At 39.8% G+C, this 72,089-nt stretch overlaps 1 protein-coding gene and 1 pseudogene across 1 annotated transcript; both read right to left on the minus strand.

The window, feature by feature from the left end:
- Positions 1-5,322: 5,322 nt before the first annotated feature.
- LOC119878515 lies at positions 5,323-35,964 on the minus strand. The gene is made up of 6 exons (XM_038589141.1): positions 35,930-35,964; positions 26,547-26,931; positions 22,467-22,587; positions 14,027-14,202; positions 12,549-12,710; positions 5,323-8,212 (listed from the first exon to the last, which is right to left on the minus strand). The coding sequence occupies exons 1-6, from the start codon at positions 35,962-35,964 to the stop codon at positions 8,153-8,155; spliced, it is 939 nt and encodes a 312-aa protein (XP_038445069.1). The 3' UTR covers positions 5,323-8,152.
- A 6,325-nt stretch (positions 35,965-42,289) lies between these two features.
- LOC102153876 lies at positions 42,290-45,819 on the minus strand (annotated as a pseudogene).
- Between the last annotated feature and the right edge of the window lie 26,270 nt (positions 45,820-72,089).

The following is a 72,089-nucleotide window of genomic DNA, read 5'->3' on the forward strand; positions in this document are numbered from 1 at the left end:
GTTTAACCTTGACTTGTCAAACTCCAGAGCCCAGGTTCTTTTCAATCATATCACACCACTCTTCTCTCTCGTTTATTTAGGTAGTCTAGTATTGAATCTCCTGGATGGGAAGAAAGCGACTCAACTGCTCTGCGTTTCACACTTTAACAACACCCCTTCCCATATTCCACCAGAGTAGGATAACGAACTCTGCCATTCCAAGGAAGCCTATGAAGTTGTGCACTTTTCAGAACTGATCCATCCAGTTTACTACTACACATTTCAGATTCAAAGCATGGATTCTAAACCTCAGGGGACACAAATGAGAGCGCTCTTACCTTTTTTATAAAGTTGTCTATCAATTCAAAGCTGGAGGAATTAGGTGGACAAAGAATGCATGGGGCTACACTCTCTGATAAATTATAAGCTGTCATCTGATTGGATGAAGATTGTTGCTCAATGTTGTATAACCCTCCAAAAAGGTATCACAAGAGAACAACATTCGCTTTTGGCAGCTGGGCTAGAAGGCTAAAGTCAGAAAGATACACTTTTGAATAAGGCAAGTCATTGCACTTAGGAAGCTGGAAGTATAGAGATGTAGAACGGAGAACATCTTTCTAGATCTAGTTCACAACCTGCTATAGCAGAGTTCGAGGCATGAATGTATACGAAAATGTTTCACTGAATTCGATTTCTGAGCTAATCCACTCTGGTTAAATGTTTGACAAACGTAAGGTTACACCACGGGCTGTTGATGCTCTAGGATCTCCCTTAGGCCAGTGAGTTTTGTCTACCAGTTTCATATATTCAGAAGGTGTACAATGGCTAAGGATTCTACATTAATAAGGTCAGGCAAAGAGCAATAATAGCCATAAGGCATGCCTGTATTCTGAAACATTCCTCCATGGGTCTGAAGAATTGAAACTCTTTGGCTTTGATTGTTACTTTAGTGGACAAAGTGGCAAATGTAAACCAATCTTTTCCTAAAAGTATATTGCCTGTATTTCTGAGACATGACCAGAGTAGAGAAATTATTGCATCATTACCTCTGGGCTGCATTTATTTTCTCCTCCTCAGTCACTTCATCAAAAACACCAAGCCATTTATCATAGAGGTCGGATAAAAGTAAACTTCCTTGGATATTTAGAAGAAAATACTATGTAGATAAAAAATACACGCACGCACACACACACACACACACACACACACACACATATTGGAAATATTACAGAGAAAACACTTAGTTGAAAACTTCAGTTAAGTCCCTACTTCCTTCATAGATACCCAAACTGTGACCCACACGGAGCTCAGCTCTGACTCTCCATTGACGTGCACATGACAAAGCAGGTGTGTGGATTTTCTCCAACAAAAACGAAAGCATCAAAGCAGAGCCTAGGCTTTAGTGGAAATGAAGACAAAGCTCCGTTCTAGCATATGGCACTTACTCTTTTGTGCGCTTTTTTGCAAACTACTAAAAAAACTCTCATAATTGCATCATTCTTCCTTTCAATCACTGTATCAGATAGTCTAATGGCAAACTCATGATGGTCCTGAGGATATATTCATTTCTAGTGTAGGCCAATTCTCCAGATAGTTTGACATGATACTATTCAGGCCAAGGTTGCAGAGTCTGATTCTCCACAAAGATTAGTCAACTTTAGGAAGGGAAAACTTTAGAAATGTCTAAGAACTCTACATACTCTTGGTCACCATCTTCCTAGTCTGTGATTATAACACAGAAATAGAAAAGACCCTACTAAGTCTTGCTAGAAACGTCAATTCCATGTGTGCAGCTTAAAGAGGGCACACTTACCATGCTATTCAAGTACTTAATGTATCATCATTCTTTCCTCTTTCTCTTGTTGTCTATACATATATTTACTGGTGTGTTTTACTATAGCCCAGTGTAGTAGTGGTCAGGGACTATTGGTATCTATCATAGAGTTGAACAGTAATGGGGGACAAGGAAGGACCAAATATGACCTTGATTCTAAGGGTGTCCTCATTACTGCCTTAACATAGTTTTGTTCAGAGCTGTTAGCAAGTGCCAAGGTAGATGGATTAAATTGTTTGTTCTAGTTCTCACTTCTTTCTCCATTTCCCTTTTAGGAATAGAACTGGATATCTGTGAATTAGCTGTATAATTTCAAAAATCTATTTTTTGAGTCAATCTATTGAATTTTAAGAATCGAAACTATTTTTGTCTGTTGTGCCTACTCCAAAAGTTAGATTTATCAAAAGAGGCATGTAGCTAGAGCTGGTTACCGTGTCGTTATAACCTTGGATGGTGGGATAGACATCTCAAATATTAATAAAAGGATGCTTAGGATGTGGTGAAAGCAGACACAAATGGCAAAATCCTTCCTCCCTGACTTATAAAGTAAAAGGCATTAAGAGACAGGAGAAAATGATGCTTAAGAATGATTGCCTCACTGAGCCTTTTTGGATTCCTCATAAAGTAAACACTTGCTTACTATTGTAATCTTCTATGTCTATTCTCAAATGTTTCATATGATTTTTCTTTTGGAAACTGCCTGCATTAGGAGGGCGGTGAGGATGTCATCAAAAGCAGGATGTTTGCTTTGTAAACATTATGTATGTGCCAGTGGATATTTTGAAATTTCTTATTATTACTAGTAGTCATATTAGTATTAGTATTTTGCATGGGGTCTTCAGGCGGGTGGTGAATGGTGAAAACAGAATATATTTCTAATGTATGGGGCTTTTAAATCCTACAGTAGCTTCCTTAAATTTTGATTTCATGAAGTGTTTTCCAGTGTGTCAAGTTCTTAATCAGTTATGCCTATGATGGTTCCTGGGCAATCATAATGAAAGACACCAATCACACCTTGAGTTATTCATGTGTGGATAAAGCTAGAACTTTCTCCACCTTTAAAACAGATGCTACCACAAGAACAGATTCGCTGTCCAAGTTCACTCTGTCCCCAGAATTTAGTTTCTCCTTTAGGATTCTGCATGATTTTCTACTTCCTGATTTTCTGAAGATGCCTTTCGTGAGTGGTCCTTTCTGATTGATAAATGAAAGCATATCCTGTAGGAAAAGAAGAATAGTATATGGCATTTCATATCCCAATCCCAGAGCAAAAGCTTGCTTCCTTTTTGAAAGACCTAGGGAATGTGACAATATGTGGTTTTACAGCTGGGGGGACTAAAGTCAATTTAGATTCTTTAGTCAATGTCTCTCTATAGTTTCTACCCAAAAATCCACCTTACAGTCATACACTGAAACATTGTAATCACTTATTTTAATAAGATTTTTTCATTGAATTTACCCTTTTAAACAAACTTCCATGTTTCAAGGCCTTTGTGGAATCCTTGCCTGTCTCCTACTTTACCAGTCTTTTCTCCTTATTCCCTTACATATATGCTCTTCCCCAAAGTATGGAATACTTTTTGCCATACTCATTTCCCTTTCATTGATTCCTCTTTAAGTGATTGCATCCTTCATTCCTACTATCTCTATTTCATTTCCTCTTTTAAAATCAAGCTCAAATGCTCTCTTCTTATTCTCTGATTACAGTCCCTTCATGAGTCTTTCACTGTCCTTTGCTCTATCTTCATGTCCTCTCCCTGCAGTGTAGAAAGATAATAAGGACTGGAGTGAGATAGACCAAGGGACCAGAAACCTATTATGCTTCTGATCTATTGTGGGAACTGGGGCACATGCAAACTCTACTGAGAAGTTTCTAATTCATTTGTAAAGTGTGGAGGATGATAGTTTTAGCTACCCCCGAAAATTACCATGATGTAAGGACTGGGGTAGTAGCTAACAAGTAAGTAATGTAGTAAATTTCTCCACACCTAGCATAACATTCCCAAATCTAGTGCAGTGCTTGCAGAGGTCCTGGGTACTCAGTAAATTTCCACACTGAAAATTCAGTACACCAATTTCAGATAACACATAACCAAACTCTGTGGCTGTCATTTAACATATTCTGGTAGGATTAATGGATTCATATTTGCCACAAGATGAGTCTTTATGCTTAGGTAAGATGTTTTCTAGTGTTAGATTTAGTAGACTCAGTTGAAGGAGACCTGAAACTACTGTGAGTTCAGGAAGACAATGGCAGAATTGAAGATGATTCATGTACTCAGTCTATTTTGACTGATCTGAACAGTGCTACATAGGTCTCTGTGGAAACAAGTGGAATGGACAAAAATTTGTCCTGTTGTATTAGCCTCATGACTCTGCAGTACCTAAATCAAATGACACTACGAAAGCCTCTCAGCCACAGCAGGGGCTGTCCAATGATTTCTCCATTTGGGTGTAGGTTTACATGAAAACACTTGGCCTCTCCGAGTTCCCCCTCCTCAGGAAGGCAATAAAAGACCAAACTGAAACCTACCAGATTTGGGAAGGGCAAGTTGTCATTATCACAGATATCAATGAGGGAAACTCAAAAGAGCTGTCTGGGTTTTGCAGAAGGTGCAGTTGTGCACTGGTTGTTCTTCAAGTGCCAGCGCACCGCCAAAAGGCCGAGTTTCTGAAAGCACTAATTTTAATGGTTTTCTGGCCTGAATCTAAGGAAAAAGGGAGATTAGTGTATTTTAATTCACTTAGCCTTGTTTCCACCATTGCTATTATACAGCGTGTTCATTGTAGTGGCTAGACGAGGGAAACTGAGTCATTTGTTGTATAGAATTCTCCACGTTCTGTTGTTGGCTAATACCATCCTCATGGTGTTGATGACTTCTTGCCCATATCCTTCAGACTGATGGTTAAACCTAGAGACTCGATCACACTCAAGGTCAGTATTTCCTGTGCCATCAGTTACTGTCGATTACACTGCATCAGGAGGCACTGAACCTGTAGATGTGTTTTCTACTGGTGTGATCAGTGGGTTCAGGTGTCAGATCTCATTTTAAAAGCTAGAAGGATTTAGTATTCAAATCAAGCTGAGTTTGCTAATCATAGGCTTTCACAGCTCAACTCCCCTCAGCCTCAGATATCCTCTTTGGCTTTCTCAGTGCTCAAGTTTCTCCCATGCAGAGGATCTGCCTCTCGTGACACAATTTGCCTGAGCCATACTTCTCTGGTTCCTCTGCTCTGGGTCATCTTCAAGGATGACTATCTGCAGCCAGGGTCCTTGGGAAGTTGTCATCACATGCTGGCTATGTGGTGGCTGTGTTTTCTTGTCATATCCCACCAACCCACCCAGAGATGATGTTTTCGGTTAAATATGTTTAACATTTACTGAAAAGAGCCTAAACCACAATGAACTGTGGAAACACAATTCCTCATACACACACTCAAACATACATGTATATATACATCTACACACAAGTACAAGGCTTGAAAGAAAACATCGAAAAAGCAAAACAATGAGAGGTTATAAATGCATTTATTTACCACCAGTTTCCAGAGATGATTTTTAATTACTCAACATTCCCTATCAAAGGAAGAGCTTTCCAAAGAAAAGGTGATCAGCAGTGAAAAGCTTAATTCAGAGTTTTGAGTGGTCAGCTATGAATGTTTCCCTTTGAAGATACCTTAACATTGCTTAAATAAGTGAATTCCTTAAAAGTCAACAGATGAGCCAAGCTGTTGAAGGATAAAGAGATGAGCAACATTTCACCAAATGACCTTAAACACCTGGCCTCTTGGCTTTTTTGGAATGTAGTGAGTGCATCACCACCTCCACTCATGTGGGTGCCAGCACTCCACCAGAAGCATCCTGGTCCTGCCACTTAGGAAGCTCAGCATTTTAAAGCTTCGGTTTCCTCAACTTTAACATAAATGATGCTGCCTATGACTCTTAAACTAAATATATAATATTCTACTCAGCACAAGGCAATAAATGGCCCCAGGATGATTAATTTTTGGGGTCACTTCAAAAAAGTCAAATAATGTCAAATAAATGTGGAAAAATTTGGGGCATTTGACTTTCAAAAGGAAAGTATGAATTTTCCAAAGCAATTTGACAATGGAACATTTCTGGGAATGGGAAAACAATGCATGGATCATATATTCTATATGCACAGATACCAATCTCTGTCTATACACTGGCATATGTAAGAAACCTACACTTCTGTAGTTCTAAACAGCTCACTTGATGTCTAGTTTGGTTCTCTGTTCCAAGACTGCTAGAGTTTTAGGATTTCTTAATTGCCCCCATGAGTGTGTCTATGATCTGGAGTCTTCTAGTGCCAGGGAGGCTGTAAAATGGTGAAGTGGCACTTATCTGGTTGCTCTGTGTCATTGATGTACACTAATGGCCATTGAGGTGTCGGCACTGCTCTCTTGACCTGGGAAATTGGTCTGTGTGCCTGTTGATGAGGCATGTCTTTCAAACCCAGTGGATTTCTGTTTCTTCCATACTATTCTGTGACTGATGGAGATACTTTTACTAACCGATCTGTTCCATGTTGAGGTATAAGAAACTCTGTGTGGACATAGAGGGCCATATTTCTTAGACATGTCAGCTCGCTATTCTGTGAGGAATATCTGCTTCCTTTTGGTTTCCATGCAGGAAATGGTGCAGATATCCCATGTACCTGCCTAGTGGTTTTGAGCTTTTCCCATGAGTTTGCCACCAAAATCTTCTACTCTATGCCATGAATCATTTTTGGTTCCTAGAAAGCTAAATCTTTAAGACTTATAAGCAACAAAGAGCTTCCTTTTCCTCATATTCTCCTCTTCTATTCCCTGAGGAGGTGATTTAGTTGTCTCTTAAGGCAGCTTAAGATGGGAAGAAGGATGAGGGACGGAATACCTGAGGTAAAAAAATGAGTTAGTACTTCAAAGATACTTCCTACCATACTTGGAATACCCCTTAGGAAATGCTGTTGTAGAGAACTGAGGATTAAAAGCCAGTGAAGAGAGGGTATGTGTAGTAGTGGTGCTGCCATGAGTTTTATGATGTGTGGTCTCAAGAAATAATGCTTCCTCATCTTGTAAACCACCATCTTTGGCATGGTCCTTTGCACAGTCCTCTCAAACATTAACTCTTGAAAAGTCTCTTTTGGTTCTGGGAACTCTTCCTCCACCCTATGAAAGGAGGAGAAGTTACCTTATGGAAGACATGAGGACCAATTGAGAGCCAGCTCCAATAGACAGACACCTAGGTTAGCTCCAGATGAGCTGCAGGCTAACTAGAGTATTAGGTCACTGCACAAGTGACCTCAATTGAGCCTTCAGTGAAGTGTTATGTGAATCATAACCAAGTTAAATAGTTGTCTAACCTACTGAGTTATGGAATGATTTTTATTATCCATATAAAAACATACAACACAATACAGTACAGTACAATACAATACATTAAAATACAATACAAAAAATATGTAATAGGATATGGTAGGCATTGAAGAAAAAGGAGATATTTTGTGGGAAGATTTCCTCAATATGAATATATGGGACCAAGGAAAAAACGTTAAATGGAAATAGCTGGGTGTTGGATGGGGTTCATTTATCATTCATTGGAAAAATAAAGAAAGAGGAAACGTCAAGCGTCATTATGGAGATTCCAGTCTTCAGTGACTTAGTAAACTGTAGACATGTAGATGGATGGACCCATGCCAGATGGGTACTTTGTAGCATTCTACAGTTTTGCCTTTTTGGAAATCACTATCACTCTCAGTGGCTTGGATTCAGCAGTTTGTTTTTATGTCACTGATGAAAAACAAACACTTGTCTTATACCAACATATTCTCAGACATGACACAAGACTAATCTTAATACCTAATGACGTGGGTTACCCTAAAGATTTCCTCAACACAATGAGGTATGTGTCATAAAATGCAGATGTCAAAACTATGGAGGGATTTATGATATGTGTCTCCAGGTTCTGAATCTAAACTCTGTTTTACAAAATGGGGTGTTGCCAGAGAGCTGTGGTCAGCTAGGCTCCAATAATACTCACTCTAGTCTCAGGGGAACTTCTCCTAGTTCTATTAATTACTTTATTAGAAACGTATTTTACATCCATTATCTTATTTAATCTTTACAGCATATCTGAGATTTAGACATTATTTTTATCCACATGTTAGGGATGAATAAACTGATACTGAGCTTGAGTAATAGGTCAAATGTCATATAGCTGATTAATGGGAGCACTGGAGTTTGTACTCTGGAGAGGTGGTTTGAAGTCAAGTCAGGTCCTTTTTACTCAATGATGTTGGTTCTTTTCAACTCATTTTAAAGAGCACTGGAATCCTATGGTACCTCAAGACCACTGAGCCAAACGAGGAGGGAGGAGGAATAAAGCCTTGCGCTCTGGTTTCAAACAAAACACATTTATATATTACAAATAGAAATACAAAATTATGCATTATATGCTTAACTACATATATAATATATATGTGATCCATTTAAAACTGTGTTTAAAAAAATTCCCAAACACTCTAACATACCATGCTATCTCCTAATACAGCTAGAAACTTTTTGAAGTTTCTATGCTTTCTTTGTTCTCCAACAGTATGAAACCTCCCTTGAACTGTGAGCCAGCCTTCGGAAGAAGGAGCAGCTGGGAATTATTGCCCTGGGGATGCTCTGGGCTCCAAAACGGGGCTAAGTATCTACCATGACCCCCAGCAACCTTACTGTCTGCATCTGGCCAAAGCCAATTAAATTATTCACAGTACCTGCAGCCTTCTCATTGTTATCACAACTCATTGAATTCTCTCCCAAGAGAGAAGTGATGTCTTCTCCAAATATCTAGAGGCAATTTTCAATCAAAAAGTGTACAAGACAAGCCTGTAATGCAAAAAGTCCACAAAGGGGTGCTCTTTTTTATATGGCATAGCTATAAGTCACATTTTGTTTATAAATCTTGGATCTAACCAATAATGTGAAAGACTTCTAAGAAGAATGCAGAGTTGATAAAAAAATATATAGAAACCTGAGTTCCCTAAGAAAAATAAAATAGAGTGATACTTTACAGTGTACTTTCGGTACAGATTTTAAAATACTACTAGTCAGTGGGCTAAAGTTCTAATTTGTGGCCTAGTTTAATAGCTAACTTTGTGATATCAATGGTTACATTTTTAAAACTAGGATGGTTTTCAAAGTAACCTACTTTATTAAACTTTACTTATTTTTCAAATTTTCGTTTCCAGTTTATATTGGATTGTAACTTATGTATAATGTCTTATTTAAATATGTAAACCATAGACAAAAACTTATGAAATCCATTTCTTAAATGAGGAAGTATCTTAGTTGGAAGGTGGAGATTATCATAGGTTTTTTTTGTTTGTTTGTTTCTTGAGGAAAATCTCACATGGCTGGAGAGAAAACATGTCTGTCTATCTAACAGCAGTCCCTTCTCATGTCTTGCTTTGCCTAATGCTGGCTCTAGACATGAGCTTGGGATAAAGCTGTCATCTTATTAGGCAGGTGTGACTACATTAGGAATTCCTGGAATACTCTAGTAGTTTCTGTCTGATGTAGCAGAGGCAAAAGAGTAGCCAAGTATTTTTCTAAATGAGCCACAACTTGCAGAGCAAGGCCAATGTGTTTGGAGCCATGGGTGCTCATAGTGCCCGAGCCAACTAGAATCTGCCAGTAATGACCAGAGGAGCTGGGTGTTGTTACCACTGTGTCATGAGGAGCCATGGCTTTGCCCAAGGTTACAAGTTCCCCGCTCAAGGATCAGGCTGAGAGTTTAACCTTGGCTTGTCAAACTCCAGAGCCCAGGTTCTTTCCTACCATATCACACCACTCTTCTCTCTCTTTTGTTTAGTCAGTCTAGTATTAAATAACTTGGATGGGAAGGAAGCGACTCAACTGCTCTGCATTTACCACTTTAACAACACCCCTTCCCAATTTCCACCAGAGTAGGATAACGAACTCTGCCATTCCAAGGAGGCCTATGAAGATGTGCTCTTTTCAGTACTGATCCATCCAATTTACTACCACACATTTCAGATTCAAAGCATGGATTCTAAACCCCAGAGGACACAAATGAGAGCTCTCTCTACCTTTTTTTATGAAGTTGTCTTACAATTCCAAGCTCCAGGAATTAGGCAGACAAAGAATGCTTGGGGCTATATGCAGTGATAAAATAAAAGCTGTCATCTGATTGGATGAGGTTCATTGCTTAATGTTGTATAACACCCCAAAAAGGTATCACAAGAGAACAACATTCGCTTTTGGTAGCTGGGCTAGAAGCCTAAAGTCAGAAAGATGCACTTCTGAATAAGGCAAGTCATTGCACTTAGGAAGCTGGAAGCATAGAGACAGAGAACAGAGAACATCTCTCTAGATCTAGTACACAACCCGCTGTAGCAGAGTTCCAGGCATGAATGTATACGAAAATGTTTCACTGAATTCGATTTCTGGGCTAACCCTCTCTGGTTAAATGTTTGACAAACATAAGGTTATACCATGGGCTGTTGATGCTCTAGGATCTCTCTTAGGCCACTGAGTTTTGTCTACCAGTTTCATATATTCAGAAGGTGTACAATGGCTAAGGATTCCACATTAATAAGGTCAGGTGAAGAGCAATAATAGCCATGAGGCTTGCCTGTATTCTGAAACTGGCCTCCACAGGTGTGAAGAATTAAAACTCTTTGGCATTGATCGGTATTTTAGTGGACAAAGTGGCAAAAAGTAAGACAATATTTTCCTAATAGCATATTGGCTGTATTTCTGAGACATGACCAGATTAGAGCAATTATTGCATCATTGCCTTTGGGCTGCATTTATTTTCTCCTCCTCAGTCAATTCATCAATAACGCCAAGCCATTTATCATAAAGGTAGAATGAAAATATACATCCTTGGATATTTCGAAGAAAATCCTTATGTAGATAAAAAAAAGATATATACAAACAAACATAGATATAAAATAGAAAATATATATTGGAAGTTTTACAGAGAAAACACTGAGTTGAAACTTCACTTCAGTCCCTACTTCCTTCATAGATACTCAAACTGTGACCCACACAGAGCTCAGCTCTAACTATCCATTTACTTGCACATGCAAAAGCAGGAGAGTAGATTTTCTCCAACAAAAATGAAAGCATCAAAGCAGAGCCTAGGCTTCAGTGGAAAGGAAGACAAAGCTCCCTTCCATCATATGGCACTTACTCTTTTGTGTACTTTTTTGCAAACTATTACAAAAGCTACTCTCATAACTGCTTCATTCTTCCTTTCTTTAACTGTATAAAAGTAGACGGTCTAATGGCAAACTCATGATGGTCCTGAGGATATATTCATTTCTAGTGTAGGCCAATTCTCCAGATAGTTTGACATGATACTATTCAGGCCAAGGTTGCAGAGTCTGATTCCCCACAAAGATTAGTCAACTTTAGGAAGGGAAAACTTTTGAAATGTGTAAGAACTCTATGCACATGTGGTCACCATCTTCCTAGTCTGTGCTTATAACATGGAAATAGAAAAGACCCTACTAAGTCTTGCTAGAAGCATCAATTCCATGTGTGCACCTTAAAGAGGGCTACACTTATCATGTTACCCGAGTACCTAATGTATCATCATTCTTTCCCCTGTCTCTTGATCCCTATATATATATATATATATATATATATATATATATATATATATATATATATATTTAGTGGTGTGTTTTACTGTAGCCCAGTGTAGTAGTGGTCAGGGAGTATTGCTATTTATTGTATAGTTGAACAGTAATGGCGGAGAAGGAAAGACCAAATGTGACAAGGAAGGACCAAATATGATCTTGATTCTAAGAGTGTCATCATTACTGCATTACCATAGTTTTGTTTAGAGCTGTTAGCATGTACCAAGGTAGATGGATTAAATTCTTTGTTTTAGTTCTCACTTCTTTCTCCATTACCATTTTAGCAATACAATGGGATATCTGTGATTTAGGTATATAATTTCGAAATTAATCTATTTCTTGAGTCGATCCATTGAATTTTCAGAATTCCAAACTACTTTTGTCCGTTGCACCTACTTCAAAAGTTAGATTTATCAAAAGAGGCATGTAGCAAGAGCTGGTTGCCATGTTGTTATCACTTTGGATGGTGGGCTGGACATCACAAATATTAACTAAAGGATGCTTAGGATGTGGTGAAAGCAGACACAAATGGCAAAATCTTTCCTCCATGACTTATAAAGTAAAAGGCACTAAGAAACAGGAGACAATGATGGTTAAGAATGATTTGGTCACCTCACTGAGCCTTTTTGGATTCCTGATAAAGTAAACATTTGCTTACTATTGTGAACTTCTATGTCTATTTTCAAATGTTTCATATGATTTTTCTTTTGGAAACTGCCTTCATTAGGAGGGTGGTGAGGAAGTCATCAAAAGCAGGATGTTTGCTTTGGTGAACATTATGTATGTGCCAGTGGATATTTTGAAATTTCTTATTATTACTAGTAGTCATATTAGTATTAGTATTCTGCATGGAGCCTTCAGGTGGGGGTGTGTGGTAAAAACAAAGTATTTCTAATGTATGGGGCTTTTAACTCCTACAGTATCTTCCTTAAATTTTGATTTCATGAAGTGTTTTCCAGTGTGTCAAATTCTTAATCAGTTATGCCTATGATGGTTCTTGGAAAATCATGATTGAAAGACACCAATCACTACTTGAGCTACTCATGTGTGGATAAAGCTAGAACTTTCCCCACCTTTAAAACAGATGCTACCACAAGAACAGATTCGCTGTCCAAGTTCACTCTGTCCCCAGAATTTAGTTTCTCCTTTAGGATTCTGCATGATTTTCTACTTCCTGATTTTCTGAAGATGCCTTTCGTGAGTGGTCCTTTCTGATTGATAAATGAAAGCATATCCTGTAGGAAAAGAAGAATAGTATATGGCATTTCATATCCCAATCCCAGAGCAAAAGCTTGCTTCCTTTTTGAAAGACCTAGGGAATGTGACAATATGTGGTTTTACAGCTGGGGGGACTAAAGTCAATTTAGATTCTTTAGTCAATGTCTCTCTATAGTTTCTACCCAAAAATCCACCTTACAGTCATACACTGAAACATTGTAATCACTTATTTTAATTTGATTTTTTTCATTGTATTTACCCTTTTAAATCAAACTCCATGTTTCAAGGCCTTTGTGGAATCCTTGCCTGTCTCCTACTTTACCAGTCTTTTCTCCTTATCCCTTCCATAGATGCTCTTCCCCCAAGTATGGAAATCTTTTTGCCATACTCATTTCCCATTTGTTGATTCGTCTTTAAGTGATTGCATGCTGCATTCCTACTACCTCTATTTCCTTTCCTCTATTAAAATCAAGCTCAAATGCTCTCTTCTTATTCTCCAATTACATTTCCTTCTTGAGTCTTTCACTGTCCTTTGCTCTATCGTCATGTCCTCTCCCTACAGTGTAGAAAGATAATAAGGGCTGGAGTCAGAAAGACCAAGGGATCGGAAATCTATTATCCTTCTATTCTATTGTGTGACCTGGGGCACATGCGAACTGTACTGAAACATTTCTAATTCATTTGTAAAGTGTGGAGGATGATAGTTCTAGCTACCCCCAAAATTGCTGTGATACAAGGACCGGGGTAGTAGCTAGCATGTAACTAACGTGGTATATGTCTTCACACCTAGCATAACATTCCCAAATCTAGTGTAGTGCTTTCAGAGGTACTGGGTACTTTGTAAATTTCCACAGTATCAATTCAGTAGACCGATTTGAGATAACACAGGTCAAACTCTGTGGCTGTCATTTAACATATACTGTTAGGATTAATGGATTCATATTTGCCGTAGGATGAGTCTTTATGCTTAGGTAAGATGTTTTCTGTTGTTAGATTAAGTAGACTCAGTTGAAGGAGACTGGAGTCTACTGTGAGTTCAGAAAACAATGGGAAAATGTGAAGATGATTCATGCACACAGAGTCCATTTTGACTGATCTGAACAGGCCTACATGGGTCTCTATGGAAACAAGTGGAATGGACAAAAAGTTGTCCTGATGTATTGGCCTCATGACTCTGCAGTGGCTAAATCAAATGATACTACCAAGGCTTCTCAGCCACAGCCAGGGGCTGTCTAATAATTTCCATATTTGGGGGTAGGTTTGTATGAAAACACTTGGCCTCTCCGAGTTTCTTCTCCTCAGGGAGGCAATAAAAGACCAAACTGAGACCTACCAGAATTGGGAAGGGCAAGTTGTCATTATCATAGACATCCATGAGGGAAACTCCAAAGAGCTGTCCTGGTTTTGCCGACGGTGCAGTAGTGCACTGGTTGTTTTGGCAAGTGCCAGCGCACCGCCAAAAGGCCGAGTTTCTGAAAGTACTGCTTTTCATGGTCTTGTGGCCTGTATCTAAGGAAGAAGGCTGATTAGTGTATTTTAATTCACTTAGCCTTATTTTCACCATGGCCAATATACAGCATGTTCATCTAGTGTAAATGTTCCCAGGATGATTAATTAATGGGGTCACTTCAAAAGGGTCAAGTAATGTCAAATATATATGGAAAAAAAATTGGGGCATTTGACTTTCAAAGGGAAAGTATGAATTTTCCAAACCTATTTGACAGGGGAAGCCTTTCTGGGAATGGGAAAACAATGCATGGATCATATATTCTATCTACACTGATAGCAATCTCCATCTATACACTGGCATATGTAAGAAATGTACAGTTCTGTAGTTCTAAATAGCTCACTTGATGTCTAGTTTGATTCTCTGTTCCAAGACTGCTAGAGATTTAGGATTTCTTAATTGCCCCCATGAGTGTGTCTATGTTCTGGAGTCTTTTGGTGCTGCAGAGGCTGTAAAATGGTGAAGTGGCACTTATCTGATTGTTCTGTGTCATTGATGTATACTAATAGCCGCTGAGGTGTCCAGACTGCTATCTGACCGTGGGAAATTGGTCTGTACACCTGTTGCTGAGGCATGTCTCTCAATCGCAGTGGCTTTCTATTTCTTCCATACTATTCTGGGACTGATTGAAATACATTTACTAACTGATCTGTTCCATGTTGAGGTATAAGCAACTCTGCATGGACATAGAGGGCCCCTTCTTTCTTAGACATGTCAGCTCATTATTCTGTGAGAAATTTCTGCTTCCTTTTGGTTTCCATGCAGGAAATGGTGCAGATATCCCATGTACCTCCCCAGTGGTTTGGGGCTTTTCCCATGGGATTGCCACCGAAATCTTCGACTCTATGCCATGAATCTTTTTTGTTTCCTAGAAAGCTAAATCTTGAAGACTCATAAGCAACAAGATTTATTTATTTATTTTTTTATTTACTTATTTATTCATGAAAAAACACAGAGAGAGGCAGAGACATAGGCAGAGGAAGAAGCAGGCTCTGGGCAAAGAGCCTGATGTGGGACTCGATCCGGGAACTCGGGGATCACACCTTGAGCCAAAGGCAGACGTTCAACAGCTGAGCCACCCAGGTGTCCCTTAAATAGATTTTAAAACTTTTCCAAATTCACATGGTAAATAATCTAGAATAGGATTGAAATTCAGGGCTGTACGATTAAAAAAATCAATGTTCATAACTAAGATTCTATGTTCTTATTTTAGCCCCAGTGCCTTCTTTTTGACAACTCTGGTCCATAAATTATGCTAACAGTTAATGCACTTAATTACACCTATAGGTTATTTTTCACTGAAACACATGGATACCATACATTTCTTCTGCTTGAAAAAACTAGAATTTACCCATTTGCCTTCCAGATAAAACCTTGTATTTGTTAGTGTGGTATTCAGAAAGTAAAAGTAAATTAGGGAGATCAGAGTGAAGAAACAGGGGACTCAAGATGAGTTAAAGTTCAGAGTGATTAATGTACTTAATTGTATTTACTTATTTATGTTTTTTAAATTATCAAAGAAAATATCGGATTTCTGATAATATGGATTTCTGATATTTTTCTTAATTTACATTTAAAACTACCATCATGGGGTGCCTGGGTGATTCAGTCAGTTAAGTGGCCAACTCTCAATTGCGACTTGGGTCATGATCTCAGGATCCTGGGATTGAACCTCACATTGGGCTAGGCAGTCAGCATTGAACCTGTTTCAAGATTTTCTCTCTCCCTCTCCTTCCTTCCCTCCCTCCACTCTCTCTCTCTCTCTCTCTAAAATAAATAAATAATAAATAAATAAATAAATAAATAATAAAATATTTTTAAATCGAAAAAATAAAACTATGATCATAATCACCAATGAACTAATTGAAAAATAACCTGTTGGGTGATATGGATATTTAAAAATCAGTGAAATATATTTTGTCAGATAGCAATTTCCAGCCTGACTTGGGAGAGAAGATAGCTGCATTTAAATACACAAACCACACATGCACAGATACATGCATGCACATGATTTACTGAATACCAAATAGTCATTAATGATAACAAGTGTTTTTTTAGGGTTTGGAAGAGGCATAGTCAGCAAAATGTTCCTGATGGAGATGGGCTGTGTGCTGAACTTTGAAGGATATGATACATTTCTGTTTCAGTAAAAGGGAGGAGAGAACAGAAGAGAGCCATGTGTAAATAAACAGAGGTAGAAAATTGCAATGTGTAACATATGTTTGATTAGATCAGAAAATATGTACAGGAGTAGTGGGGGAGTTGAGGTCATGTTATGTATCTGTGGTCTTTAAATGCTTCACTAGTAATTTAGATGTTATCTTATAAATAGTGGGGAATCATGGTAGGTGAGTACATGAGCTCCTCAATAGTAGGTTCTCTTAAAAAATTAACTCTTGGGTGCTTCTAGATGTACATAAGGAACACTTTATTATAATGATCTTTTAAGGGCCCATCCACTGCTAACTCTAGCAAAAGTGTTATACATTTAAATGTTACTGGTACCTGATTCATACAGACTTAATATTATAACCTGGCTTTTATACTTTTTAAGATACAAGATCAATGATGTCAGTGTCCATTACATATTCTGCACTTAAATCCTTGTGAAAACTTTCCAGCATAATCAGTTGATGAGGTGGATAAAATGAAATAGAGAACATGGAAAGCAACATTATCATAACTGTGTAGTCTTCCTTTAATCTTTCCTTCCAAGTACTGATTGATTTACTCTTTAATACCATAATTCAGTATATATCATCAATGTATATCATTAATTTATTATATATCCCCATCATTTCAACTAGGTGCTGAGGATTCACAGATGAATTAGGCTTGACCTCAAAGACACATGTACTTGGATAGAGCATAAGATACATATATGTTAGATGTATTGGGTTCATGGAAGGAAGAATGAGTGAATGGCTGTTCTACTATGTTGTGGTACATGACTTCACTATGGGCAGAATGTTGACTGAGTCACTCCTGTTACTTCTCCTTTCACCCAGACAAACCAGACAAAGTACCCCTACCCCCAGCCCATTTTTTGAGGTGGCACTTTGAAACTGGCCTCTAAACTTTCCTAATTGCAATATATAAAGAGTAGTTCATTCTGTCATCTCAGCATGGCAAAATCCTTTTAAAAAAAAGATTTTATATATTTATTCATAAGACACACATAGAGAGAGAGGCAGAGACAGAGGCCGAGGGAGAAGCAGGCTCCTCACAGGGGGCCCAATGCAGGACTTGATCCCAGGGCCCTGGGATCATGCCCTGAGCCAAAGGCAGATGCTCAAACACCGAGCCACCCAGGCATCCATCAGCATGGCAACATCTTAGCCATTTTTCAATATGTTATACATTTGTGCACACCACTGTGGATCTTTCCCACAAAATCTTTTTACCTCAAAGTAGTGTCCCCTAAAGGTAAGAGGTGATCACAGCTGCAGAAAAATTTAGAGGACTCTAAAGAATAGAGAAGTCAAAAAAGGACTGTCCCTGTTCCCACTGGGACTCCTAGGAGGCAGTTGTGTGTGTCTAAGCAGAGAGGGTTGGGATGATCCCAGAGTCTTCTGTGCCATGGAAGCCTTGTGGAAGAGGTCCAGGAGTAGGGATGAAGAGGACAATAAATGGAGGACTGCTGAGGGAGACCATGGGGGAATTTCTGATGTGTTAGCAGATGCTAATGAGTTATGATGCCATTGACCAAAAACTATGAAACCAAGCCTGTACCAACTTTTTTAGTGTATGCCTGATATTTGGATTGAAAGTATTGTGACTGCTACCTAAGTCATGGGATCAAATATCTTTTCCCTCAGCCTTCTCTATTAAGAAATTATCTCTGTCCTCTATATGTCTACTCCATGTTTAAATCATTCCCGTGACACTTTTGTGGGGGAGATTATAGTAGAGTAACTAATGCTACATGTCCTGTTTTCTTTATGAGATTGTAATTTGGGCAGCCCGGGTGGCTTAGCAGTTTAGCGCCGCCTTCGGCCCAGGGCCTGATCCTGGAGACCCAGAATCGAGTCCCATGTCGGGCTCCCTGCGTGGAGCCTGCTTCTCCCTCTGCCTGTATCTCTGCCTCTCTCTCTGTGTGTGTCTCTCATTAATAAATAAATAAATAAAATCTTTTAAAAAAAGGAGATTGTAATTTTGTTGGATTAAGTCATATTTATCTTGTTATATCCCATCCCTTGTAGGGTCAAACACAGGGTCTTATACTTCTCACATAGTAGGTACTTCGTATATAATATGTAATATGTTACAAAATGAACTGAATTGTAAAGAAAATACCATTGAGTTTGTATTCCAGAAAAGACCCTTTCCTATACTGCATTGTAGGACAACGTAGCATCACACAGTTCTTTATCACATACATTAATGAGTTCTTACATAAATAAGCGAAGGGACAAAAATATTAGCAAAATGCTGTCAGTTACATAATAAGAGTTTTGCAGAGAATGTACTCTGAGTTCTGTAAAGCAGATAATTCAGTCCTGTGGCTCCAAATAGGCATTTATCATGTCTCCAGAATGCCCCTTTCTTTTTTTTTTAAATTTATTTATGATAGTCACAGAGAGAGAGAGAGAGAGAGAGAGAGAGAGGCAGAGACATAGGCAGAGGGAGAAGTAGGCCCCAAGTACCGGGAGCCCGACATGGGATTCGATCCCAGGTCTCCAGGACCGCACCCTGAGCCAAAGGCAGGTGCCAAACTGCTACACCACCCAGGGATCCCCCTGCCCCTTTCTTTATTCCATCATTATAGAAGCTCTAATCATAGGGCACAATTTTAGAGAATATGTAAGTTAATGTGAAAAACCCCAGCTGTGATTCCTAAATAAACATCAAGAAAATGAACAGAAAAAACCTTAGTGTGAAACATTTACCTTGAAGAATTTTCTTCTTTCTCTGATACTGGCTTGATTACAGGGGGCTGTTGGAGTAATCGTTATATTTCCTTTGTGATTTTTTATTTTATGCCATTCTTGTAAAAACTGAATTTGTCTGATTTATTAATTTCTGTTTTGAGACATGAAAAATCACTCATCTCTATTTAAATTTTCTTTGTATTGATTACCAACATCTCCATGAATCTGTATGAGACTGTCCCGGAAGACGACTTACCTCATTTTGAGAAGATGAGATATTGACTATTTCATGCATATAGCAAAATGTTAGAATAGTGTCTTGTAATTAAAATTAACTGTATCTATAAGGATATGATTATGAAATAAATATTGGAAAATCTGGTTGAGAAAATAGAAACTACTCACCCCATTAAAAATAATTTTTAAGGGTGCCTGGCTGGTTCAGTCAGTGGAGCATGTGACTTTTGATCTTGGGGTTGTTTATAAGTTTGAGTCTCACGTTGGGTCTAGAGATTACCTAAAAAAATTTTTTATATGTCTCAAATTCTGAAACACTCATGATGAACATGACACCCAAAGTGCATTTTTACAATAAATGTGTTACTTTGAGAAGAAATATCTTTGTGTCTAACTAAAGAATATGACAAACCTGAACTTTTATATTCTAGAACTAAAAGTCTTACTGTTTGACATTTTTATGTTCATTTATACATTTTATAGAAATATAGACATTTCTAGAAATATAAATATTTTCACATTTCCCCCTATACATATGCTTGCATATTTATATTTCATTTCTAAGGTATTTATATTTTTTGACCTACTTCATACTTTAGAGATAGTGATGGTTAACTCATTAAACACCCAAACCAAGCAAATAAAACAACAGCACTCTATAGTGGTGCAGGCCATTTATGTGTGTATCTCTTAACATGGATCCCACAGCATCATGGTAAACAAGACAAATACTTTGGATAGAACAAATGCCTTTGCGATGTTCTTACAAATTTATATTCCCATTAATGGTGATATACCAAGAATAGAGTATATTTTTAATTTCTTTTAGGACCACAGCTATGTTTTCCTTCTCACAGCAAATGGTAAGATATCATCACTATTGGGAATTGAAGTCCATAAAAGAGAAAAAAATAGTTCTTCAATGACCAAATGTGATTTTCAGAAGTCATGTTTAGTGAGTAACATGATTAATCTTGCATTTAAAAAGAGTCAGAAAAGATAAAAGGAAGAACATCTTCCTTCTTTTGAACTACATTTCACTCCACAAATACTAATAAACAAAGAGTAGAGAGTCATGTGAAAAACCTATAAAGGATAATTCAGTACAGGAACTTGCATAGAATTATTTTCCATTAACTAATCAGAACTTGCATTAATGTAAATGAAATCTATTTTAGCTTCCAGGAATACCATTGATTCTTTAAGGGACCTAAAAGAATAAAGAATGAATGTATAAGAATAGTAATACGATGGTAATGTGTAATAATTATACATCTACCTAATTGCAAGATATAGTGCAAAGTGTAATCAGTACTGTTGTTGTGCCCAAGATTGCGAATCCAAGAAACCACCGAGGAGCTGACAACGATGCAAGCGCACGAGGGTTTATTAGCAAGCTTGAGCTTGGGTCCAGGTATACCTAGAGTAGAACACAGGAAACACCCTTTTTGAACTCGGCCACAATAACTTCTTGCAAGATACATCCATGAAGGCAAAAGAAACAAAAGCAAAAATGAACTATTGGGACTTCATCAAGATAAGAAGCTTTTGCACAGCAAAGGATACAGTCAACAAAACTACAAGACAACTTACAGAATGGGAGAAGATATTTGCAAATGATGTATCAGATAAAAAGGGTTAGCATCCAAGATCTATAAAGAACTTCTTAAACTCAACACCAAAGAAACATACAATCCAATCATGAAATGGGCAAAAGACATGAAGAGAAATCTCACAGAGGAAGACACAGACATGGCCAACATGCACATGAGAAAATGCTCTGCATCACTTGCCATCAGGGAAATACAAACCAAAACCACAATGAGATACCACCTTACACCATGAGAGTTGGGAAAATTAACAAGGCAGGAAACCACAAATGATGGAGAGGATGCGGAGAAAAGGGAACCCTCTTACACTGTTGGTGGGAATGTGAACTGGTGCAGCCACTCTGGAAAACTGTGTGGAGCTTCCTCAAAGAGTTAAAAATAGCCCTGCCCTATGACCCAGCAATTGCACCTCTGGGGATTTACTTCAGAGATGCAGATGCAATGAAACGCCGGGACACCTGCACCCACCTGCACCCGGATGTTTCTGGAAGCAATGTCCACAATAGCCAAACTGTGGAAGGAGCCTCGATGTCCATCGAAAGATGAATGGATAAAGAAGATGTGGTTTATGTATACAATGGAACATTACTCAGCCATTAGAAATGACAAATACCCACCATTTGCTTAACGTGGATGGAACTGCAGGGTATTATGCTGAGTGCAGTAAGTCAGTCGGAGAAGGACAAACATTGTATGTTCTCATTCATTTGGGGAATATAAATAATAGTGAAAGGGAATATAAGGGAAGGGAGAAGAAATGTGTGGGAAATATCAGAAAGGGAGACAGAACATACATACTCCTAACTCTGGGAAACGAACTAGGTAGGGGTGGTGGCAGGGGAGGAGGGCGGGGGTGGGGGTGACTGGGTGGTGGGCACTGAGGGGGGCACTTGACGGCATGAGCACTGGGTGTTATTCTGTATGTTGGTAAATTGAACACCAATAAAAAATAAATTCATTAAAAAATAAAATAAACATTTTCTAAAACAGACCAAAGGCTTCAGGAACAAACTACATTTCATTATGAGAGAGAGTTCTGAGTTTACAGGTAAGCATGCCTGGGACAATGCTAAGAATTAGCATATAATGAGGGGGCATTTCCCATCCAGAGGATCTAAGAACTTCAGTTCAGAGTGTCTTAGGAAGTTAATAGCGTTAAATGAAATACAGTAGAGCTGCATATCAAGCTAGGAGAAAATCTAGGATAATACTTCATGGTTAAAAGTACCTTGACACAATCCATTAAATGGCCCACCTAATACATCATGTGTAGCTTACATATAGCACCATAAATACTAAAGGGTGAAATTTATGGATTTTAGACTAAGGGCAGTTATGTTAAAAGTACACTATACAAGTCCATAATAGGCACGACTCTTTTGTGAGCACAGTTTGTGAGTCTTATTCTTCTCCACGGGAGATCTAACATAGTTAGAAACAAACTACCTTATACGAAACTAGTTCAATATAGTTAGAACTCATTTAGTCAAGAAAACAAGTTTTGGAAAAAAAATCTATGAAAGTGGAAGCAGTTTAATTCATACTTACCTGTCATCTTTTGCAGTCTTGTCGCACTCAATATCAAACTTCCACCTTTCAAGGACTTCACCGCTTTCAATATTTGAGATGAATACCACCAGTTTCTGAACTGAACACTTGTATAACCAATCTGCAATACAGAACAGGGCATCTTTTTTGGTTCACTGCATTACAAAGTAACTCTTCCCAGGTCTCACTTTCTGCCCTTAGCAAATTCCTACCACTGGTATTTTGGAACTCCTCCAACCTGTACAGAAAACTTGCCTCACAATAACCTAGTTCCCGTTGTCCAATTCTCAGTATCCGTACCAGATGTAGTTAGTACTGAATGCTAAGCACAGAGTAGTGAACATGCAGTATACTCTAATCCAAGGTAAATTCCAGAAGATGAGCATTAATCTAATCACTGCAGCAATAAATGCAAATTTTTAATTGTAATAAATGTTAAGAAGGTGCAGTATGTGATCCAATGAGAGAATATAGGAAAATTTGACTCAGGGAATTCTCACTTGACTTCAGTTCTACAAATAAATACCATTAAATATGCAAAAGATTACAGAAAAGGGTACAGGTCTAAAATACTGAAAAGCGAAAAGTATCTGACCAGAGGATTGAAAGGGTAATACAAATACAGTTAAGAAAGGGAGAATGAACAAGGTCGGTTTGTGCAAGATACATAGGGGCCAGACCACGCAAGGTCACATGGGGTAAATTAAAGAACTTATACTTCAAGAATCAGGGAAGTCATTACTGTGTCTGTAGTACGGTGTGATGTGATTAAACTTATATTTCAGAACTATCCTTTAGGCTGTGATGTGTGGAAAGTAGAGTGGAAGTAAAGAGAGGATCTAGGGATGCTAATTGATTAGTAATTCAAGCAAGAGGTACTGAAGGCTTATAGAAGGATAAATTGGTAGAGATGGATCAGTATAGGTAGAGTCAAGAGATTTCGTGATTAAAATTGTTAAGATTTATTGGATACTTATGAGACTAAGGAAGAGGAAATACTCAGAGATAGTTGCCAACTTTCTGGTTTATACCACTGGTTGGAAGGTTGATCCATTCATTGAAAGAGAATGGAAATGAGACATGATGCTTACAATTTTTTTAAGGTTTTATTTTTCTTCTTTTTTAAAGATTTTATTTATTTATTCATGACAGATAGAGAGAGAGGAAGAGATACAGGCAGAGGGAGAAGCAGGCTCCATGCAGGGAGCCTGATGTGGGACTCGATCCCAGGTCTCCAGGATCATGCCCTGGGCTGAAGGCAGTGCTAAACTGCTGAGCCACCCGGGCTGCCCTAAGGTTTTATTTCTAAGTAATCTCCACACCCAATGTGGGGCTGGAACTTACAACCCAAGATCAAGAGTTGCATGCTCTACTGACTGAGCCAGCCAGGACCCCCTTAAATTTAGTTTTCAAGTATCACTAGGTTAGCCACATGTGGATATCAAGGGAGCCACTTACTATATGAGCAAAGAGAAGACTTGGGTTGCATGTATGTTTATGAGTTAACTACACAAAGATTGTTAGTAAAGTTATGAATGTGTCAGAAGTCATCTTAGAGATTATAATAAGGGGGCCTCATAATGAGCCCTGAATTAATCTTGGAACTTGGGATAATATACTCAAGAATACACAGTTTTTTTTTTGTTTTGTTTTTTAAGACACAAAAACAATCTTGTAATATTTAGGACTTGTGGGCCACCTAGGTCTCTTGCGTAGTTTTTAAAAAACTAGCCTTGAGAAATCTGAAAACACTCAGTTTGCAGGTAGTACAAAAATAGGCCACTTGCTGGATATGGGCCATCAGTCTTGCTGACCCCTTGACAAAAACCAACCTTGTCTCAATTTTGCTCGGAAGAGGAAGAGATTAGGTAGTCACTTAAAGATCTGGGGTGGGTGGAAATTTTTTTCTTTTAAAACTGAAGACAAATGAAACCAATGAAAATATCTCAAAACAAAGAAACCAGAAATACCAGAGAAGAACTAGGGTAGATTCCTTAAGAAGGCTAGAGGGATGGGGATTCAAAGAGATTGAACAATTTGCCTCTAAGAAAAGCAATTCCTACATTCTAACTAAAATAAAAGGGACAAATTAAATAGGAAGGTCTACATACAACTGAGGTGAAATGTCCTAAGTGTAGCCTTAAAGGAGACAACCTAAAAACCAGTAACTTAGGCAGGGCTTGCTTCTTCATCAAATTAAGGTGACATAGATTCTTAGTTACTTCTATGTTTCAGGCTAAGTAATCTGAGTATCACCCTGGGTGATTTAACCCTGAAGATGATAAAAACACAATTAATAGAATTTTAAAAATAAAGCCTCTTGAAACAAACAAACAAAATATATATGACTCAGGTATAAAAAAATTACTGTAATTTTTTTTTTTTTTTTGGAACTAGTTTTGGAAGGTGAAATGAGGAGCCAGGGAGAAACATCCTATAACACAGAAAAATTAGAAGTGAGAATCCTAAGTAGAGAAAAACATGGAAAAAAGAGACAGAATAGATGGAGAACAAGTATCCATTCAACAAGTATTCAGTAATTTCTTGAGCTAAGAAAAAACAAGGGGTGTTCAGATAGAAATGGCTAACGTACAGGCAGGATTTTAACAAAGACAAATGAAGACAGTAAGACATTAAAAAACTTTATTGGGTATTCTATTAGTAGTATTTTTTTAAGTTTAGTTCCCAGGCTGGATCCAATTTCATTTTCTTTTATCTTAAAATAATGACGGTTTTAAACTCTAGGCAGCTATAGAAAATATATCATGTTAAAAATATGTAGTGGATTTCTCTCCAATAATAAACATCATCATAGTTATGTAAAATTCCAACTTGTTCCACCTGGCTACACGAACTGCAAAAATCACTTCAAAAGGAGTTGATAGAGATTGTTTTGTGAAGCCAGATCAGATTCCTAACATCAACATATTTAACCCACTCAAAATGTGGTAGGGAAGAGTGGACTTTCTTTCACTTTATTATTTGCTTCCTTCCGATGGAGAATCACTATATTTGAGATTGCAGTGTTCTACACCTCTTTGTATAGAGCTGAAAAATGAACACCAAGATGCCAGAAAGTACGGGTCCAAGAAGACCTGCAAAACTCAAATTGGTTTTCAACAATTAAATACCTTTCACTTGTCCACTACATGATTGAATTATTTTATGAGCTCAGGATCTGTTGTTATAAGCAAGGTGAGTCCGTATTTCTGCCCTCTGGTAGAGGTTTCAGATGGATATATGCCACGCTGATATAAAATGCTGTTGATGCCAAATGCTGAAAACAAAAGGAATGTTAAAGTTATTTCCACTTTGTAACTCTGGAAAATAAAGCCTATTTAGATGTGGCTGCGGTTTCATTCATGGCATCAAACTGAAAAAGCCTAAACGTGCGTTTGTGCGTGTCTTGCTGAAAGCAGAGTAGGGGAAAAGTGCCACTGAAAATCCTTAAAAATGTTGCTTCTAAATCAAAAGAACACGATACCTGCGTTTATGCGGAAATAAAAATGCCAAACTGCATTAACCTAGCGTCCAAGTAGAACTACAAGCTCAGGGTAATGCAAGCCCCAATTCAGGTTACGTGATCACAGGGTGTGGAAATAGGCTTTTGCGTCTGGATTAGCAATTGATTGATTAACCGGTCGGATGCTCCAGAGCAAGCCTCTCCCTCACTTTTCCCTCCTCTTCTCCTGCCAGAGTCTATCAGAGGGTACAAGCATGGCCTGGTCCTAAATCTAGCCCATCGCCCTCAGTACCGGAATCAAAGCTTGGTGGATGGGCTGTTCAAAGTGCACTGGGCTCCACCGCTCGGGGTGGTGCCGGGCGGCCGGGCTGGGCGGCCTGTGGGATCCGCAGTTTCCCGCAAGGCTGCTGGTGCAGGGGCGCGGCGCGAGGCAGGCCGGGCAGCACCTGGGCTTCCCGCTCCCCCAGGAGCAAGGCGCCTAGATTAGATTCTCCAGCCAGGCGGGCGCTGGAGCAGAGCCGCCCCCCACCCCCGGCCCCCGCCTCCGGGCCGGCCGGGCCTCCAGGGCCGCTGGCCTCAGCTGTCCCCGCCCTCTGGCCTGCGGGAGGGGGACTCGCAGAAGAACTGGGCCACGATTTCCGCCTCTGCTCGCGGGAGAGCTGCGGCGCCACGGCCAGGCCTAGGGACGAGGGAGCGCGCTGCTGCCCGGCAGACCAGACGGCGACCGCACGGCCTCCAACGGTTCCCGCCAGTCGTTTGGAAAGTAACGACGCTGCTCCCCGGGGCCTTCGCGCAGGCGCGACGAGCCTCTCGGCCCGCCCAGCGCCAGTCTCCCCGCTCGCCGGAGGGGGCGCCTCGCGCAGGCGCAGTGGGTAGGCGTGGTCAGGCGCTTCCGGGCTGTCGGGGCTCGAAGGGTCCTGGCGGGCCCCTGGAATTGTGGTCGCGGGGCCGCAGCTGAGGCGAGAGGACTGCAAAACCTGGCTCTGACGCCCGCTCCGAGGCCTGCGGAGTGAGGCCCAGGATCCCAGTTCGGCAGTTTCAAAGCGATTTTCTGTTTTTTTTTGTTTTCAAAGTGATGTGAACTGCGCGCCGGTTGCATCTTAACGTGGCCCCAGGGACCCCCCCCCCCCCCGCAAACTTTTGCTTAGATGCTTCGAGCCAGTCAAGAAGCCGCCTGCGTGGCACCGAGCACAGCTGGAGAGGGCCTGGTGACTGTCTGCCCGCGCAGCTTTTAAGAAATTGGGGGCGGCCCGGGCGGCCCAGCGGTTGACGCGCCTTCAGCCTGGGCCTGACCCTGGAGCCCAGGGGTGGAGTCCGCGTGGGGCTCCCTGCGTGGAGCCTGCCTCTGCCTCAGCCTGTGTCTCTGCCTCGCTCTCTCTCTTTCTCTGTGTGTCTATCGTGAATAAATACATTCTTCTCAGATTTAGAACAAACTTGCTTTATGACAAGATGTTGGCCTCAAGAATAAAATAACACTTAGTGATTTGAAAGAAACCTTTCTATAAGAATAATGATTCAAAAAAAAAGAAGAAAAATGATTCAATACTTTGTCCATGTAAAAAATTAATATGCAAAGTGAATGTAAATATAAATGGTATCCCTATAATAGTTACAAGGATATGAAATATGTAATGTATTATGATTCAGCTTTTCATTTTGATGTATTTCACATATACTGATAGCTTGGAAGCCATTAAATACATTTTTCCTTCATTTTACTTTGAGCTGAATTTAAACATATACCCTGAATTTTTAAGAGGTATTATTTCACATGTAAACAGTGCCATCTTCTGGCAGTTGAAACTATTTGTGTATTGACCTACAATTCATTATGGATTGTACTGTCGTTTTCTTGGCAAGTAATGTGTAGTTTAACGAATAAAAACCCATAATCTTGGGGCATGTGGTTGGCTCAGGAAGTTAAAGTTCCGACTCTTGGTTTTGGCTCTGATCATGATTTCAGGGTCCTGGAATTGAGCCCTGTATGGGGCTCAGAGCTCAGTTCTGAGTCGGCTTGAGATTCTCTGCCTCTCCCCCTGCCCTTCCCACTCATGCATACTCTCTAAATAAATAAATAAATAAATAAATAAATAAATAAATAAATAAATAAGTCTTGGGGGGAATAACTTTAAACTAAAATCAGTTGATTTTTTTTTAAATAGCCTTTAAAAATAAAAGCATTCATTACCATGTCTTTAAATTGATAAAATTTAAAAAGGGATTAAGTCAGGAACTCTAGATTCTACTACTAAATATTCTAACTAGATATTGAATCTTAAACTCATCACATATCTACTCAGGACCTCAGTCTCCTCAACTGAGGAAATAAGACTCTTCAACTGTTCAACTAAGTCATTAATTAAGTTACTTTCAGTCTAAAGTTCCACTTGATTTTTAGTTTAAAAATTTCATTTCTGGTTTTAGCATCCCAATATTGAGTGTAGGCCTGTTTATGACACTTTTTCATAGTTATCTCTTTTACTGATGTGGTTTTGTCTGGTTATGCTCTCTGCTTGAATTTTCTACAGAAATAAATCTTAATTTATATTTATCCTTCTCATTGCCCAAATAGCCTTCTCCTACACATTAGAAAGACATCACTGAATTGTAAATAAAACTAAACTGAAGTAACTGAAAACAAGTTTTTAAAAACTTTCATGATGATTTAAATAAGATGTCAATGTCAAACCGAGCAATTAAAATAGCAAAGACACCTCTCAGGGATGCCTGGATGGCTCAGCAGTTGAGCATCTGCCTTTGGCGCAGGTCCAGATCCCAGGATCTGGGATGGAGTCACATCGGGTTCCTTGTGGGGAACCTGCTTCTCCCTCTGCCTCTGCCTCTCTCTCTGTGTCTCTCATGAATAAGTAAATAAAATCTTAAAAAAGAAAAAAAGAAATCTCTCCAAAGCTTCTGGATTCTTAAGTGTTTACAAAATAAATAAGAAACAGAATAGGCTCAAGTTTGGGCAGTTCTTCCTAACATCCCCATAGATTTTACCAACACTAGCCTGTATTACAGGCTTGTCCCCTCGGATTTATTTAGTGTACCCTTCTTCCTTTGAGTCATTAACTCAATTTTCAAAATATCTTGTTCTAATACACATATACCTTCTTATTCAAACTCTTTGGCATCCATCTAGTCTAGGCTCTCAACTTCCTAGGCCTGCATTACTAAAATATCCGTTATGGAATATCTGAAAAGCATAAAAGCTTTTCTAAAAGTAATGTAAGGATCATCTGGGATGCTGGTTAAAGTGTGTCATCTCCTATACCAGCACTGTCTGACAGAAATTTCAGATGAGTCACAAACGTAATTTTAAATAGTCATGTAGTCAGATTCAAAAACTAAAATGAAACAAGTAAAATTAACCTGATGCATGTGAAAATATTATTTCAATATGTAATCAATTAAAAACCATATCAGTGTGAAACTTTACATTCTTTTTTTTATACTAGTCTTTGAAATCTGGTATTTTTATAATTGTAGCATATCTCAGTTCAGACAAGCACATTTCAAGTGCCTACGAGCCAGCTGTGGCTAGTGGCTATGGTACTGGACTGAATCAGATTCGAAGAAAAGAGAATAAAAGTCAGGAGTCTACATATAGCAAAATACCCAAGTGATTCTTTCACACTCTCAAGTTTGAGGACCACCACTCTAGACTGACCTATATACAATCCACTCTACAACCACTATTGAATTTACACTTCAAAAAAATGCCCCTTTAATTATGTCAGTTCTAAGAGCCTAGAAATCCCTGGTACATCCAACTCAGGTGGATATTTGAAGCTCCCAAAATGTGGCCTCACCTCATCCATCCAACCTGCTCTCCAATTTGAAAAGGTCTTGGGTTCTTCCATGAAATTTTCCTAGGCAAATAGTCAAATGATCATTCATTCAACAAATATTGATGGAGTACCCACTAAATCTCATCATGGATCCTCCATGGTAACAGGGAAGATATAACACAAATCATTACAGAAGTATTACAATGTCATCGTTTTCATTGTAACAATGGAAGCATTGCTTTGAAATAGTGCTCTGAAATGCTAGGAGAATGCATAAGGGCAGGATCTTATAGTCCTGAGAGGCCAAAGGAAATTTCTAGAATACAGTTACATTTAAGTAAAAATCAATCAATCAATTAATTAATTTGAACAGGCAGAAATTTCTAGGCAGCAGTAAGCACATTATGAAAAGCCCTGAGATGGAAAAGTGACTAAAGGAATACGCAGATTGGTAAAGTAATCTGAAAGACAGCCATAGAGTTAGGCAGAAGCCAGATAAAGCCAAGTTTATGAGACTTCAATTTTGGTTTTTTTTTTTTCAAGTGTGCATACTTAAACAAAACTAGATTACAAACTCCTCCAAAGGTATAGACCTGGTCTTCTAAACTTAAATATTTCACATCTCCTCATAGCGCACAAAAAAAGTATTTAATAAGGGATGTCTAGGTGGCTCAGCGGTTTAGTGCCCACCTTCGGCCCAGGGCATGATCCTGGAGACCCGGGATGGAGTCCCATGTGGGGCTCCCTGCGTGGATCCTGCTTCTCCCTCTTCCTGTGTCTCTGCCTCTATCTCTCTGTGTGTCTCTCATGAATAAATAAAATCTTTAAAAAAGCATTTAATAAGTGCTTCTTCTATACATGAAAAACATACTTTGCCAGCCTTTTAAATTCTAGAATATCCAAAATTATACCAAAAATTATTTATATATTCAGATAAATGAAACCGAAGAAAATTTTTTCCTTAAGTGCTGAGTATCGATATAAAATTCCTCAGAAAGAGAAACAATTTTTATTTGTAGTAAGCTGAGCATGTGGCTCTACCGGTATGATGCCTGAGTTCTGCCTCTAAATTCCTGGTGGAAGGAGTGAAAAGATGGTGATTTAAACACACCTGTGTATATACACAGGTACAAAAGACTAAAGGGTGTAAGGAAAATATGGTAGGGCTACTTGACCTATTACCTATGATTCAAACTGATCAATATATGGTAACACTGTCATAGGCAGCATTCTAAGATGGCAGAAAAATCCATGGCCTCTAAAGTTCCACTTGATTTTAGCTTTAGAAATTTCATTTCTGCACATTTTAGATAATCTCTGTTTGAGTGTGGCCAGAGCCCATGACTATGATGGGATTCACTTCCCGGATTAAATTCATCAAAGGTAAAAAAAAAAAAAATCATCAAAGGGGAAATTAACTGACTAGGTCTAATCCAATCAGATGAATCCTTAAAAGAGATCTCCATGAAGTCAGAGAGACTCACAGTATGAGAAGGTCTATGGAAGAGCCATCTGGCTAAGGCACAAGACTCCCCTCTGGCCAACGAGCAAAACAATAACGCCAGTCCAAGAAACACAAAGTTATTAATTCTGCCAACAACCAAGGGGCTTGGAAGAGAACCCTGGATCTTCTGGGTTGATGGATGCAAGTGGATGAGATTCCACTTGCAGAGACACCTGTATTTCAACTGCGTGAGACTCTTAAGCTGAGCATCCAGCTGTGTCACACCAACCCCTGATCTACCCGACCATAATAAATGTGTGTTAAGCCATCAATTTGCAGTAACTTGTCATGCAATCATAGAACAGTAAGACACTAGGGCATTTCTCATTTAAGCAAGTAGGATAGCATGTCTGGTAGGTAGTTTTCGAGGCTTGAGTTTTACAAATAATATTTCTAGCTCCTTCAAGGACTACACTGTTTTTGCAATTGACATGGATTGTGCGCTCTCTTCCAAGCTTCTCATCCTAAGGTAAAATCCGTGAATTCGTGGGTCAAAATTCCCTGACAACTTCTTCAGTGTGTCTGGGCCTGTTTGGTGGGGGAACTTATTCCCGAGCAACTTATTCCCGGGCACAGAGGCTGCCCCTGCGGCTCCCGGCTGACAGCACAGGACAAGGGCTGCGGCTCACCCCTTTAACCCCAACCCGATTCCTTTGTTTTTGAAGAAGAATAATAAATGCATTTACTAAATTTTGAATAAGATTCTTGTGCACCTAGTTAATAAATTAACAATTATGTCATTTTGGGGAATTTGCTTTTTTCTTTTTAAAATATGGATGTTGTTATAAACATTTATTTCCCTTAGATATTTCCTGCTAAGAACTTTCTTTGATTGTTGGCCCACATGTTCAAAAAAGTAGCAAAACAAATTTGAATCATGACATTGTATTAATAAGTAATGGTTTAATAAAGTGAACAAATATATCTCCATACTGGTATAATTTATATTTTTTAACAATCCAGTTGCTTATACAGAATATAATCTTTAGTAAAAATTAAGAACCAAGTATTATTGAGAACATATTAATAATTCCATAAGTTCTTATAAAGAGCAATATGGGTTGTTTCTTATCAGAAAGTATTACCATGTTTTGTTATGATTTTGTTTTGATATTTTAATTCTGTTATGGTAATGGCAAATAGTCACTTAGAAGTCTTTTCATGGCTCAACCATGTTAGGTACCAAAGGTATAATTTGAAAGGTAGGTGATAATCTTATTCATATTTAATCCCCGGAGACTGTTTGATGGAATGTGTATGTGTGTATGTATGATGTATATATGAAGAATGGGTTCTGCAGTCAGTTGGATTTGACAGCACAGTGTGTTTAAAGTATAATTGAAATTCAAAACAACTTAGAACAGTTTCAGATATAGAAACTATCAATACAGAGCCTCTATGAAAAATTAACAAGCCATGGTTGTTATTAAATTAATAAAATAGATTTAATTTCCTAAATGATTTTATAATTATATACTAAATTTGATCAAACATCGTTTGCCCATGATACATTTTTAGCTTATCGTTTCTGAATATTTTGTTTGTAGGGTTATTTTTATTATTTATCTATATGTAAGTAAAGGTGAATTGGTTCTGGTAAATCTATCAACTAATAGACTAAGATGTTATCTGAGTGAATGGAAAGATACTTGTTGAGCTTTACAGACAAAATAAAGAAACCATACCTACGGGTCTTTATCAAATATTTGTGAATACCAATTTATAAAATACTTATGAGAAGAAAAAGCTTTGTGAAAACATGGAAAATCACTTTACTTTAAATTTATATTTTTTTCTCTTTGGATAAACTTGGTTTTTTCAACTGGAACAATTCTCTTATAACCTGCCTTGTATTTATAACTCATTCAAACAATGTAGTAGTCAAGCTATATTTATCAGGTTACAGATCAGTCATGCACATTAATTCTATTATTTCTGCTGGGATTTCCCCCTTAAAAATTGAATATGACAGTGTTTTTTATTCTGGAGTAATGTACATAGTCTTTAAAACATCAACTGACAACAAAAAGACTTACTGAACCCTAGAGTTTTTGGTTTAGTGTTGGAGATCAAGTGGATTAAAAGTTAAATGATATATTTTTATTATTCCTTGGTCTCAGTATAGTTATAAATAAAGATGCTAACTTTTCACACTGAAATAGATGGCAATCATCTTTTGACAGGTAGTCTTTTGGATGATCCAGAATATACCTTTTTAAGCTTGTGTTACATTAGTATCAAAGGAAACTTGAAATGAAGTTTCATTAATTTCTAGGTCTCCAAGAATATTCTTGCAGACCCTAGTATGAGACACAACAGGCTGAAGCATTTAGATATTCACAGAATTTTGTTATTCTTAAAAGTGATGATATGAGTTCATATAATTAAACAGTTATTAATAAGATAGGTTCCTTTTTAGTTTTGGAATTTTACATCAAGATTCTTATTAAATTTGAGTTATTTTTATTTTCCATTGAATTAATAAGAAATTATAATATTTAGCTCCTAAGGGCAGCCAAATATGCTACTGTAATACAGCTAAACATCTTAGGGACTTAGGAAGTTCTGTGCTTCTATCCCTAGGATGGCTGCCTGCCTTAGGATAATGATAAGGAGTATGGGAAAAGCAGGCCATTACTTAATGCCCCAAGTACACTTGGCACTTGAAGGAAGGTTGCTTGAAGGACTCTGGAAATGTGAATATACCTGCCTCTTTTCTTTCTCAAAGATCTTGTTTAAAATAGTGTATCCCATTAGTAACAGAAAAAGTGATGAATATACACCAATATGGTTTATTTATCTCGAAATTATAAACATTTCCAGGCTATTAGGCACTTGTGCTATCTATTATACTTTATATATATTTAAAATATATATTTACATGTGTATTTCAACTGTTATATTTTATATATGTTATATTTAAACATAATAAATAAATATATATATTAAAACATACTAAAGTTAGAAATTGGAGAACGATGAGATAAATGTTTCTTTTCAAAATGATTCTTGTTGGAGAGCCTGGGTGGCTCAGTTGGTTAAGCATCATTGGTTTCAGATCAGCTTGTGACCTCAGGGTTGTGAAGTCAGGCCCCAAGTCTGGCTCTGAGCTCAGCATGGAGTCTGCACCAGGCTCTCTCTCTCTCTCTCTCCTTCCCACTCGGTTCTTCCTCCCTCCTTTCAGGCTCTCTCTCTCTCTCTCTCTAAAATAAATAAATAAAATCTTTAAAAATGACTTTTATTATAACATTGAAAGATAATTTATTTTTACTTTCACTTCATGTATTAGTAACTATATTAAAGTGTATGTGGTTAATATGCCTCACTTTTTTAAAAGTTGATTTAATTATTTGTAAAGAATTATTTAAAAGTCGGATACTGAGTTTGGTTTATTTTAACACCAAATGTATTTCAAATGTTATATTTTTTGTTTGTTTTTGAATTTTTTTGACCATTAAAGTTAAAAAGATAAATTACAAAGATATGAAGATGAAAATGGAAAAAGTTCATTATTGACTTATTATTTATTTTTATTTATCTGTATTTTTAATTTTAATGAATGTATCTAAAAAGAAAGAATTAATCAGTTTTGACCCATTTCTTAAAAATATGAAAATACATCTTTCTATTAGTTTAGAACTAAATGTTTCCCATCTTTTAATTGCCTTTGGAAATAATTTGTAATTTAGAAAAATTATAAACAAGTTAGAAAAATTTGTTTCCAAGTTTTTCAATTGTACAGGTGAAGTTGTTTTTTTTTATTCGTAGAGTCACAGAGAGAGAATGAGAGTCAGAGACACAGGCAGGGGCAGAAGCAGGCTCCATGCAGAGAGCCTGACATGGGACTCGATCCAGGGTCTCCAGGATCATGCCCTGGGCTGCAGGTGACACTAAACCGCTGTGCCACCGGGGCTGCCCCTGTTTTTTTTTTTTTTTAATAATTGATACAACATGCTCTCTCAGCAGCATGACTGTCTTTTGAAAAACATTTGCTCATTCATTTAAAAAAGTCACGTTTTCTTTAAAAGAATATTTTGGGTGTTAATTTTTCTGAAATTCTTGTCAGATAGCCCAGTACCACGTGTTACCTCCATAGAGAAAGGGTGAGCAAACTTGAAACAGTTGACTTTCATTTCCTCAAGATACCAATAGTGACCTGTAACTTTCTGATGTGTAGGCTGCTTGAGGGTGCTGGTGTCAATCCATTTGTTACATTTTATTACAGTTTAGTTTATTTTCTTAGATTAAAAAAATCAACCTAAGTAGAAGTTCTAAGAGTTCTTTGTATACCCCCAAAGGACTGTTTTTTTGTTTTGTTTTCTTTATAAAGATTTTATTTATTTATTCATGAGAGGCACAGAGAGAGAGAGAGAGAGAGAGAGAGAGTCAGAAACACAGGCAGAGGGAGAAGCAGGCTCCATGAAGGAAGCCTGATGTGGGACTGGATCCCAGGTCTCCAGGATCATGCCCTGGGCCGAAGGTGGTGCTAAACCACTGAACCACTGGGGATACCCACAAGGGATTGTTTTGTACACATATCTCACTTTGCAAATCATTAGTTGAAAGTATGTGTACAGAAATCCTATTGCCTGAAGGATAGGCATCCTGAGTTGGGGATGGTAGTGTTCCCTGCTTGCCCCCACTCTCAGGTAGACATGAGAAATTGAGAGACATTTTCCTTCAGGAAGCAGCTTGGATGACTGACCTGCCTGTGTGGAAAGTTGAGCTATCATTTTCCATGTCGCCTCTGCCAGACCAATCCTGTGAGGAAAATACATTATTTCTTTGGGAAAGGGTGCCCCAGACTTTTGGACACCATTCATTTTCCACTTAAGCTTACTGAAGGCACAGAATAAAAACCCTCTTATGAGTTTCAACAATTCTCATGTGGTAAAAGTCCATTTGGATCCCGTAAAATAATTTTACTACTGGTAGCACAGAGGTGGAATGTCATGGGATCATCTAAGGGAGCAGCAATCTCCAATCAGTCTACCAAAAGCATAGTTCATGGGCACATGCGCCAGAAAACAATAGAACTTGTCACATAAAATTTTTGTGAGGATTACAGGAGATAATAAAACTGAAGCTTTGGTTATTTTAAATATATTATTCTTGTTCTATTCTTCTTATTAATTATCATTCTTATTTAGATAGCTTTTTTCCAAGTTTCTCCAGCATATCCTGATACATCTAGGATAACTAAAGGAGTCCTCAGATGATGCAACCTAAGGAAAAGGTGAGAACAGACACTCTCTTACCATTATGGCAAACAAGGTGGAATTATAATGGCTAGCATTTTTTGAGCACTTCTTTTCTGCCAGGCACTCTTCCAAGGGCTTTATGTGAATCTACTTATTTAATCCTTTCACAAGCATGCAAGTTAGGTACTATTATTGCCTGCATTTTATAGCTAAGAAAATTAACTTATAGAAGGAATCTGAAAAATTTATCCAAGGTCACCCAACTTAGAGAACCGAGGTCAAGTCCCGACAATCTAGATTGCAGCAGGATGTGAATCCTGAAAATATGAAAAGTCTGGCTATATTTTAAATAATCTCCTTTGAGGTGATGGGCAGTGGGCCCTTATGTCCTGTCCCCCCCTCCATTCTTGACATAAAACTCCTTGGAGTCATGTAGCAGTGAAATACAATGTAGATGAATGGCCAGAAACCTAGTGGACACTCAAAGAGAAGACCCTGCACTTTAAGATATTATCTTAAAGGGTGGAAATGAGGGGAAGAGGTCCTAAGTAGAGTAAGAGAGACCAGAAGTGGGATCCAGGTTGGAGTATCAGCTTTTCTGAGTAGGTAGCCCAAGGGGTATCCCGAGTAGGGTTACAACATTAGAAGTTGTTTTCTATTTTGTGCTGTTTACAAATGCCCTGGCCAGGGACAGAATGATTGAAATCCAGTCTATTGCTCAGCTCGCCAATTCTGTGGATAGTTCTGGCAAAAGGAAATGAGAAAGAATATCCAGTACAGTAAGAGTGTAAAGGGCAGGGGGGGAACCTGGGTGGCTCAGTCCATTAAGTGCAGGACTCTTGGCTTTGGCTCAGGTCAGAATCTCAGGGGCGTGAGAACCAGTTGGCCTGGGATTCTTTCCCCTATCCTGTCCCTCCCCCTGTGGTCCTCCCCACCACCACCATTCTTGCACACATGTGTGTGTGCCATAAATAAATAAATAAATAAATAAATATCTTAAAGAATGTAAAAAGATGAGATATTGAGAGACATTTTGAAAATGTGTTCATATGTGTTTGGTTGATCTCTGATAAATAAAGTCTGGAATCTTAGAGATCATAGTAGAGTTGTATACATGGAGATGATGACTAAGTTTGTGGGATCAGATTCATTTTCCTTCAAGTGAGTTTAGGTCAGGAAGAGAAGAGACTGAGGGAAGGATCTAGGGGTAGTAACTAATAAAATGTCACACAGAGGAAAAAAAGGCGATGAAGGAAAGTCAGAAGAAGTAGGAGGCAAATCATGGGAGATGAATGTCATAAAAACCTATTTAGTTAGAGGCACCTATTTGAGTTAGGTGAAAAAAAAGTTTTAGTAGCTTAGTACACTATACACAAATAAGAAAGGGAAAACATCATCAGATTTTGTATTTAGAAGATCTTTGATGAATTAAGAGGAAGCAATTTGGGCCACGTGGTAGGGACAGAAGTCTTGCTGAGTTTTGAAGTGAGGGATGAGGAGATAGAAGCAAAAGTTTCGTGAATAAGAAAATTGGAGAGTGGGGAAATAACATGAGCCATTGCTGGGTTTGAGGAATTTTAGTTTTAGAAATAAAACAAAGAGGAAATATGTGTTTTTAATTTAATTTATTCTTTTAAATTTTAATTTTAAATTATTTTTAGGAATAAAATAAAGAGGAAGGATGAGCCAGAGCAATATAAAAACTAAAGTTGAAGGTCAGAAAGGTGGAACTAATAGAGCCAGACACTGGAAACCACAGAAAGCAGTGACATCAAGGACCCAACTGGAGAATAAGCCTTAGAAGAGACATTTCCTTCTTGGAAAATCAAAATATATAAGAAAGGAGAGGCAGGAGTGTAGATGAACTTTTATTTTTTGGGAAGCATTACATGAAGTGCGGAATGACCTTCAGTTTCTCAATGGAGGAGGAAGTAAGATAGGGAAGTTGGGGAGGGCAAAGATAGGCAAACAAGGAAAAGGGATTGGAAAGATTCTGGGGGTAGCCATTCTGAGAAATGGGAAGATAAATCAACCAAGGGAAAAAAAATAGCACAGAGCATTGTTCCTCGATAGATGTTTCCCGAGTACTATTTATCACATGATGTGGAGCTGTATGGATACAAGAGGGAGAGAAAACAGCTTTTCTTTTCCAGGTAAATCTATCTGGGGAGCCAATACACAAAAATAGCTGTAAAGGAAGAGGTATAACATAAGAACCAAGTGAATATATGCTGTAAATGCAAAATGAATGCAAAGGTAACTATGGGACTGTTTCTTGGAGGACATAGTAGTTCTTGAAGGGTACTTGGAACTTCAGCAGGCAAAGATGGTGGGTGGCTGTTGGGGAAGGTTACATTGAGCACATGAAGTCTTATGTGGATCATAAAGAAAAGGTAGGACAATAACCTTTTTGGATGTAGACATATAGGTAGGACATTACAAGCACAGAACTTAAAATCAACAGACCAAAAGTATGGAAGGGCCAAACCAGTTCACTTTTTACCCAGGACACAGTCTTCATGTAATTAGATCACATCGGGGTCCCCTTTCTAGAGAGCCTTGTGTGGCAGGTGGAAAAGTTGGGACTTTTCCCAGGAGACATGAGGAAGCCATTGGAAGTTCTGAAACTCGGGAAGAATGTAACTAAAGTGATGTTTTAGTAACATGATGGTAGCTGCCATGAAATACAGATTGGAAAGCTCTGTAACAGTCTAGGCAAGAAGCACTCAAGACTTTCTTCACTGTTTAAATCTGGTGAATGTTGTAATTACCAGGAGAAGCCTGTTTTACCCCATCATCATAAAGTCATCACTCCCCCCCTCACTTTTTCCTATCTTCGGTATCTTTGATTTCTGCTTCATTAATTCTTCCAAACTTTCAGTCTTCTTCTTAGCTCCTACCCTTTGCTGTTGGCCTTGTTTGGTTTGTCTTCCACTGCTCTATCTGTATGAGCTGTTCTGCTCTGTTCTTACTTGATTCAGAGAGTAAGCCTGCACATTTGGGCCTAGCCACAGGAGAGTCCAATCAACTGAGGACCTGATGTTCCGTTCCTAATGTTACTGCCATATTCCATAATATTTGCTAAGCTGTAATGGTCACTAATGTTTGATGTCATTTTATTGAATAAATTCAATAAAGTATTTCTTCTTTTTTCCATGGGATTATAACTAACAGATGAGCATGTCAAATTTAGTGTGGTTGTATTTTTGAGTAGGAGATAAGGATAGTTGCTCCAGTAACCCTATACGTTTATTAAGTTTTCACATAATTGTATTCGGACTTGAAAGTCTTTAAAATTAAATTCAGAAAATCATATATGTTAACTTGATCTTGAAGCTCACCTTGGAATACTAAAATATTGCCATTGGTTTTCTGTCTGGATACATTGTTTTCTTATTTAATAAATTCTCAGTTTCTGCCTTCCCTTACAGTGACTTAGACTCTGAAACATAGTAAACATTTAAGTATATGAGGTGAAAATGTATATAAAAATGAATGGAAATGAATAGAAAGTAGTCTTGGATCTGGCATGTGGATATATCTACACAACAGTTTGTTCCCTCTGCCATTTGAATCCATAATAACCTTCCTTTAAAAGCATCATTACACTAGTTTCTAAGTATCTCAAAATTATCTTTAAGGCTTTAGGAAAGTAGAAATTTTGAGTAACTAATGCTTAATGCAAATTGTGCCAAAGGCAGTAAGAAAACATCGAGTACCTAAGATCGTCTTTTAAATTATATTTCATAAATGATTCACTCCTGCATTTCTGCTTGGACGCTTCTACATGAACTTTTTTTTCTTCCTTTTTCTTCAGTGAAAGAGGACAAACTTGGTTTTATCTCAAGAGCTCAAGAAAGGGTAAAAAATGGGTAGAAAGAAGTCTTTATTGTGGAAAATGAATCCATTTTGAAGTTCAACTGGAATAAGCAATTTTTGAATTTTGGGTAGACAATTTATCCAACTTCATAATTAACTTGATTATTTGATTTATTATGTAAACAAAGTATAATGTTTCTGAAAGCCTATAAATAATCACTTTTTCCAACCATGAAAGATTAAGTGAAAACAAAGGGAGTGAACAAAAAAGGGGGGGTCACAGATCTGTATCTGTATGGAGGCAGAGGGCAGTACTTTTGGGGAGTGCAATTTACATGAGCATCTGGGTCTTTTGTCATGTTTTGGATGGATGACCTGAGTCTGATATATTGGTGAATAGCATTAACAAAGGTCTGGTTGTCAAAGGCTAGAAAGAAAAATGCAATTAGCCACAGCAATGAGGTGATGTCTGTGTTTGGGGGAAAAAATCGACACCTAACTGGCAATAGAAAACACTGAAATGAATCAGTAAAAGGCCAGATTTTGTGTGTGTGCATGTGTGTGTGTATGTATTACATAATGATCTTAACTCAGTAGGATATGACAACATGTCATTTTTTGTTAATGTTTGGTTTATGTGATGCAAGTGAATGTGTACCTGTTACCAAAGAAATGACATGAACCCAATGAATTTTTAACTTGTAACACACCAACCTGACATTTGTAATACTGTTTGTTTCCATTTAAAGAAAATTAGAGGGATCCCTGGGTGGCGCAGTGGTTTGGCGCCTGCCTTTGGCCCAGGGCGCGATCCTGGAGACCCGGGATCGAATCCCACATCGGTCTCCCGGTGCATGGAGCCTGCTTCTCCCTCTGCCTGTATCTCTACCTCTCTCTCTCTCTCTCTCTCTCTCTCTCTGTGACTATCATTAAAAAAAATAGAAATAAATAAAAGTGCACTTGGAGTCCAAAAGAAGTTTGCTCTTTTTTTGGTCTAATTTTTTTTTCTTTATAAACCATGCTATCCATAGTAGAGAAGCATATCTAATCTTCCAATTAGGTCAGGCCCCAGGATAATCAATCTCTTTAACAGCAGATGCCTTGTTTTAGCAAATGAATGCTTGGTTTCAAAAGCAGTTTTGTGTTGAGAGAGGAGTGCAGTTGGCATGGGTGATTAGAACTCTTCTAAACCCTATAAAACGCTTCTGTAGATTGTTTTATGCCCACACTTTGTGAACTGAAGTAAATGCTGTATATCTCCATCTTGAAATGAACATGGCAGGGACTTTATACAGCCTGTGAGAACATCAACATGTATATAAATGGAATTATCTGAAGAAAAACATTTTTATGTCCATTTGAATTAAACCGTGATTTTGATACCATTTAAAACTAGTGAATATGTTTTTAGTTAGTGAGCTTCATATTAATTAAATATGCTTCTTAAGGAGTATAGCTTAATTATTGGGTTAGCATTTTTAAAACTGAAAACTACAATGGCAAGTTAACAGGATTCTTATATTTATTGTTTGGCCTACATTTACACGAATCTGCAAATGCCTCCCTTCATGTCTAATGCCTTTTCAGTTCTTTTTCACATCATGCGTCAATGAGCAGTGTGCAAGACAACTCTGAAATCAGGAAAAAATCATTTAACATTGAAGTTTATAAGCTGTATATTAAGTAAAAACTATAGATTGACTTTATTTTGCTCGAAACAACTAATTTAATATGTGTTGAAATATAGTGAAATACATTTCACTATGGTATAACAAAAAAAATCTCTAAGACTTCAGTAAATTATTTTACATAATGTTCAAAATCTGATTGCTAGACCTCATCAGTTATGCCTGAATGTGATACATAAAATAATTCAGAAGGCCACATGAATATTTATTTCCTTTTTTAAGCGAGTAGTCATATAATAAGAAGCATTGAGTTGAAACATTTGCAAAGTAGTTAAGAAAAAAAGCACTCACTTGCATATTTGAGATGTTTTCATTTCAACTTTATTGTATAATAGTTCTACCAATACTTCTCCCCTCTTAAAAATTGTTTCAATCGTGTCTAATCTGTGGAAAGTTAATATTTTCCATAGTGAAAGTGGATAAGACAGCTGAGGAAAAATTAAAAGCATATAGTCTTTAATTTAAGAAACATTTGATACTAATTACTTCCTACCCTTCACAAGACTTAAATGTTGGTGAATGTATAGGATTACATTACTTTTTTAAGCAAGGTTTTAAGGCCAAATTTGGTAGATAAGGTAGAGGTCCGGTAAGATGAGATTTTTAAAATACAAGCATTTTTTTAAATACAGTCATTCTTTATAATACCAAATACCAGAATAGAACTGTGGCAATCCACTTGTGCTTATTCTAACTCATAATAGCATTTTTTCTTTCTTTTTTTCTTTCTTTCCATTTATTTATGCGAAAAATCCACTTTAATAATCTAGCTTCAGCTCAGTTGACAACTTCTCAAGTGTAAGAGAAGTCTTTCCAAGAGGCCTCAATCCACTAAGAGGTTACAGCTCAGAGAAGGGAAGAGCTCCAAGAAGCCCTGGAAGGGGCTGATGGTCTGGAGGACTCCTGAGGTGCAGGCGGTCTCCTGGATGGAGTACATGGCCAGCTGGGGGCTGCCTAAATCTAGAAGCTGCAGGCCCAGCCGAGAAGCCAAGAGAGGTCCGATGGTGGTCCCACAGGGAGAGGCATTCCGCACCATGAGATCCTGCAGGGGCACCCCGACACTGTTGGCCACCTGTCAGATCAGGGCCTCGGAAACCGCATTCGAGGCACAGCGCTGCTTGCTGTTCACCATGATCACAGGGCCCTTGTGGAAAAGGGGCCTGTGGTTCTCCTCGTGCTTGTCTGGGTGGTTGGGGTGCACGGCGTGGGCCACGTCTGCGTTGATCATGTAGAATTTGGGGATGGCTTCCTCTACCCCCGTCAGGTGCTGGGAGGGGGCCGAGATGCGGCGCAGCACCAGCTGTCAGCAGTGACTGAGCCCCCTGGGCACCCTCGGAGCCCGCCTCTTCGTTGTCATAGAGAGCGACCATGCACAGTGGGGCTCCAGGGCCAAAGAGGCAGGGGCCACACAGGAGTCGATCAAAGCCTGCAGGGCACAGAAGCAGCTGTGCAGATTGTCTAGCCAGGCGCAAAGATGAACTCCTCATAGGCACCAGCCAGGACCGCAGGCTGCGTGCCAGCAAGGCCCAGCTCCACCTCCAAGATCTCCTCGGGGCTCAGTCCCAGAGGGGCCACAGAAGGGACATGAGAAGGAGTGGTGGCGGTCATCTGCAGCATTGAGAAGCCCAGGCTCAGGAGTCCCCTTCTCCAGCTCCTCCGGGACAGCTGCGGCAAGAATGGGGACTAAGGGCAGCTCCCTGTGGGGCCCAAAGTTCTCGTTGACATTTCACGGCAGAGGGATGGCCAGGTGGGGGATGGGGAGAATGGGCCGGTGCACGTGCCCCAGCCGCTGACCCAGCCGGCCTGAGGGAGGGCACTTGACAAGGACGCGTCCAGTCAAGGTCAGGTCCCCGTCGGACCGGGTGCTCCAGATCCCACAGCAGAGGTCTCCACGCCAACCTGCTGGAAGCCCACCTGGCTACGGCGGGAGCGCCGTTGCACCCGGAGGCAGGGACTGTCCAGGTGGACCCCGGTGAGGCTGAAACCATTGCCAGGAACACCCTGGCCTCCCACAGCACAAGCGATGATCTGATGATCGTGGAGGAGCTCCCGGGCAGGAAGTACTTGCTCTCCGGCTTGATATCCCAGCTCTCCATCTCTTTGAGTTCATGGAAGGCAGCCTGGAGGAGGCGGCTGCGGCACTGGGCCACCGCGTGGAAAGGAGGGGGCTTTTTAAATTTATTATTATTTTTTTACAAATTTATTTTTTGTTGGTGTTCAATTTGCCAACATATAGAATACCACCCAGTGCTCATCCCCTCAAGTGACCACTCAGTGCCCATCACCCAGTCACCCACACCCGCCGCCCACCTCCCCTTCCACCACCCCTAGTTCATTTCCCAGAGTTAGGAGTCTCTCATGTTCTGTCTCCCTTTCTGATATTTCCCACTCATTTGTTCTCCTTTCCCCTTTATTCCCTGTCACTATTTTTTATATTCCCCAAATGAATGAGACCATATAATGTTTGTCCCTCTCTGATTGACTTACTTCACTCAGCATAATACCCTCCAGTTCCATCCACGTCGAAGCAAATGGTGGGTATTTGTCATTTCTAATGGCTGAGGAAGATTCCAGTGTATACATACACCACATCTTCGTTATCCATTCATCTTTCGATAGACACTGAGGCTCCTTCCACAGTTTGGCTATTGCGGACATTGCTGCTAGAAACATCGTGCAGGTGTCCCGCGTTTCATTGCATCTGTATCTTTGGGGTAAGTCCCCAGCAGTGCAATTGCTGGGTCGTAGGGCAGGTCTATTTTTACCTCTTTGAGGAACCTCCACAGTTTTCCAGAGTGGCTGCACCAGTTCACATTCCCACCCACAGTGCGGGAGGGTTCCCCTTTCTCCGCATCCTCTCCAACATCTGTGGTTTCCTGTCTTGTTAATTTTCCCCATTCTCACTGGTGTGAGGTGGGATCTCATTGTGGTTTTGATTTGTAGTTCCCTGATGGCAAGTGATGCAGAGCATTTTCTCATGTGCGTGTTGGTCATGTCTGTGTCTTCCTCTGTGAGATTTCTGTTCATGAGATGACAGAAGGTTTAGTTAGAAAGGACAGATCACATTTCCTGCTGTTTGACTTTCATTTTGTTTTCTCCAGTTTGAATTACTGAAAAAGAAATGGGAAGGATCAGTTAGCATTCCTCACGCCACTAAGGAGGCTTCCTGTCAAATTATATGGAAGGTGGGTATAACTCCTCATTTTGTTGTATGAGACTATTTTTAAATTTTCTGGAGAGATAATTGGAGAATCGCTCAAGCATGTTTGAGGATCCGGAGTGATCCTCCCGGAGGAGATGGAGAAGATGCTGAAAGCGGCGCCCGCCGAGCAGAGCGGCTCCTGGAGCCCAGGGAGCCGCAGGCGGAGCTCCCGGCAGGCCCGGGCGGAGGAGCGGAGGAGGCGGGAACCGGTGCGGCGGAGGCGACACAGGAGAGCGCAGGAGGCAGCAGCTGGTGGAGAAGGAGGTCAAGATGCGAGAGAAACAGTTTTCCCAGGCACGACCCCTGCCCCGCTACGTGCCAGTCCCGAAGGAGGACTTTGACCTGAAGACCCACGTCGAGTGTCGGCGGCGCCGCTGGCTGCCTGCGCGGTGCTTAGCAGCCAGGTCTGCCGGTCCTCGGTCGAGATGCTGGCGAGATTCAGTCCTGGCAGAAGCGCCGGGTTGGCCTCGACCGGCTCAGGCGCACCCTTTCCCGTTATGTGGACAGGCACGAGCCGGAGCTGAAGGGGGTCATCTGCTTCCAGGCCATCGCGGAAGTGTACGCCGACCCCCTGCGCAGTGCGGCCAAGAGCCCGAACCCAGCCCTCACCTCCGGGTGAAGCCCCGCCGCGGTGCTGCAGGGTGGCCCCGCCCGCAGAGGCCACGCGCACCTGGACGGACGTCATCGTCCCGGGAGCGGAGGCCTACACTCAGCTCCTGAACTGACTGTGGTCGGGGCCCGGACTCCTGCTGCCCCCCGAGACAGAGCCGCACGCTGGGCCCTCGGCCACGCGGGAGCGCTCCCCGGGCCCTGGGGGGTGGGGGGAGCGGAGCGCCGCCGGGGCTCCTGTGCCAGGCTGCGTGCTCTTCTGTACGGAGCTCGGCCCCTAACGTACCGGCCAATGGATAAAAAGTGGGGAGGCTCCTGGGAACTCAGAATTTGCAATAACCCTTCGGGGTCCTGACCCAGGCCTGCCCGGGCTGAGGAGCCGGTGCAGAGGGGGCCTCGAGCTCTGACCGGCCCCTGCGCTCCCCAGCCCGTGTTCTCTTTCACAAAGGACAAATTATGGTACCGGAATCTGCCAAAGATCCCCTCCTGCCTCAGCCCCCCTTTGCAGGGGCCTCGGAGGCTGAGGAGAGCCACATCCAGATTGGGGAACCAGCTCAGGCGGTGCACTTGTCAAACCCCGCTCCACCCTGCTCTCCTGCATTTTATTACTTTGTTCAAGGGCCAGAGACCTCAGGTGTCATCCTTGAGGTCCCAGCCCCGTCCCCTTTTTGCAGACCCCAAACTCTGATCTCCATGGTGACTGCTTCACCGCCATGGTTACAGACTCCTAGCCTGGGCTCTGTGGCTCTGCCCATGCTTCTACTGTGGGCCCACCTGAGGGTACCTCCTGCCATCTCTCCAGCCCAGGACCTTGTGCTTCTCACGCTGGGAGTGGGGGAAGGGACCAGACACCCCCTCTTTGCCCTCCACCTGTGTCTCCAGGCCTGATGCACAGCATGTGGCCCCCCAGCCCAGCCCTCTCCCTTCCACTGGTGCCTTGCTTAGAGCCAGAAGGGACGAAGCCCCTGACATCCAGAGACTGGAAGAGGAAGGGAGCTGATGGGAACTGCGGCTACACGGGTTCTGTACAGGCTGGGTTTCTAACAGGGTTGGAGGGCTGCTCAGACGCTCCAGGGAGAACCTGAGCAGGAGAGGAGGCAGCAGAGAGAGAGGATCCTGAGGTGTGGCTGCCCTCCCTTCAGCATCAGAAGGGTGACAGAAATGGAGAGCAGAGGACCAGGCCACCAGCTGCCTGGCCTTGGCCCTTCACACCTTAACACTAAGCCCACCTCCTTGCCCACCACTGGGCAGTGGCTGCTAGGCCCCAGGCTGGGTGACTTTCAGTATTTGTAAGCATCTGAACAGAATAATAAAGCATTTGGAGTACGTGTTTGGGGGAAAAAAAGAGGAGGGTGGGTGACTCAGTGATTGAGCATCTGCCTTTGGCTCAGGTTGTGATCCTGGGGTTCTGGGATCGAGTCCCACACCAGGTTCCCCGCAGGGAGCCTGCTTCTCCCTCTGCCTATGTCTCGGCATTTTCTCTCATGGATAACTAAATAAAATATTTTAAAGAAAAGAATATTTGAGGATCATGACAAAAAGAAGAAACCTTGATTATTGATTATCAAATAATAACTTGGTATCTGATTACTGCTTATAATCAGTATATATATATATATTGCCAATATATATTTTGCCAAATATATTGCCAATAATATATTTGCCAATATATATTTTGCCAAATATATTGCCAATTATATATTTTTATTTGTGATATTATGTATGTATTAAACATTTCAGTATTTAATATGAGTGGAATACATTTTTTTAGCTGTTTGAGGAAAAAGAAAGCGAGAGAGGCTTTCCACATCAGTCCCTGAGTTGTAGCAGTTTAGTGTGAAATGCTTGAAACACATGATGTTTTTAACTGTCATATTTAATTCTTATACATGTTTGGCTAAGTATGAAGTAATAGAAATCAGAAGCATTTTTATGTGGTTGGAAACTGGCTGATTTTTATTAGTCATGAAAGTTTTAAAGGTAGTGACTCGAGCTCTGAGATATATCTTCATTTCTACTTTAACCTTTTAAAATTATTTAGATACAAATTATTTGCTGCAACAAGGTAATGTCAATTATGAGGTTATTACTTTTGGATTTTAAAGCACTTGAGTTTACTTATACTGGGTTAGTAAAATTGTCTTTAAAAATATCCATATCTACTTATAATTCCTCAGGAATTAAAAATATTACATGATAAAATGTAATTAACAGAGATTTCATCAAAGAGGAGATATGGATAGCAAATAAGCACGTGAAAAGTTGATTGGCTTATTAGTAATTATGGATTTGCAAATTATAACCAAAATTAAATACCATTATATACCATTGAATACCATTAAATACCATTAAGTATTATTATTATTAGAGTCGCAAGGAAAAAAAACATCCTAAGTGCTGATGAAGATGCAAAACAACTGTAACTCTCATACATTGATTGCTAGTGGGAATACAAAATGGTTCGACCAACATGGAATACAATTTCTCAGTTTCATTTTTTTAATATTTTATTTATTTGTTCCTGAGAGACACAGAGAGAGAGGCAGAGACAGGCAGAGGGAGAAGCAGGTTCCCTGCTGGGAGCCCGTCGTGGTACTCGATCCTGGGACCCTGGGGTCATGAACCAAGCCGAAGGCAGACGTTCAACCACTGAGCCACCCAGATGTCCCATATGATTCCATTTAAATAATAACATTTTGGAAAAGACAGAACTATGGGTGCAGAACACAGGCCAGGGTCACCAAGACACAGGGAAAGGAGATTGACTACAAAATGCTGTGAGAGGACATTTTCAGGGGACAGAATTGCTCTGTATCTTGATTGTGGCATATGTACCTACCTACATACGCTCAAGAATACTCACTGATCTATAAACTCAAAAAGGTGAACATGATGCAAGTAAATTATGCTTCAATAAACCTGACAAAATAAAGCATTCATGATGTTATTTTTAAAAAGTCTTATTTGTGGATTTCAAAGTTCCCAAATATTCTGAATGAGTGGAATTAAATATTATAGGCTGATTCTGCTGAGACTTCAACTTTAGACTTTGTTTAAAAGGGATGTAAATTAAAAAAAATAAAGTGTGTTTGGATGGTTCCCTTGGTTAACCATCAGACTCCTGGTTTCATCTCAGGTTAAGAACTCAGGACCCTGAGACCCACTGCTAACCCTGAGCTGGCTCTGCAGGGAGTTTGCTTGAAGATTCGCGCCTCTGCACCTTCACCACCTGTGTTCAATCTCTCTCTCACTCTCAAGTAAATGAATAAGTCTTAAAAAAAAGGCATGTACATTTTCAGAGGTAACCAATCAGAAAATAACGTCTGTATCATGTAAGGGTTAAAGGAATTAGAAAAAAAATAGCCCGAACAAATTTGATTTTTTTAAAGATTTTATTTATTTATTCATGAGAGAAGCAGAGACACAGGCAGAGGGAGAAGCAGGCTCCCTGCAGTGAGCCCGATGTGGGACTCGATCCTGCATCTCCAGGTTCACATCCTGGGTTGAAGGCAAATGCTAAACCCTTGAGCCACCAGGGGATCCCTTTCTTTTTTTTTCCCAATCAAAAAACATTCGTTGCCCATTTACAATGTGCTAAACACTAGGCACTGTGCATACAGACAAAAGGCGCACTGACTGCTCCCAAGGAGTTTATTAACAAGTTGGGGCCACAACAAAATAAATAGTTAAAATACGATGCGGTCAGAAGGGAGGGGCAAGATGGCAGAAGAGTAGGGTCCCCAAGTCACCTGTCCCCACCAAATTACCTAGATAAGCTTCAAATCATCGAATTTGGCCTGAGATTTAAAGAGAGAACAGCTGGAATGCTACAGTGAGAAGAGTTTGTGCTGCTATCAAGGTAGGAAGACGGGGAAAAAAGAAATAAAGAAACAAAAGGCATCCAAGCGGGAGGGGCCCCGCAAGGAGCCAGGCAAAGGCCGGGGCGAGTGTCCCCAGGACAGGAGAGCCCCGTCCCAGAGAAGCAGGAGCTTCACCAATCTTCCCGGGGAAAAAGGAGCCCGCAGTGAGTTAGAGCAGGACCCCAGGAGGGCGGGGATGCCCCCAGGCTCCCTGGGACACTAACAGAGCACCTGCACCTCCAGGAGAGTGCACCGAGGTCCCTATAGCACTGCAGCATGAGCAGGGCTTGACACAGGATCAGCTCAGAAGGGGCTGCATGGCCAGGAGCATGAATCCAACAGCACAGGCCCAGGAGCACAGGGCGCTGGGGACACAGCCCAGGATCCAGCCTCCCCTTGGGACAGTCAGAGGCCGGGAGGGGTCAGGATACAAAATCAATGCCCAGAAGTCAGTGGCATTTCTATACACTAGCAATGAGACTGAAGAAAAAGAAATGAAGGAGTCCATCCCATTTACAATTACACCCAAAAGCATAAGATACCTGGGAATAAACCTAACTAAAGAGGTAAAGGATATATACCCTAAAAACTATAGAACACTTCTGAAAGAAATTGAGGAAGACAATTGACAGGGAATAAAATAAAGGGGAAAGAAGAAAAAATGAGAGGGAAGTATCAGAAAGGGAGACAGGACATGTAGACTCCTAACTCTGGGAAATGAACTAGGGATGGTGAAAGGGGAAGAGAGCATGGGGTGTGGGTGAATGAGTGATGGGCACTGAGGGGGCACTTGACGGGATGAACATGGGTGTTATTCTGTATGTTGGCAAATTGAATACCAATAAAAATAAATTTATTATAAAAAAAATTCTAAAAAATTTTTCTTAACTATCTACTTTTCTAGTTGATCTCATGTGGAAAATTAAGCTGATTTCTTTTACATCCTTTTACATAAGTGAGAAGATAAGGTATTTAATACTCTTTCATATTTATAGATCATCTTCCAAATTACAGCCAATATGATTTTTTATTTGGCAACAAACATTTTAAAAAAATCTAATGAACAACAACAACAAAAAATCTAATGAACAAAAATTTGAAGAAAGAGAAAAATGCTCCACATTTGGCACTCAGTCCAAGGTTGACACTGTAAAGATTTTCTTCTTTCTTATTCTTTACTAAATTAAGAGTATCTTTATGTTTAAAAAAAATGAGATTGCACATAAGGAGCAAAACTTCAAAATTACTTAAAATAGAAGTGTTTCATTGAATTGTTTTATATCGTTTTAATTTGGGTGAAGTAATTGTAAATGGGATGGACTACTTTATTTCTCTTTCTTCAGTCTCATTGTTAGTGTATAGAAATGCCATTGTTTTATGGGCATTGATTTTGTATCCTGCCACACTACCAAATTGCTGTATGAGTTCTAACAATCTTGGAGTGGAGTCTTTTGGGTTTTCTATGTAGAGTATCATGTCATCGGTGAAGAGGGAGAGTTTGACTTCTTCTTTGCCAATTTGAATGCCTTTAATGTCTTTTTGTTGTCTGATTGCTGAGGCAAGGACTTCCAATACTATGGTGAATAGCAGTGGTGAGAGTGGACATCCCTGTCTGGTTCCTGATCTTAGGGGAAAGGCTCCCAGTGCTTCCCCATTGAAAATTATATTTCCTGTGAGATGTTCGTAGATGGCCTTTCAGATGTTGAGGAATGTTCCCTCTATCCCTACACTCTGAAGAGTTTTGATCAGGAATGGATGCTGTATTTTGTCAAATGCTTTCTCTGCATCTAATGAGAGGATCCTATGGTTCTTGGTTTTTCTCTTGCTGATATGATGAATCACACTGATTGTTTTACGAGTGTTGAACCAGCCTTGTTCCCCGGGGATAAATCCTACTTGGTCGTGGTGAATAATTTTCTTAATGTGCTGTTGGATCCTATTGGCTAGTATCTTGTTGAGAATTTTTGCATCCATGTTCATCAGGGATATTGGTCTGTAATTCTCCTTTTAGTGGGGTCTTTGTCTGATTTTGGAATTAAGGTGATTCTGGCTTCATAGAACGAATTTGGAAGTACTCCATCTCTTTCTATCTTTCCAAACAGCTTTAGTAGAATAGGTATGGTTTCTTCTTTAAACGTTTGATAGAATTCCCCTGGGAAGCCATCTGGCCCTGGACTTGTGTGTCTTGGGAGGGTTTTGATAACTGCTTCAATTTCCTCCCTGGTTATTGGCCTGTTCAGGTTTTCTATTTCTTCCTGTTCGATTTTTGGTAGTTTGTAGCTTTCCAGGAATGGGTCCATTTCTTCTAGATTGCCTAATTTATTGGCGTATAGCTGTTGATAATATGTTTTTAAAATCGTTTGTATTTCCTTGGTGTTGGTAGTGATCTCTCCTTTCTCATTCATGATTTTATTAATTTGAGTCTTCTCTCTCTTCTTTTTAATAAGGCTGGCTAATGGTTTATCTATCCTATTAATTTTTTCATAAAACCAATTCCTGGTTTTGTTGATCTGTTCCACAGTTCTTCTGGTCTCGATTTCGTTGAGTTCTGCTCGAATCTTAATTAACTCCCTTCTTCTGTGGGGTGGAGGATCTATTTGCTGTATTTTCTCTAGCTCCTTTAGGTGTAAGGTTAGTTTTGTATTTGAATTCTTTCCAGTTTTTGGATGGATGCTTGTATTGCGATGTATTTCCCCCTCAGGACTGCTTTTGCTGTATCCCAAAGATTTTGTATGGTTGTATCTTCATTCTCATTAGTTTCCATGAATATTTTTAATTCTTCCTTAATTTCCTGGTTGACCGTTTCATCTTTTAGCAAGATGGTCCTTAACCTCCACGTGTTTGAAGTCCTTCCAAACTTCTTATTGTGATTTAGTTCTAATTTCAAGGCATTATGATCTGAGAATATGCAGGGGACGATCCCAATCTTTTAGTATCCTGTTAAGACCTGATTTGTGACCCAGTATGTGGTCTATTCTGGAGAAAGTTCCATGTGCACTTGAGAACAATGTGTATTCAGGTGAGTTTGGATGTAAAGTTCTGTAGGTATCTGTGGAATCCATCTGGTCCAGTGTATCATTTAAATCTCTCATTTCTTTGTAGATGTTGTGTTTAGAAGACCTATTGAGTGTAGAAAGTGCTAGATTGAAGTCACCAAGTATAAGTCCAAGTATAAGTGTAGTATTATCGAATTATGTCTTAACTTTGGCATTGTGTAACTCTGTGGAAGAGAGGACTGTTTCTGATTCTTTCTTTTGAGGTAAGGTTTTCCTTCTAGTCATTTTGCTCAGTGCAGAGTGGCCAAAAACAAGTTGTATTGGGAAAAGGAGAAAAAGAGAGGAGGGAAAGAATGAAAGAAAAAGGAAATAAGAAGAAAGAAAAGGATGAAAAAAAGAGAAAAAAGAAAAAAGAGAAGAAAAAGAGGAAAAAAGGGGTGGGGGAAAGCAAACAGAAATCAAAAAGGAAAAAAAAAGAGGGGGAGTATCCTGTGGTTCTGTATACTGTAAGTTCCTTGACTTCGGAACTTTCTAGTGCTGGTTGATCAATAATTTGTTTTTCCCATGTCCGCCTTGCTGGTCTTTAAGGGGAGGGTCCTGTTGTGCTGATTTTCAGGTGTTAGCACTTGGGGAAGCTGTTCAGCCCCCTGCCTGGTGCAGGGCTCAGTGACTGATGTTTAAGCTGATTATCTGGTGAGGCCACTGTGAGGCTCAGTGGGGGTTGTTGATCCTGGGAGGCCCCAGGAGGAACAGTAACAGTGGCAGAGGCCAGCTCTGCAGCCCTGGAATCAGCTTCCACAGTAACTACAGAGCTCTCATTGTGCAGGGGTCTGGATGCTCCAGGGGTGGGGCCGCTGATGTGCTCAGCTTGGGGCAGGAGAGTCCTTGTTGTCTTGTGCCCTCCTGGCCTCTGCCTGTCCTGGAGGGAGGCTGGATCCTGGGCTGTGTCCCTGGCACCCTGTGCTCCCGGGCCTGCGCTATTGGAATTGCGATCCTGGCCCCGCAGCTCCCTCTCTGCAGAGCCGCCTGAGCTGCTTTCGAGCTGCTCCCATGGCCTCGTAGCCCCTCCTGTGTGGAGTCTCTGCCAGAGCCGCCTCTGAGCTGCTCCAGGGTCCAGCCGTGCGGGCGCAGCAGCCCTTTAGGGAGCTCGGGACCCTCTCCTGGGGCGCAGGTGCTCTGTTAGTGTCCCAGGGAGCCTGAGGGATCCCTGCCCTCCTGGGATCCTGCTCTAACTCCCTGCAAGGCCTTTCTGCCTGAGAAGATTGGTGAAGCTCCTGCTTCTCCGGGTCGGGGCTCTCCTGTCCTGGGGACACTCACCCTGGCCTTAGCCTGGCTTCCCACAGGGCCCCACCCCCTTGGATGCCTTTTGTTTCTCTATTTCTTTTTCCCCGTCTTCCTACCTTGATAGAAGCATGCACTCTTCTCACTGTAGCATTCCAGAAGTTCTCCATTTAAATCTCAGGCTGAATTCATAGATTTTCAGGATGATTTGAAGGTTATCTAGTTAATTTGGTGGGGACAGGTGACTTAGTGACACTACTCTTCCACCATCTTGTCCCTCCTCCCTCCCAGTTAGTTTTGAAGCAATTTCATGGAAATGGAGCATCCTTTATTTGTACACAATATTAATAAAGATAAGGAATTGGGACTTTGTGTTTTGCTATTTTGCTATTGTCTTGGGTCCAGAGACTCCCTACTTGCCATGAAGCCTGTATGTTGATGGTCAGTTTGTCTTGAGCTGCTCAGGAAACCAAAGTTCTAACAGAAAAATAATCAATTCCAATGAGAAAGAATTATCAAACGTAGGGTCAAAATTTCTATATTCTCTTCCTTTCTTCTGAGAAATTAAAAAAAATCAGAAGATGATTCCATTAATACAAAATCAGAACAAAGAGTGTAGGATTGTTAAAAGTAAGTGAGTGAGCTGTGAGTAACCTAGTAAGCCATTCTTCTCAGTTCCAGAGAAATATTTACCAAGACATCGAACTGCTGGTCTGCTGAGAAAACTTGAGCTACGAACCCCATACAAATTGATAAATTTGAACACTTTTAAACTTTTTTTGAAAGTCAGGATAAAGAAAAAGTGTTTTCTAACATTTTATTATGGTTATTTTCACAAATAAAGCAAAATTGAAAGAATTTTACAGTAAACACCAAAATATCAACGAGGTTATACCATTAATATTTTGTTATGCTTAGTTTTATTACATTTCTGTCTGCATATCCATGCCCCTCAGACAAAAAAAAAGAATATATATGGCATGACACTATTTACATAAATTTCAGAAGAGCAGGCTCAGCTAATCTATGATGTTAGAAGACAAGATGTGGGCAGCCCCGGTGGCTCAGTTGTTTAGCACCGCCTTCAGCCCAGGGTGTGATCCTAGAGACCAGGGATCCAGTCCCACATCAGGTTCCCTGAATGGATCCTGCTTCTCACTCTGCCTGTGTCTCTGCCTCTCTCTGTGTGTGTCTCTCATGAATAAATTTTAAAAAATCTTTAAAAACCTAAAAAGAAAAGAGAAAAGAAGTCAGGATGCCAGCCAGGCTAGCAGGAGAAGATTTCCTGGAAGGGTTCATATGGAACTTTGCACATGATAGTGAAGGAGGATTTCGACCACCTCCATTTTGACCTCAAACTTTCTAATTGATTAAGTTCTTCAATCAGCTTATCTCTTAACTCAGGCAAAACACCCAGCAGGCATAGCATCCCCTGAAGGGTACTCCTTTTCACTAAACCCTGACTTGTTTCTCTGCCTTCGAATCTTGTCAGTGGCAAATGAAATCTTAGTGACGAATAACATGGGTCTATTTGGGAACCCTGTGCTCTTGCTCTCCTCTAACCCGGCTACAATAGTGTCTTATTTCTTGATGTTGATGATAGTTTCACTGGGGTGTTCGATCTGTGAAAATTCACTGAGTTTATATGTGTAATGTGCACAGTTCCAAATGTTATAATTCAAAAAAAAACCGATACCACACAGAACTATTATAAAGAGATTAAACTCATATAATAAAATACAGAGGTCATCAGAGTAAATAGAAACCAAACAGAAAAAAAATGAACTATTGGGACTTCATCAAGATAAGAAGCTTTTGCACAGCAAAGGATACAGTCAACAAAACTCAAAGACAACCTACAGAATGGGAGAAGATATTTGCAAATGACATATCAGATAAAGGGCTAGTTTCCAAGATCTATAAAGAACTTCTTAAACTCAACACCAAAGAAACAAACAATCCAATCATGAAATGGGCAAAAGACATGAACAGAAATCTCACAGAGGAAGACATAGACATGGCCAACATGCACATGAGAAAATGCTCTGCATCACTTGCCATCAGGGAAATACAAATCAAAACCACAATGAGATACCACCTCACGCCAGTGAGAATGGGGAAAATTAACAAGGCAGGAAACAACAAATGTTGGAGAGGATGCGGAGAAAAGGGAACCCTCATACACTGTTGGTGGGAATGTGAACTGGTGCAGCCACTCTGGAAAACTGTGTGGAGGTTCCTCAAACAGTTAAAAATATACCTGCCCTACGACCCAGCAATTGCACTGTTGGGGATTTACCCCAAAGATACAAATGCAATGAAACGCCGGGACACCTGCACCCCGATGTTTATAGCAGCAATGGCCACGATAGCCAAACTGTGGAAGGAGCCTCGGTGTCCAACGAAAGATGAATGGATAAAGAAGATGTGGTTTATGTATACAATGGAATATTACTCAGCTATTAGAAATGACAAATACCCACCATTTGCTTCAACGTGGATGGAACTGGAGGGTATTATGCTGAGTGAAGTAAGTCAGTCGGAGAAGGACAAACATTATATGTTCTCATTCATTTGGGGAATATAAATAATAGTGAAAGGGAATATAAGGGAAGGGGGAAGAAATGTGTGGGAAATATCAGAAAGGGAGACAGAACGTAAAGACTGCTAACTCTGGGAAACGAACTAGGGGTGGTAGAAGGGGAGGAGGGCGGGGGGTGGGAGTGAATGGGTGACAGGCACTGGGGGTTATTCTGTATGTTAGTAAATTGAACACCAATAAAAATAAATTTAAAAAAATAAAAAATAAAAAAATAAAAAAAAAATAAAAAAAAATCTGATATATTTTTCTTATTGGAGAGATGTTCAAAGCAACCTAAAACTGGAAACTGGAAATAAGGGAGTGCAAAGAGATACACACCAAATATGGATCAAAAAACAAAATAAAACAAAACACTAGTATATTTATTTTTCTAACACTTACTCTGGCTCATCCAAGATTAAATATTCTAATTGTCATTAGCCTCTCCTTGCACCCATTTATTTTATTCACAATTCAAGTAGGTTAAAAATTGGTAAAGATATCAAGGTGAACACCCAATAAAGGATATGCATTCTTCCCTAGCATGAATGGGACATTTTCAAAATGATCACATACTAGAAAATAAAACGAGTATGTCAGTAATCCTCAAATATCAATAAAACAAAGATGACATTCTCTGACCACAATACAAATTAATTTCACAGATTTTAATTTTAAATCTCCAGATCTTTATCCTGAAACCATATACTTCATTCAACTGCCCACTCAGCATAAACACGTGAATGATTAATAAACATCTCAAACACAATGTGGCTAAAAGTGAGCACCTAATTTCCCCCTGCTAGAGTTGCTCCAGCCATAAGTTTCCCTGTCTATAGTGTCTCAGGCCAAAAGACTCAGAGTCATTCTTGTCTCCTCTGGCTTTTAAACCTACACCCAGTTTGTGAGGAAATCCTGAGGACTCTATCTTTAAAAATGACATCTCAGAAAAAAACCACTTCTAGCCACCTGCGCTGTAGTTGCCCTGGCATAAGCCATCTTCTGCACATTTCCTTCTAACAGGTTTGCCATGACCCACTGTGTCTATTTTCAACTATTGCAGCTGACTTGACCCCTTCTGTGGCAAGCTGGAATATGTCACCTCTTGTTAAAATGCTGTAGTGCCTTCCCACTTCATTCAGAAGAAAAGCTGTAGGATGGTCTCTAAGGCTCTCCCAGTCACCTCTAACACATTTCCAGTTTCCTATCTGGATACTCTCCATTGCTCACTCAGCCTCCAGCCTCTCTGTTGGTCCTAGAATGAATCAGGCATGCATTCCTGATTCCTTAAAACTTAGGCTCTACTCTTCCTTTTGCCTAGAAATCTTCAAGAAATACCTTTGGTGAATTACCTCGCCATCTTCAAGTCTTCCCTAAAATTTCTCCTTCTCTCTGAGATTCCATTACAAACCCATTTAATATTGCAGACTTCCCCTCATCCTTAGGCCCTCTTGTGGGTGCTCTGTGTGAATTTGTTGAATATCACAACCTGTGGTATGCAGCTAACACAACACTCATTAAAACAATTATATAACCTACATGCTAATTTTAGGGAAGAAAGATAGGGACTATACATGCTTATTATAAGGAAGAAATACAGGAAATAAACAAGCTAAGTATATAACTCTGTGGTTTCTGGCTAAAATTTTAACCTGATTTTCCTGGTCACATTCACCTGGATAGTCTTCAGACATTTAAAATCATCACTTTCAAAAGAGAAATCATCTTCAGACTGTTCCTCAATTCTTCATATTGTAAATAGTGCCAATATTCACAGTGATCTATTCTGGGAGCATAGAGGAACATCCTTGGCTCGTCCTTCTCCCTGACCCATCTATTCAAACAATCACCAATTTTTGCAAATTTGCATTCTGCAACATCTCTCAAATCCACTTACATTTCTATGCTACTTTGTCCAAATACCAAGATCCAAGATCCATTCACAAGAGTTCTCATTTGCTTTGCTCACTGCCTTTGTAACTGTTCTTTCGGATTTCAACCCAACTCTGCTCCATATCCATTCACTTCATGATAGCTGCTATGGGCTGAATTGTGTCCCCTCAGATTTGCCTGTTGAAGTCCTCCTAACTATTGATACAAAAATACAAAGACTTTGTCCTAAATATGGCTGGTATTCAGTGTTAAGTGGCTGGAGGGCTTACCACCCATTCATAGTCCTTCAAAGACATTGTGTAGATTTTTTTAAGCACGTAAAATGGCTAAATAAATGCCTGCAGGCAACTGCAAGGTTCTCCTTTCTTTCTTTCTTTCTTTCTTTCTTTCTTTCTTTCTTTCTTTCTTTCTTTCTTTCTTTCTTTCTTTCTTTTAAGGTTCTCCTTTCAAAGGTGTTTTGAGACTGCTTTGGTGTATAAGCTTAAGTTCTACTGTATATAGCATGGCAGCAAAAAACAAGAATACCTATAGATTGTATTCAGCTCAGAAGTATGTTCCTCTGCTCTAAGATTTCAGATCTACTCCCAAAGCTTTGCCTGTTTTATCCATAATATCCATATTGAAAATACTCCTTAGCAATCTACTACTAAATAGAAAAAGTTTACTAAATTAGAATGCTGGTACTTTTAAGACTAATTTGCATTTAATGTAGTAAACTTAAACCCAGACAGTATCTGTGATTGACAACACGTTTTGAAGAAGGTCACCTTGCTTGATATTATAGTATAATATGAATATTTGCCTATTTAAATTTTTTTTTAAAGTAGCCACGTTTTAACAGCAGAAGAAGAAGCTAGGAGGAAGGGCTATATTGTTGGTTGGTGGGAAAGGAAGCTCAGAGAAAGCGTTACTCTTCACTTTCCTTACCTCTTTGTTCAAGAGAAGGAAGACTGCCTTGCCCTGGTCCCATAGAGATGTGGCCATTTTTCATAGGCCCTTACTCTCATACATTCTCTCTTTGGGAATGGACAGACTCATAAAGTTTTGACCACATCACTCAGCATGGGGAGTATAGGGTCTCTGTCACTTACCCCTCTTTTCCTCCACTGACCCTTTGCAGCCCTGGACCTCATCTGTGGGAATGGGAGTCCCCTGCCCAAACTGTCCCACACCATAGACCTTTGCCCTGGCTAGAATTGTCCTTTCCTTTTTTAAAACATTTTTAATTATTTATTCATGAGACACACACACACACACACACACAGAGGCAGAGACACAGGCAGAGGGAGAAGAAAGCTCCATGTGGGGAGCCTGACTTAGGATTCAACCCTAGGTCTCTAGGATTATGCCCAGAGCCAAAGGCAGATGTTCAACTGCTGATCCACTCAGGCATCCCAGAATTGCCCTTTCCTCACCTACTACTTTTGTGTAGCAATGACATTACATTTCATTTCATGAGGTCTGGATACAACCAAATTTAGTTACATTTCAAGTCGATTCAAGTGTGATTCTACTTGCAAACATCTTGTGGAGGGCTGGTGAAATAACTTAACACACACACACGCACGCGCGGGCACATGCATGCACATTTTCCCTTCTTAGCCAGAAATTGGTACTACTGAAAAAATTGGTGCTAAGCACAGAAGAAATGTTAGAATTCCTGTTTTGGGTAAATACAACTTCTTTCTTACTTAGCAATATCTAAAGAATACATTTATTTTTTTAAAGAATACATTTTCATTCTTCTGCATGTGGATGTCCAATTTTCCAAGCACCATTTATTGAAGAGACTGTCTTTCTTCCAATGGATAGTCTTTCCTCCTTTATCGAATATTAGTTGACCATAAAGTTCAGGGTCCACTTCTGGATTCTCTATTCTGTTCCACTGATCTATGTGTCTGTTTTTGTGCCAGTACCACACTGTCTTGATGACCACAGCTTTGTAGTACAACCTGAAATCTGGCATTGTGATGCCCCCAGATATGGTTTTCTTTTTTAAAATTCCCCTGGCTATTCGGGGTCTTTTCTGATTCCACACAAATCTTAAAATAATTTGTTCTAACTCTCTGAAGAAAGTCCATGGTATTTTGATAGGGATTGCATTAAACGTGTATATTGCCCTGGGTAACATTGACATTTTCACAATATTAATTCTGCCGATCCATGAGCATGGAATATTTTTCCATCTCTTTGTGTCTTCCTCATGTTGGAGAGGATGCGGAGAAAAGGGAACCCTCATACACTGTTGGTGGGAATGTGAACTGGTGCAGCCACTCTGGAAAACTGTGTGGAGGTTCCTCAAACAGTTAAAAATATACCTGCCCTACGACCCAGCAATTGCACTGTTGGGGATTTACCCCAAAGATACAAATGCAATGAAACGCCGGGACACCTGCACCCCGATGTTTATAGCAGCAATGGCCACGATAGCCAAACTGTGGAAGGAGCCTCGGTGTCCAACGAAAGATGAATGGATAAAGAAGATGTGGTTTATGTATACAATGGAATATTACTCAGCCATTAGAAATGACAAATACCCACCATTTGCTTCAACGTGGATGGAACTGGAGGGTATTATGCTGAGTGAAGTAAGTCAGTCGGAGAAGGACAAACATTATATGTTCTCATTCATTTGGGGAATATAAATAATAGTGAAAGGGAATATAAGGGAAGAGAGAAGAAATGTGTGGGAAATATCAGAAAGGGAGACAGAACGTAAAGACTGCTAACTCTGGGAAACGAACTAGGGGTGGTAGAAGGGGAGGAGGGCGGGGGGGGTGGGAGTGAATGGGTGACAGGCACTGGGGGTTATTCTGTATGTTAGTAAATTGAACACCAATAAAAAATAAATAAAAAAAAAAGAATACATTTAAATCTTAAAACAGTTCTGATCATAAAAAGAAATACAGATTGTAGGTCAGGGGAAGATACTGGTCAAAAGTAATCAGTAGGATATATTCCACCTTCCAGAGAACCTGAACCAAAACCTCTTGTCCAGACCGTGCTCCCTTATTATATAGGTACATTTCCCTGCAGACTGTGGACACATTGGAATGACAGTGAGTGTAGTTGCACATGAAAGGCTATTTTTCCCTTACTTTGTATATATATCTACATTAATACCTTAGGGGATATAGAGAATCTTCTTTTCCATCAGTGATTCACAAGGAACTATGACTATATTTTGGAGCTTAAAGAAGGGACAAAATGTTAAAGATACTGTATTTATTGTAAATATAGAATTTCAAACTTATTTACAGAGAAATGTAGATGGTGCCATTTTCATTATTAGGTGCCAACCCCATTTCACAAAGAGAAATATGTGCAGTATCTTTAAAATGGTTCCTTTAGCTCATATCCTCCCAGGAACTCCTATTCTATTTGGAGTTTCCCCTAAGACCAATTATTTGATTTTCATGTTGAATATTCCATAAAGAGTTCCACAATTTTCTATTGCCAAGTGAGGTGATCTTCCACTCATATTTCCACAGATGTGAGATAATATCAAATGGGAGGAAAAGTGAAACCAGGGCAGCTCCGGTGGTACAGTGGTTTAGTGTCTCCTGCAGCCCAGGGCGTGATCCTGGAGACCCTGGATCGAGTCCCACGTCGGGCTCTCTGCATGGAGCCTGCTTCTACCTCTGCCTGTGTCTCTGCCTCTCATTCTCTCTGTGTCTCTATGAGTAAATAAATAAATAATATTTAAAAAAAAGAAAAGTGAAACCAGTGGTCTCTAGAAGTGGATATGACTTTTATAAGCATGTGAAGTACAATATATTTTTAATACTCCATGGTTTCTCTGAGCTCGGAATAAGCTTTTCAGCATAAGCTCACATATGTTTCCAAAGGGCTGGATGCTGTCATTTAGCTGGAGGTGGCAATGACAGGTGTGTTCAGTGACATTTTAAAGGTGCAAAATGATAAAAAAACATAATTAGACTTACTTAAATTCTGTCTTCTGGAAGGTATATATCAGAACAAACACATGAAGAAAATAAGATGTGTTGCATCATAGTCCATTATTTTACCTGTGAGATATCAACATTCACTTAGAGGCAAATGCATCTTTAAGTAGGAAAAGATAGGAAGAAAGTAATAGATATTTTGACTCAAGATTGCCATGAAATTTCAACTCTGTAACTATGGTGGCATAAAGTTAAATCTACAATGTTAGAAATGTAGGAAACACCCATGATCTCTCCTGCCATTCGTGAATTGCAAAAGATAATTTCTGTACAAGTCAGTCAAAACACTAGTAGTAGTGTATAATTGTAGAAGATAATTGGGAAGACTGCATTCCCCCAGATTAATGATAATTTTTAAAGGGTATGAATCTTGGGACTTCCATCCACATACTACTGCAATGTGAATAAAATGCCGTGTCTACACAATTAACCCAGTGATGCCCATAAAAGTGAATATTACTGATATCATTGTAGCTAATGACTGTGCCTGTAGGCTAATAATGGTCATACCTAGATTTTAACTTTCCTACTGAAATTACATTTCCAAAATGTTTGGGGGCTGCAGTGGTTTTCACAGTTATCTCAACACTTGACAAATAGAAAGCAAAACATAAATCTAAATAATGTATTTAGAAACAACTGGGCATTTGTTCACAGCTTAGCTGTTCATTTCATACTGTTGCCACCCTGCATATGCTGAAAACTTTATGTTTTTATCTATCAACTTCAATTCCATTTTGAATTTAATTTATTGCCTTTACTTACTGAAATTCTCTCCAAGCAGCCCACAGATTTAGGAAAACTTGATCTGACCTTCTGCACATTCTAGGAAGTTGCTTCATAAAATGCTCCAGATGGAAGTGAAGGAGTCATGTTTTAAAGGAAGGATGAAAGAAGAAACAAGTTGGATTATGTGTTTCTTCCATATGAGGTAGACCTTATGGTTCTATGCATATTTTTGTGCATGTGTGATATTCTTTTACACTCTATGCCTGATAGTACCCACATATAGAAAGAGGTAGGTTGCCGCAGGACACAAAAGGCAGTTTAGGAGTACTTCTTTCTACTTATAAAGTGACAGTTTCTGGTTCGTCCAGATTAAAGACAGAGATCAAATTGAATTTGCTTGTATTCTATCTGCAATGACTTGCAATCCCTATTTTATTTTATTATTATTATTATTAATTTATTTTTTATTGGTGTTCAATTTGTCAACATATAGAATAACACCCAGTCTCATCCCATCAAGTGCACACCTCAGTGCCCGTCACCTAGTCACCCCCACCCCGCCCACCTCCCCTTCCACTACCCCTAGTTCATATCCCAGAGTTAGGAGTCTTTCATGTTCTGTCTCCCTTTCTGACATTTCCCACTTATTTTTTCTCCTTTCCCCTTTATTCCTATTTTAGACTAAAATTACAACAACTACATTTGATTTTTCAGGCCATTTTCATAGGTAATTCTTCCCTTCAACTACTGCTTGAAAAGCAGAGGCCAGAATTTATCAAGTAACTAAAAAGGAACAAACAAAAAGGTGACAGGGATAGGACACTCTGCAAAGTTTTATTTTATTTTATTTTTTAAGATATGCTATAAATTTTATTAAAAAGTAGCTTAATATTTTTATAAGCTATATTATGACAGGGTAAGCATTTTATTTTTATTTATTTTTTTGGCCATTTTCATTTATTTTTATTTTAATTTTTTAAATAAATTTATTTTTTATTTGTGTTCAATTTGCCAACATATAGAATAATACCCAGTGCTCATCCCCATCAGTGCCCAACTCAGTGCCCGCCACCCAGTCACCCCCACCTCTGCCCACCTCCCCTTCCACCACCCGCAATTCATTTCCCAGAGTTAGGAGTCTTTCATGTTCTGTCTCCCTTTCTGACATTTCCCACTCATTTTTTCTCCTTTCCCCTTTATTCCCTTTCACTATTTTTTATTTTCCCCAAATGAATGAGATCATATAATGCTTGTCCTCCGATTGACTTATTTCACTCAGCATAATACCCTCCAGTACCATCCACGTTGAAGCAAATGGTGGGTATTTGTCCTTTCTGATGGCTGAGTAATATTCCATTGTATACATAAACCACATCTTCTTTATCCATTCATCTTTCGATAGACACTGAGGCTCATTCCACAGTTTGGGTATTGTGGACATTGCTGCTAGAAACATCAGGGTGCACGTGTCCCAGTGTTTCTTTTTTTTTAATTTATTTATTCATGAGAAACACAGAGAAAAAGAGAGAGGCAGAGATACAGGCAGAGGGAGAAGCGGCTCCATGCAGGGAGCCCGACGTGGAACTCGATCCCGGGTCTCCAGGGTCATGTCCTGGGCTGAAGGCAGGGCTAAACCACTGAGCCACCCGGGCTGCCCTGTCCCGGTGTTTCATTGCATCTGAATCTTTGGGGTAAATCCTCAGCAGTGCAATTGCTGGGTCGTAGGGTAGGTCTATTTTTAACTCTTTGAGGAACCTCCACACAGTTTTCCAGAGTGGCTGCACCAGTTCACATTCCTACCAACAGTGCAAGAGGGTTCCCCTTTCTCCACATCCTCTCCCACATTTGTGGTTTCCTGCCTTGTTATTTTTCCCGATTCTCAATGGTGTGAGGTGGGATCTCATTGTGGTTTTGATTTGTAGTTCCCTGATGGCAAGTGATGCAGAGCATTTTCTCATGTGCATGTTGGCCATGTCTATGTCTTCCTCTGTGAGATTTCTGTTCATGTCTTTTGCCCATTTCATGATTGGATTGTTGTTTCTTTGGTGTTCAGTTTAATAAGTTCTTTATAGATCTTGGAAACTAACACTTTATCTGATACGTCCTTTGCAAATGTCTTCTCCCATTCTGTAGGTTGTCTTTGAGTCTTGTTGACTGTATCCTTTGCTGTGCAAAAGCTTCTTACCTTGATGAAGTCCCAATAGTCATTTTTGCTTTGGTTTCTTTTGCCTTCGTGGATGTATCTTGCAAGAAGTTACTGTGGCCTAAGTTCTAAAAGGGTGTTGCCTGTGTTCTCCTCTAGGATTTTGATGGAATCTTGTCTCACAGTTAGATCTTTCATCCATTTTGAGTTACTCTGCAAATTTTAAACCCACTTCATTTTATATGTGCAAATCCAAGGCCTGTGATATTTATATCCTTAAAATCTTTAGCATCAGGATGCCTGGGTGGCTCAGTGCCTGAGCATCTGCCTTCAACTCAGTGCAGGATCCCGGGGTCCTGGAATTTAGTGCCACATTGGGCTCCCTGTAGGGAGCCTACTTCTCCCTCTGCCTAGGTCTCTTCCTCTCTCTGTGTTTCTCATGAATAATAAATAAAATCTTTTAAAAAATAGCAACAATCCCTTCCCTGTGCATACCTTTGTTAATCTTTGACTCAAGTGATCATTATTTTCTTGGCTGAAACACTACAAATTAGTTTTTACCTCAGCAACTTCAATCCCTTGCCTTCTCCACACTGCCACCGGAGAGATCCCCTGTAGAAATGCCTATCTGGTCTGTTATTGCTCATCCCAAAGCATTCATTATCTTCTTTAACTTTTTAATGAAATCAGAACTCTTTGGCTTGATACTGAAAACAATTTGTGGCTTTTTTTCTCAACCTCTATGGTCACCAAATCTTGCCAATCTCTGTTTTCTCCTCAAGCTTCAACTGTTCTGAAATGCTTGCCAGTTCTTGAACATGTTCACCTTGTTCCTGAAACTTCCTTGTGGTAATTCTTTATCCCCAAAAGACAGTCCCAATGAACAAGACCTGTGAGCCTTATGCATATTTTCTCATTCCAAATGTCATACCATTTCTCAATCTTTTTCTGACTCTCCTCAGTTCCTATCCTCTCATTCCTTAGGGAGAATAAGGCAACTTGCAATGGTTGGGAGAACAGAGGTCTGAAATCAGATAATTTGGCTTGAAATCCTCACCCCACCATTCTAGCTATGTAATCGTGGCCAAGTCCAGGACTTCTACCAGCTCTATTTCTACAAGCCTCAGATATATTGTGAAAAGTAAATAAGATTTTGTATGTAAAATGATTGTACAATGCCTAGACCACAACAGAAATTCAACCCACTTCTCCACTATCTCTGTTCTTCTGTAGTAACTTGTATATACCTATAATAGGACATTTATCGCATTGAATCATGATTAAACATTCCTGAAATATAACATCCTTGACTATTTAGAATTTATTCGTATATATCTACTGAATTAGAGACAAATGGGGCCAGCAGGGCTAAGTAGGGGCCTCCGGACTCAACCTCACAAAAATCCCAAAAATATGTAGATAAAAGTAAACCAGAGTTAAATAAGCCAGACCACCCTGCCCCAAGTGCCAGAGGTGGGGTCTTGTTATCACAGCTCCTTGTGACCAAGAAAAAATCATCATACTCTAGAAAGGAAGTAAGTCATTAAAGATGTTATACTAGTCCTTACTCAATGGTGATAATAGATATGTTAAAAGGATTTAGGTTCCCTGATTAGGCTCTCAATAAAAGACCAACCCTACAAGCCCACAGTGGCAACCCTTTCGGGACCCCTCTCACTTCTGAGAGCTTTCTCTGTATCTTTACTTAATAAATTTCTATTCCTTTGCTCACTTTCCTGTGCCCGTGAGATTCATTCTTTGATTCCATGAGACAAGAATCAAGTTTTCCCATATACTACTACTGCCTCACACAAAGTCTATACATATTAGGCCCTCAAAACTTGTGGTACGAATCATTATAATCTGTTGATCATATAAGTTAAGTTCATGAAGACATTAACTATTATTAGGCTGTGTACATAAATGAATGAGAAGAAAGTTCAATGTTTTATCAATGATTATTTCTATATGTTAGGAAAACAAATAGAAGACTTCTGTGTGATAGAAAACCATCGTGCTAGAATTTGTAATTAAAGGTATGCTTTATGAATCATTTACTCAGCTCTCCAAATTTAACTCAGTTAAGCCTTCCTTGCTCCACAACCTCAGTCAAATCAAGCATCTGACAAGGATAAATTTATCCCACAATCTCATTTTCTGGTGACTGTAAATATAGGAAACCAGCCCAGTTTATTGACAAGGGGTTAAATGTGTTATTCATAGGAATGTATTAATGGTAGGAAAAACTTGTGACCATTTAAATTATATAAGCTTATTCAATTTGAAATGCAAACTTGTAAAACTGTAACTATATAACCTGCTCATTTAAAACAAATGTTGGTCAGAAAGTTGTTATACCAATACTGCCAAAATAAAAAAATGTAGACCACATAAAATACGTCTACTGAGGGATACGTCTGAGCTATAAACATCTTGCATTAATTACATGGAGCAGAGGTAACTAAGCAACTTGTGAACTCTTCCTGCTATGTATGAACAGAATGGAGAAGAGCAGATTGGGGGTGCATTTCCTTTAAAAGGAGTCCAGATAAGGAGTAGAAGTTCATTTCCTGTTAGACAATTCTTGATAGATCAGAGAAAATGGCCCTGTACATATTTGTCAAAATGTTGAATTAAAGCACATAAGTAGTAATAATACTAAATAATAGAGATCTTTGACTTACTGACCCTTTATAGCAGTGGAGCTTCAATCTCTGGCCAGAACTTTTCTGTCTCAGGGTGATTCCAATTTAACCAACAAGTGATTTCAAAATACCACAGTTTTGCTAACAGACACGTTTGAAGATTCCACATGACAGGTTGCTAGACCTGATTTCTGAAACCACTAAACCTTTGCCAAAGCATTTCCTTCTGCCAGTACTTGTGTTCTTTGTGAGCCTAAGGCTAGACTTCTGCAACATGAGATGCAAAAGCAGCAGAAAGACAAACAGTATCAAACTAGGCGACACCTTAGAATTCCACCTCAGAATTCACTATGATGATTCTCAAATCACAATTTTGATGATAATTAAGCAGAGCCCCATTCACTGCAAGTGACTCCCTGGGGTTATGTGGATGATTCCAAGCCTTGGGAGACCCTATGACTCCCAATTCCTTTGCTTATACTATAAACTATAGTTTATAGTTTGCTTATACTATAAAGCAATTTCATTGTTTAAATACAATTGCTACCACGTGGAAGCAAAGCCTACAGGACTCAGAGATCCTCAGCCTGAGTCATTAACTCTGAAAACTTTTTTCTGTTCATCGACCCCCACAAAAGACAAAACTCCTTTTGTTTTCCAATATATTTGCCTTCATAAGTTTGCTAAAAATTGACACAGTTCTTTTTAATAGGCAAGACGTTTTCCTTAGACGAGAGGTGGTAAAATTTTTGTCAGAGCCTTTGGCAACTTTACCTAAGAATATGTAACAGTTTTCCACAAAAACGTAAGGAGTGTTGAAATGAAAGATCTGTTTCAATCCATTTGCCCGCAGTCATTTCTCTGCCGAGTATTTGAGGGAGAAGAGCAATGAAATTTACAATGAAAAATTTTCATCTAAACTCAAACTTAAAATTTCAGATGGACCACTTTTCTCCCCTGGAGTAGAGGAGAACCAGTTACTGTAAAGTTGTCGAAGAGAGCCTCAAAAGAGTGAGCCTCGGAGGGAGGAGTATTTTGCAGAGTCCACGTTGAACAGTTGTTCATGGTCACGTGGACCTGATTGTCCAGCAAAGCCAGGAAGCTCCCATGATTCTAGGGGGGTGGACAAGACTTCCAGGACATCACTAGTGGGACCAAATTTAATGCAGAGTCCCAGGTATCAGCTGCTCTGCTTTCCAGTTTCCTCTGAGCGGAAAACACCCGTGTGGCTTTGGTTTTACAAGCAAACTCTCAGATGACTGCTAAGGGGGCACAACTCAGCCTGATGCAGGACTTGAATATCTATATTGGCCCATTGAATATACCAAGCACTCTTTGGCTTCTGTGAATCTCAGATATTATGAAAGGTCTCCATATAATTTTCTTGCTACTCAGCAGATTAAGTAAAATCAACAGCCAGTTAAATAGAATCTCCTGAATAAAATTACATGGGCATAAAATTCCTTCAAAGATATTGTAACACATCTCATTTAAAGTTAACCTGGGTGGCTCAGGTTTAGTGTCTGCCTTCAGCCCAGGGCATGATCCTGGAGACCCCAGATCAAGTCCCATGTCAGGCTCCCTGCATGGAGCATGCTTCTACCTCTGCCTGTGTCTCTGCCTCTCTCTCTCTCGTTCTCTCACAAATAAATAAAGAAAATCTTTTTTTTAAGTGAAGCTAAGATACTGTATCATTTCACAAATGAGAAATAACAGACTTGCAGAGCGATGACTCCACACAGAGAAAATGGAATTTAGACTCCAACATGGGACTTGCAGATCCACTGTTCAGTGCTTAATTCACTGCAGGAGAAGAGGTAATCTGTGCTATTCAGCTGGGTAGAAATGTAATGGGCCAATGAGATAACAAATGAAAAAAAGGCCAGAGTTTATAACATAAGAGAGGAGAGGAAAGACTTGCAGGAGATGAGATGGGAAATGTTAGGTCCAGATCATGTAGGACTGACTGTCACAGTGAGGTCTTTATGCTGCAGGTAATGGAGAATGATGCCGAGTAAGCTGTGACATAATTAATATAGGGGTGGGAAAATTCATCTAGTAGTGGCATCCTGACTAAGTATAAAAGGAGAGAAATAATATCTCAGTAACTAAACCATGGGTAGGAAAGGAGTGCACCTGGAAGCAGGGACACCAGCTCTGTCAATTGCTCTCCATCTCTGATCCCTCCCTTCTAACCCAACAGCCTTATTTTCTATTACTGTAGACTGGCGGGTGTGGGGCATAGGGCACCGGGACATGCCTGTAGAATCTTCTGGCCTCATGTTTCCACCACTTTACAATCAAAAAGGAAAGGAATCTTCTTCCTGTAGCTTCCTTGTGAACCTCTGTGGGGAAAGACTCCAATTTCTTCATTGTGGGAGGTGGCCGTTCTTCAATGTGTCACTCCAGTCAGAGTCAGCGCTTGCCTGAAGAGTTGAAACAGCACAGGGGGGATCCCTGGGTGGTGCAGCGGTTTAGCGCCTGCCTTTGGCCCAGGGCACGATCCTGGAGACCTGGGATCGAGTCCCACGTCGGGCTCCCAGTGCATGGAGCCTGCTTCTCCCTCTGCCTATGTCTCTGCCTCTCTCTCTCTCTCTCTCTCTCTCTCTCTGTGTGGCTATCATGAATAAATAAAAAAAAATTTAAAAAAGAAACAGCACAGGGTAGTTCTGCTACTGGAATAATGAGGGAAGAGACAATAATAATTAACCCCTGTAGCCACCATCTGAACCTGTAAGGTGAAAGAGATGGAGAAACTGAAAATGCCTCATGTTTAGGTAGGTCTTGGGGGGTGCAGAAGCTGGACTTGCCTACAGAGAAAGTGCACGGAAGAAGAAAGGAAAAAAGAAAGATCGAGCAACATGATAAATTGACCTCGAAACATGTTGAATGTGAATGCTGAAGTGGACAGAAAGGAAAGAGCAGTGAGGATCTGGAATTCAGAGGCTGGTGGAGTTAGAGACTTGGAGGCAAGAGAGAGAGAGAGTCTTAGCTGTGAAAGTAGATGGAATCCCCTCAGCAGAAGGGTTGTGAAGTGGGGTTACACCAAGGGACACATTGAAGAAGAGGGTATCCTGGGTACAGGGGCATCCCAAACAGCAGGGGGAAAGTGTAAATAGTTTGGAGTCTGAGGAGAAGACCCGCTCAACACAATGAAATTCAGCAGCTGCTGAATTATTAGGACTAATATGAGGCTGAACTCAGACTCATGGACTAAGAAGAACTGCTGTTGGAGTCCCACAGCATGATTTTAGTGGGAGAGTTTTCACGTGGAAGGTGATGGCTCTTGTTTGAGGAAACCGGTGAAGGACTCAGTGGAGATGACCTGGAGGCGGCTGCATCGGGGGCAGCATCTGGCTGTGCTTGTGTTCTCCCTGACCCAGCCTCCCTCTGTTTCTTAGCTGAGTTGCCAACAAGTCAATAAATTCGTGAGTTACCTGATATCTTTTCAATGATCCCAATGACTCCAGTTAGGCAGAGTTGGTTTCTGTCGTTTATAACTAAGAAACTTGCCAGGTACATAGACTTTATCCTATTTTGCATCTTTGAGGTTCATCCTGTGTTCTAATGGAAGATGATAATTGAATGGGAGAGGGTCAGCATACTCTTGAAGTGGCTTTTTAGTGTTAAATAGCTATTTTAATGAATATCTTCTCACTGTGCTAGAACTAATGTGGTTTTCCTTCTTACTAAATATAAGATAAACTACCTCCTGTCTAGTACAGGAGTCCATTGTTATGATTAAGAAATATGTATCACATAATTTAATTCCAATTGATTTCAATTCCATTTAAAGGTATCGAATCACTATAACTTATTTTCCTTCTTTCTTTTTGTTAGAATTCAGGAATATTTTCAATCATTTTGCTTAAAAATTTTTATCTTCTGGGGCAACTCATAGCTCAGTGTTTGAACACCTGCCTTTGGCTCAGGGAGTGACTCCAGAGTCCTGGGATCAAGTCCTGATAGGACTCCCCCCAGAGAGCCTGCTTTTCCCTCTGCCTGTGTCTCTGCCTCTCTTCTTTGTTTCTCTCATGAATATATAAAATCTTTAAAAACAAACAAAATTTATCTTGTAATCAATTATTAATTTAAATCCCAAATATTAAGTTAATATATACACTTTTGCCAAATAGCAATTGTTTTAAATTTAAGTTTCTCCATATTCTAGAAAAACTATTAATAAATAAAAAGTGAACAAGTGGGCAGCCCAGGTGGCTCAGTGGTTTAGCGCTGCCTTCAGCCTAGGGTGT

Source organism: Canis lupus, unplaced genomic scaffold (genome assembly GCF_011100685.1).
Source record: "Canis lupus familiaris isolate Mischka breed German Shepherd unplaced genomic scaffold, alternate assembly UU_Cfam_GSD_1.0 chrUn_S1684H1878, whole genome shotgun sequence".
Lineage (NCBI taxonomy): Eukaryota > Metazoa > Chordata > Mammalia > Carnivora > Canidae > Canis > Canis lupus.

Bases quoted from the DNA above. Each gene is read 5' to 3' on its own strand.
- LOC119878515 (XM_038589141.1), bottom strand. From the start codon at position 35,964: ATGGAAAATGATAGCTCAACTTTCCACACAGGCAG. The intron at 26,932-35,929 runs GTCAGTCATCCA...CTCACTCCGCAG, and splicing joins TCAACTTTCCACACAGGCAG to GCCTCGGAGCGGGCGTCAGA. The intron at 12,711-14,026 runs GTAGGTCTCAGT...CTTTTCCTACAG, and splicing joins ACTTGCCCTTCCCAATTCTG to GATATGCTTTCATTTATCAA.